The sequence below is a fragment of the Citrus clementina genome, unplaced genomic scaffold (genome assembly GCF_000493195.1).
Source record: "Citrus clementina cultivar Clemenules unplaced genomic scaffold, Citrus_clementina_v1.0 scaffold_2, whole genome shotgun sequence".
NCBI lineage: Eukaryota > Viridiplantae > Streptophyta > Magnoliopsida > Sapindales > Rutaceae > Citrus > Citrus x clementina.
Window position 1 is genome coordinate 8,736,520 of NW_006262688.1, and position 57,581 is coordinate 8,794,100.

The 57,581-nt window shown below is 32.2% G+C and overlaps 5 protein-coding genes and 1 pseudogene across 10 annotated transcripts; 3 read left to right on the forward strand and 3 right to left on the reverse strand.

Annotated features, from left to right (window-relative positions):
* The first annotated feature begins 6,469 nt into the window (after positions 1–6,469).
* Positions 6,470–9,271, forward strand: LOC18050565 (protein ALTERED XYLOGLUCAN 4-like). Its single transcript, XM_006446375.2, has 3 exons — positions 6,470–6,671; positions 6,801–7,093; positions 8,366–9,271. Exons 1-3 carry the CDS (start codon positions 6,479–6,481, stop codon positions 9,143–9,145), a joined length of 1,266 nt encoding a protein of 421 aa, XP_006446438.1. The 5' UTR covers positions 6,470–6,478; the 3' UTR covers positions 9,146–9,271.
* Positions 9,272–10,706: 1,435 nt separating this feature from the next.
* On the forward strand, positions 10,707–11,889 carry LOC18050566 (protein ALTERED XYLOGLUCAN 4-like). Its single transcript, XM_024190719.1, has 4 exons — positions 10,707–10,926; positions 11,198–11,481; positions 11,594–11,726; positions 11,843–11,889. The coding sequence occupies exons 1-4, from the start codon at positions 10,707–10,709 to the stop codon at positions 11,887–11,889; spliced, it is 684 nt and encodes a 227-aa protein (XP_024046487.1).
* Positions 11,890–11,930: 41 nt separating this feature from the next.
* Positions 11,931–15,472, reverse strand: LOC18050567. 4 transcript variants are annotated; one of them, XM_024191807.1, is made up of 2 exons: positions 14,611–15,472; positions 11,931–12,054 (listed from the first exon to the last, which is right to left on the reverse strand). In XM_024191807.1, exons 1-2 carry the CDS (start codon positions 15,112–15,114, stop codon positions 12,019–12,021), a joined length of 540 nt encoding a protein of 179 aa, XP_024047575.1. In that variant the 5' UTR covers positions 15,115–15,472; the 3' UTR covers positions 11,931–12,018. The 4 variants fall into 4 exon arrangements, with proteins under 4 accessions (XP_024047575.1, XP_024047574.1, XP_024047576.1 ...); XM_024191806.1 differs by lacking the exon at positions 11,931–12,054 and adding an exon at positions 12,944–13,008; XM_024191808.1 differs by lacking the exon at positions 11,931–12,054 and adding an exon at positions 13,767–13,845.
* A 595-nt stretch (positions 15,473–16,067) lies between these two features.
* On the forward strand, positions 16,068–18,539 carry LOC18050568 (13 kDa ribonucleoprotein-associated protein). 3 transcript variants are annotated; one of them, XR_002907044.1, is made up of 5 exons: positions 16,068–16,235; positions 16,341–16,461; positions 16,564–16,667; positions 17,294–17,554; positions 18,020–18,105. XR_002907044.1 is itself a non-coding variant. In XM_006446378.2 (5 exons), the coding sequence occupies exons 1-5, from the start codon at positions 16,233–16,235 to the stop codon at positions 18,280–18,282; spliced, it is 390 nt and encodes a 129-aa protein (XP_006446441.1). In that variant the 5' UTR covers positions 16,076–16,232; the 3' UTR covers positions 18,283–18,539. The 3 variants fall into 3 exon arrangements, 2 of the variants coding, with proteins under 2 accessions (XP_024045930.1, XP_006446441.1); XM_006446378.2 differs by lacking the exon at positions 17,294–17,554 and adding an exon at positions 18,256–18,539 and having other exon boundaries at positions 16,076–16,235; positions 18,020–18,154; XM_024190162.1 differs by lacking the exon at positions 18,020–18,105 and having other exon boundaries at positions 17,294–18,011.
* A 1,347-nt stretch (positions 18,540–19,886) lies between these two features.
* LOC18050569 (alpha-dioxygenase 1) lies at positions 19,887–24,583 on the reverse strand. Its single transcript, XM_006446379.2, has 10 exons — positions 24,470–24,583; positions 24,058–24,324; positions 22,564–22,713; positions 22,207–22,340; positions 21,875–22,088; positions 21,638–21,783; positions 21,142–21,369; positions 20,755–20,957; positions 20,396–20,639; positions 19,887–20,282 (listed from the first exon to the last, which is right to left on the reverse strand). The coding sequence occupies exons 1-10, from the start codon at positions 24,575–24,577 to the stop codon at positions 20,057–20,059; spliced, it is 1,920 nt and encodes a 639-aa protein (XP_006446442.1). The 5' UTR covers positions 24,578–24,583; the 3' UTR covers positions 19,887–20,056.
* Positions 24,584–33,304: 8,721 nt separating this feature from the next.
* Positions 33,305–38,117, reverse strand: LOC18050570 (annotated as a pseudogene).
* Positions 38,118–57,581: the final 19,464 nt, after the last annotated feature.

Sequence of the window (57,581 nt, forward strand, 5' to 3'; positions counted from 1 at the left end):
ATTTGTTTATTGATTTAGTTCCCATATCCAGTGGATCGGTGTTTGTTTTAAGTGGAATTTAATCAATGAGCCAACAGAATAAGATCGAAGAAGCTTCGAGGGCCCTGTGTTTTGATACTTTGCCACTTCGTGTTTCTGCTTTTCTATTCTTTGTTTATTTGAAAAAGAAAAAAAATAACTCGGTTCCCCTCGAAGTTTACTCGAGTTATTTTTAAATAATTTTATTTAATAACGTTAAAAAATTAATACTTTTAACAATCTATGCTTTGACGGTTATTAGTACTTTATAAGTCTCTTTTATAGCATCATCAAAAAAAATTTTAAATAAGATTTTATTTATAATTTGAAGAGTTATATAAGTAAGAACACAGACAAACACTATCTCGTTTGAAAAATCTCATTTGAAAATCTTTTTGAAGTTTTTAATTTAATATTATATTATAGTTCTTGAAGAGAAAGAAATAATATAATTGTTATTATTTTGGTAGACTTAATTTTCTACATTTTTATTTGTCATATAAGTTAATAAATAAGTATTTAAAGAAAAAAAATTAGAAGAGCTTTTGAGCGAGAATTATGATTATCTCATTATATGATATTTTCTTAAATAAAAATACATGTGAGTGATTAATAGTTAATAAAAAAAATATAAAAAAATTAAATTCTACACATACACTATCACTTAAATACACGTAGCATAATATTTTTAAAAGTTTATGAGAAACCCGTATAAGGAGATGATCTCTCCGCTGATGCTATTAGTCCGACCATCAACACCTATCTCAATTGCTTTCCAAAAAGGTTCCTCTTATTCTAGATGAACAAGGTCGGACATGTCCCTCAAAAAATATAGTGGGGATGAAAATTCAAATGCTGAAAAAAAATTATTATTTCGTTCCAAAATTTATAGCCTCGTATCTATTCTCAGGCTACATGAACTGAAGAGGGCATATCATAATGGGCCGCATCGTCAAGTCTGATTTAACAAGCTAACCAACATGGTGTCCAAAGATTAAATTTTAACGGATCAAAACGCGGACCTTATTTTCTTTCTTTCTTTCCTTTTTTTTTTTCACAATACATTACACATTGATTAATAGTTGTATCAGAAATTTCCCAAGATTTTATTTCGATTTATCACAGTTGAAGCCTAGATCAAACTAGCCAACAAGGAGAAAACTTACTTTCAAAACACACGAATAGATTGGAACCCTCAACCTCAATAATGAAATGTGAAGATGCCCCTACTCTAATAAAGAAAAATATGCTGATGTGGTTTTAATACAAAATATATAGTGAATAAGGTCATGTAAAAGAAAAAAAAATTAAATACATGTAATGAAAAGGTAGGAACGGCTCTGTAGTAAAGCCACTTTCATGTCAAGGCCTACAAAATGACTGTTCTTGTTCGCATATAAATATATGGGGCTCGGAGAGTCGGAGGGGAACCCACTAACAGCAAAACATGTTCAATTCTGCGTCGTGATTTGCCGACACAAAAACTTGAGCTGTCTATATTTCATAAATTATCATCAACTATATCGAGGTAATTTATAAAAGCAGTATTAATTCCAATGCTTCCTCACCAAAATGCAATTTGGAAAACACTAATGAATGGTCATTTTTTGCAAAAGGATAAGAAGAATGTGAGTGTGTCTGCAAATATTTGTCTAGATTTTAACACTTGTCTGTTTGGTAAGATGTCTATCATATACAGAGAGTTGGACAAATGAAATACATATGTATAGCTGCCACCATGCCTGAATTATTGGTTATATGTTCATGAATCGTCTGCTATCAAACTAGGCAAGGCTTGGCAATATTTTTTGTGTATAATATAGTAATAAGTATTGATGGATGGTACGTGTCCAACTATTGAAGTTATCTTTTGCATGCATATATATATATATATATAGTAGTTTTTCAATCAGAGATTCATAATTTTAATAAAGTTAGGAATTAGTTAAAAGATAAAAAAAATTTATATTTTAATACACTACATGACAAAATACAGTGCATTAAAGCCGGTGTTTTTTTAGTCTTTTAGCTAACCTCTTACTTTATTAAAGTAAGGGATATCTGATTGGAAAACTACTATATAGTATATATATATAATCTAGGACTACTTGACAATTTAACAAATGAGATCTCAACTGAAGAGCAGGAGAAAGATCAAGGAAGAAGGATGTCACTATTATTATTATTAGGGGTGTCAATTTATGACATCATCAACTAATTTGATATTTAGACTGTATGAATTATCAAATTTGCGTAGATCTAACATGATAAAATTATTAAACAAGTTAAATTTATCTGACATATTTATTAATTGTTTCAGGTTCAAGTTTAAAGATTTTGAATTTATTTATGATATGATTAATTATTCAATTAATAATGATTGGTTGTACAAACGAGTGAATTTTTTTTTTAAAGTTTTAAACAAACTAGACCCTAGTTTTGTTTGACACTTTAACTCCCATTTACTACAATGGTTTGAAATCAAATTTAACAAAAGCAACTGCTAGCACTAACAAAATACCCACTCAGAACTTAAAAGTTATTTTGATTAGAAAATAGAAACTCTATCTCAATTTGACCACAAAATCAATTAAAGTTTAGCTTCTAATCTAGAATGCCAACTCTTGTCTTAAAGGTCTCTATTTTTTACCCCTTTTCTTTGAATTTTTATTCAATTTGAGAATCTAACCATTCATTTGAATTGAAGTTTATGTGAGGAGTAGCTTTCTAATCCTTATGAAATCCCTTTACTTAAAAAACCCTACTAAATGATTTAGAGAATAATATTATTCTGAACCCACATATCTTTATTCCAAAAACACCCTTGTCTTATGCATCCCGTCCCAACCCCATGTCACCTTTTCTTTTTCGTCCTCATTTTAAGTAACAAGTCTTCCTAAAATTGATTTTTGATTGATACAAACAATCCACTCACTGCTATTAATCTCGTGTTCTTGGTATTCTCTCCAATAAAGGTTTTTATATAGGACTCATATTCTCTTTGTTGCAAGCCCGCTTTCTCTTTAGAACAAAAGAAAACAGAAAAAAAAAGAGAAATATTAATATCAAATTATGACTAATGAGTACGATTATTGGTTATTGATAGTTTGAGATTTGATCTTAACAATAAAAAAAATAAAATAAAATAAAACTTTCAGAATCTAAACAATTAGTATGTAGTTTGAGGAATGTCAGTGAGCTTTGGTTTCACAGTTATGGAGAAGATGTTCTACTCTCTTTTGTCTATGATTATAGATTTATGTAGGGACAAAATTGTAATTATAAAGGCGGGGATTGATTAGGAATTTTAAAGGGTGCCAATGGTACCACTCCCTTATGCGGACTCATATTTGCACAAAGATGAAGTTCATTCCTTGGGCTTGAACTTGGGCTCAAAGCTGCTTCTATTTGCTGGATGTCGGCCTTACCTTTCTTTAATAATGGGCTTGTTTGATTTAATATTGAGCTGGACTATTCGCACCCCTTCATTATTCATATAAAACCCTTGTTCAAGTGTTTATTACCCTTCATTAAATCCCGTACAATCCTAGCCAAGAGAGGGAAAGAACAAAGGATGGCAAAATTACCCGCCAAGCCACCCAATCTCACTCGCAAAAACTCATCATGGGTTGCAGGCGTGTTTGATATTAAGAAAAAATCCACCAGATACTTATACTAGTATCTATCAACTCGTATTTTTTATTTTAATTATTTATATTTTCAATTTTAATAATAAAATTTTTTTATTTTAATATTACTGATGTTTTATTTGAGTTTGATTGATTTTGTTTGCTTTCCTTTAATGACTTGAGCCTAATGATTGCTTCTTAAAGTTTGGTTTTTATTTGTTTAATTAATTGTTAATAATAGTTGTACAAATTTACGTGTTAACAGTATAAATGATACTTGCGTATTGATTATAAGATGGAGTAAGGCATTCATATTAATGATGATGATTTACCTACAACATAAATATTTTGTGTAAGATTAATATATTTTGTGTATTTGTTTTATGTTGAAATTTTAATTTCTTATGTACATTGATAAAATCTAGAATTGAGTATTGTATGCAGATTTTTTATTTATTTGTTATAAATTTATAGTTTGAATTATAAAATTTAATTTTTATATGTACTACTAAGAGTACTTTTTTAACTTGTGGTTTTAGATGACAAAACTCACAAAAAGTCTACTACAAGTTGCGTGTAGGTTTGATAATTGTTAAAATTCGCAACAAACAGTTCTTTTTTAAAAATTTAAAATAAAAATTCATTGCGGATTGTGGGTGATTTTGGTAATTTAAATCTACTATAAATGCTAATGGATTTCCCAAATTTAGATTTTGGGTGCGTTCGAGATTGAAGTTGGCAATTACAGCTTAAAAGTTACAGTACTAAAATATTTGATAAACACTAACTGCTGTAACTTGAAAGTTTTGTTGATATGATTTTTCACTTATATGATAGAAAATCTATTATATATTTAATATTTTTGTCAAAATTATTATTTAAAATTTCTATTTACTATATATTATTAACTTTTATTTTTACAGTTAAAGTTTTTTTATTCATAACATACGTAGTTTAAAAGTTACAGCACTTCAATCGCAAACAAGACCTTAGTTACTCGAATGCTTGCAGCTTTTTTCTTTATTGTGTTACGCATATAATATATCTGATTTCATTTTATTTAATCAACCGCTTATCTCATTAGATGCTAGTGGAATTCCTAAATTTAGATTTAATCAGCTTGTTGAATTTTGCTTTTTGCTAATGTTTGAGAATTTTTTTTATTTAATTGTGTTATGCATATATTATATCTAATTTCTTTTCATCCAATAAAATGTTCTTGTAAAAAAAAAGGAAGGAGGTACTTATCAATGCAATTAAATGAGTTGGTATGAACACGTGAGACTCTGTGGACTGTGAAAACAACATTAAAATGTTTGGAACTTGGACGAGAATGGTCTCATAAATGATTCAAGTTTTTCAAGATAAAGATACAAAATTTCGAAAGAAAATTAAACATTTAATTGCACAACAACCCTAATTTATTGCAGTGATTTAATTGGTAATTCTTATCAAGAAAATATCAATCCTTGATTGGCTGAGAAATATTGCCTTTTAATTTGGCATTTATTGGCCCTCCCAAATTCAAATTATAACTTTTGACAAATAAAACAAACTAAACAAGGAAACAAATAAATAAATTAGCTTTGTCGGATGACTTGTGTGGTGCGCAAGTTGTCACCACCTTATTTGAACAACGATGAAATCAGAGCATGTGATGTGAGAAGCATGTACCCAAAGCCATAGCTTTCTCCTTGATTCTTTTGCCTCCGGGATCTGATATTTATAATGAACTCGTGTACACGTGAAGCCATCGCCAATTTTTCAGAATTTTGAATTCAAATAGACGGTCGAGATTCGAGATGACCCCCCCCAAGTAATGAACTTTTTAATCATAAGCTTTTACCAAATCGTCTCTTAAGAGAACGCTTTTGTTATAAAGAATTAAAGAATGTCGGCAATTATTAATATAATCTAAACATAAACTGGTCCCTGAATGGACCGTTCCTGATTCTTCAAGTCATGATCATCATAATAAAAAAATGTAAATGATCTTTCTCTTCAACGGCCCCGATTTGCCAGCTAAGTTATTGATTCTGTACTTTATAAAAAGGGTGTGAGTGTCTATGGTGTATCACTGTACCGTACATCTATTCAAATTTTTTGTTGTTAATAATAATATTTTCGTTAATGGTGATAATTTCTCTGTTTTATATATAATTTATATTTTTATCATGTATGTTACAAAAGGGCATGTTACGCATAACAATAGCATAGTAACTATTAATTTTACGAACAGTGAAAATTTTATTACGAACTTCTTAAAGCATTATTGTTTAATTATTTACTACTTAAGTATCGTGATTTATTAAAATATACAAATTATAAGTAATAAATGAAAAAAAAATAAATACTCCAAAAACACTTAAAATTTTTTATTTGAATATACAATACAGCTGATGCACCTTAACAAGACCCAGAATGAGAACCAATTTCCACGATCATACAAAAAAATTCCACAGGTAGAATTTAAAAGATTGATGGAAAAAAAGTATTAAGAGCCACGAATTTCCCCAACTACGCTGAATAAACTACGCCGTGAAATAAGGTATATAAATAGTTGAGGCCCACTGACTAAAAATGCTCATCGCATGGATGTAAATTTGCTGGTACACATTGTAGGGCTCCACGTGTCTCAATCATACGGCAAGCTTTTCCACCATTTACTTTAACGTATGTATACAAAAAGCCATAGACTTTCTTGACACCAATTTTCTGTTTCCCTCACAATTTAAGGACATAGCCACAGAAAATCTTGCATCCCAATTATTCTTCTAAATTCATTTTTTTTTTTCAATTACTTGCTCTCGGTTACAGTAAAAGGGAAAAAAATGAAGTCGTCTTCATCTTCTTGTCTATCTCAAGATAAATTTTATATTAATGCCCATGGTGGCATGGGAAGGCTGGGTTCTTTCTTGTTTTATTCTCTAGCTTTAACAACCGTTTTCAGTTTCTTCTTACTATTCTCTCCAAGCTCTGTAAAGATTTTGCCTAAAAGTAGTGTCCATTATGATCAAGGGAGAGGTTTGTGTTTTGATTCTTTAATCTTTATTTTCAGGGGCCGCGTCCGCATACATGCATACGTATATGATATTGAGGCGTTGATGTTAATAATGAATTATTTGTTAACTGGTTAATGGGTTTAATTTGTAGAGAAAATTGACGTTGAGGAGTGTGACTTGTTCAAGGGGCGTTGGGTTCCAGATTTTAGAGGGTCACAGTACACGAATTGGAGCTGTCCAACAATTCCGGTATCAAAGAATTGTTTCAGGCATGGGAGGAAAGACACTGACTTTCTGAATTGGAGATGGAAACCTCACAATTGTGACCTCCCAAGGTTTGATGCCAAGCAATTTCTCGCCTTTGTTCGTGGCAAAAAACTTGCTTTCATTGGCGACTCTGTTGCTCGAAACCACATGGAATCCCTTCTCTGTCTCCTATCACAGGTAACTTTTAATTCCTTTTTTATTTTTTTTCATATTTATTTTAGTCACCAGTTATATATATATATATATAACACCTTTTTATGCAGTGCCAACAAATATAATTTTAATTAATTCAAAGTTTTTTGGTTCAGTTTTCTTGTGGTGATTGATTACCTTTGATAACTTAATGTAATGCATGGAATCCAACGCATGAAGTTGTGTCGTTTTAAGTTAACAGTAAATGTAGGTTAGCCCCGGCGCATAATGTAAACTGTAAAAATAATTAATAATGAGATGAAAGTAAAAAAAAATTATGGGCAATTTATGAGGTGGTGGTTTGATTTGATATCGAGATATTGATATCCTTTGCTTGTATTGCTTGCCTTCTAAAATGCTTTCTGGAAAAGTAAACTTATAATGTGATAGTTTTAAGTATGCTTCGCATGCACCAGCTAAAGATTTGATTCTTATTAATTGCACAAACAAAAATAGGCTCCATAATGAATTTGGAATCTGTGGGTACTTCTCCATTTCCATGAAGTAATCTATTGTAATCTTTTGTGAATATGAATCAAACTACACTTTCGTGTGGTAATTATGGTGTTATATCAATAAGAAAAGCTGAAGACAGGTGTTATATATACATTATAATTACAATATTTTAGATTTTGAATGCAATGACACGAAATTTGAGGTCCATGTGGCCTAAAAATGAAAATTTGTAAAAAATAAGATGATAGAAGTGATAAGTGTTTTTTCCAATATTAAGTTTCCATAAAATTTTGTAGCTTAGCTCATGTTTTCTTTGAGTGGGTCATTTGATAATATATTTTAATAAACACTGCCCATAAAATAAAAATGATGAAATAATAAAGTCAACTATTGAGCAATGACTCAATTTGTATCCTAAGTTTGTATGCTTATTGTCATTATTGTATAGAATTAGTGAAAAGGTAGGATAGTGTCACATAATTACTTCTTTTTTTTTTTAAATCAAGGGAAAATTTTATACATCTCTAATGTTTCTCATTTTTATTCCTTTTCTTTTTTTTAAAAAAAAATACCTTAATACACAGCTGACTTACAATTTTAATAATCAAATTTTTACAGTTAAAGGTTAAATGTGACTTTTCAATGTTGGAAATTAACCAAACTTAGTTTTTGAAAGACATTGTCCCATTGAGAGTTCAGAGTGAGAAAATAATAGTAAAATAACTGTGGAAGCCTTTTTTTTTTAAAGAATTTATTTCGTATAATTATGCATTTTTTTTTACCAGCTGACATATTTTGTAGGAAGAAGTTCCAATTGATGCTTACAAAGATTCTGAAGACCGGCATCGGATATGGTATTTTGCTGATCATGACTTCACACTCTCAATTCTCTGGTCCAAATTCCTCGTTCTTGGTGAGGAGAGAGTGATCAATGGTTCATCATCGGGCATTTACGATTTGTACCTTGACAAGGTTGATGATAGATGGGCAAGTGACCTCCCCTACGTTGACTATGCAATCATCTCAACCGCACATTGGTTCTTTCGGCCAATTCACGTACATGATGGTGGCAAAGTCATCGGATGCGTATTCTGCAATGAACCAAATGTCCGACCAATGGATCCTCTCGATGCCATTGGATTGGCATTCCGTGCAATACTCAGATACATCAACCAATGCAAGCAATGCAATAAGAGGAAGATGCTGGCATTGTTTAGAACATTTTCACCAGCTCATTTTGAGCACGGCGCTTGGGACACTGGAGGAAGCTGCAACAGAACATCCCCCTTCAGTGAAAAAGATATAGATTATTTGGGAGATTTTAGGTGGAAATTGAGAAACGTTCAGGAAAGAGAAATTGAAAGAGCCAGAGAGGAGGCTGCAGATGGTAACAAGATGTTTGGAGTTTTGGATGTGACCATGGCTATGCTAATGAGACCGGATGGGCATCCTGGTGCTTTTTGGGATAACAAATACATGAAGGGCTACAATGACTGTGTTCATTGGTGTTTACCAGGGCCTATTGATGTGTGGAATGATTTGTTGATACAAGTTCTTACAAAAGTGGGGGCTGGTGGCTAATCAAGGATTCAGGGTTAGGATAGTTTCCGATGCCATATGTGGTACATAATATATGTTTTAGTTTTACACACATTAAATTCCATTCAACTGGCTGTTTTTCCCCCTGGAATTGATACCTATTCGTCTATACCCATATTTTATTTTTTTGGGTAAAAGCTCGTTTAATCTTTATATTTTTAAATTAGTGTTCGTATAGTTTTTATATTTTTAAAAATGGCTCAAAATATTCTTGTAATTAAACTATTGACATCTCTACTGTTTGCATTGCTTTTACAGTATTATTTTCTTATAATAATAATTTTTTATATATTAATAAAAACATACCAACTTAATCTCAAAAATAAAATAAAAATAAAAATAACATATATTAATTTTTGTGCAAGTTCATTTATGTTAAAAAAATTAATATTGTAAAAAAATGAAATTAATAATTTTTTGGACATTAATAAAAAATATCTTAACTCCTCATTAGAGTATTCCATAAAGGTTAATATAAATTCTTTTTGTTATTATTTTATTTTTCGGGATTAAATTGATAATTTAATTTTTTTTATTAATGTCTCAAAAAAATTATTATAAGAGTATAATATTATAAAAGTAAGGTAAAATGAACAAAAAGTAACAATAGAAATGTTTTAAGGTGTTTTTAAAAATACAGGAACTAAACAAATAATGACCTTAAAATATAGGGACTAAATGAGTTTCTATCCCTATTTTCGCTAGTAAATCAATAATAACACATGTCAACATCAACAGAGAACTAAAATAGTTTTGGTGCATGCTTCTTTTTACTCTGCTTAATATAATTGTCCAATTTGTCGAAATTAGCTAATAATTGTATTAAAAGGTAAAAAATGACTAACAAGATATTTCTATGAAGGGTGCGAATATAAGGCCATATTCGGCTCAAACACAATATTTAGGGCAATGCCAAAAACTCCAAGTCCAAATTAGAATAACGCCTAACATTCTAACAATAAGAAAGATTGACTACATTCCTTGTAAATTTTCCAACATTAAAAGAAGAATAAATAGATATACACTAAGATATAAAGAAGTATATGAGATATTTTACCGGACTGGTCTAGTCCACCCACCTCAGTTATTCTAGGTGAAAACCACATTTCAATTGGAAAAAGAAAAAGATTGCAGTCCCACCATAACAACACGATAATATCATTAAATCTGGACAATGAAACTTGAATCCAAGACTCAACCACATACCAATATAGGAGAACTGATTTAGGTTAGTCCCAGTAATTACTACTCTTTGGACTTATGATTGTAAGGAGACAGTATTAAAATAAAATTCTTCAATAGATGTTAAACATAATTACTACTCTTACGGGAAATTTCCAAACAAAGATTATATTGCGCCGAGGAATTAGCTTAACTACCGAAGGCCCTCCAAAGAATTGCATGGCATAGCACACTTGCTGTGGCTGTTTCATTAGCTCTAAAAAGTTTGTCTAAAATTAAAAGGAAGAGATTAGAGAGATTCTCCATTGTTTTTTATTTCTTTTGTCTATTGGTTTGCATGGTGGCCACATCCACATTCAAAATGAAGGCTCCTAACGTTCTCGATAGACTTGATCCTTTCCATGGCGGCAAAAAGGAAAGGGAGAGATGTCTCAGCACTGGGAGATTAGCTCCATTCTTGTTGCCTTGTCTATGTTTAACCACAATTCTCAGCCTCTTCCTTTACTTTCCAAACCCTTTTGAGGCCGTTTCCAAACGAGAAATTCAACAAAAGGGTGCCCCCATTGTCAAACCACCCGAAGGTAATTAATAATGGTGTTTAGGTCCGAATGTCGGGATTTTACAAAATTCAAATTTAAATAATTAGAATTTTGAATTTGTACAGCAGTGTAAAATAATTGTAGGGTATAATCTTGTGCAACTCTGATCCAAGTTCAAATTCAAATTTTATAAAATTTGGGCATTCGAACCTCAGCATGACTCAACATTTACTACGCATGAAGATTAGTAAATTGTAACGTGAGTACTAGACGGTACAATTTTGAATTATGCATGAATGATTTTGTTCTGTAGGAAATGCGATTTTGAATTGTAACTTGTACGAGGGTCGCTGGATACAATACCGCAGAGATTTTAATTATAAGAATTCAAGCTGTATTCCCGAAGCAAGAAATTGCATCTTGCATGGGAGGACGGATAGAGATTTTCTGAACTGGAGGTGGAAACCTTATGCTTGTAATCTTCCGAAGTTCGATCCCAAGATTTTTCTGGATATGGTTCGAGGAAACAAAATGGCATTTATCGGCGACTCCGTTAGCATGAATCAAGTGGAATCGCTCGTGTGTTTATTGTCTAAGGTAATAAGATGACAAACCCCTGTCCATATATATTTTCCTGAACCTCAACTTACCTGGCAACTGCAGATGTAAAATAACTCTTTATTCAAGTTATTCCATTTTAGTTCTTCAGGAGGAAGTTCCGAAATTTGTTTACAAGGATTCAGCAGAACAGAACCGGATATGGCACTTCCCTGAACATGACTTCATCCTCATGAATCTCTGGTCCAGATTCCTTGTAGCTGCAGAGCAGAGAATGATCAATGGTTCGTTATCCGCTGCTTATAATTTGCAAATTGACAAGGTTGACGAAGATTGGACCGCAAACCTTCAAACAATTGACTATGTTGTCATCTCTAATGGGCTTTGGTTCTTCCGACAGATTTACCTGTACAAAGGCGACACAGTAGTTGGATGTGTAGACTGTGAGGAACCAAATGTCACCAAAGTCAGCCCTAGCGGTGCCATTCAAATGGCCCTCCGAACAGCACTCGTCTACATCAATGGCTGTAAAGAGTGCAGGGGCATAGTGACAGTGGTAAGGACATTTTCACCGACTCATTTTGAGCATGGGAGTTGGGATACCGGCGGAATCTGCAATAGGACAAAACCTAGTGATGAAAGACAGATTATCTGGGTAGGAGAACCCTGGAACATAAGGAAAATTCAAGTAGAAGAGACTGAAAGAATGGGGAAGGAAGGCAAAGAGCAGGGTAAAAGCTTCGTAGCAATGGATGTAACAAAAGCAATGCTGATGAGGCCTGATGGGCATCCTGGAGACTACTGGGGAAACCTTCGGAACAAAGATTTTAGAGACTGTCTTCATTGGTGCTTGCCAGGTCCCATCGATACATGGAATGAATTTTTTATGGCGATTCTGGAAATTGAGACTGGTCTAGTTGCTTAAAAAGCTAATGTAATTAGAAAAGAACAGTGCATGTACCAAGTGTCATCAATAGCCTCCATAACGTACATATATCATCCTTGTCGAAAGATGGAATGATACTAAATAGTTTAAAAATATTACTTAAATGTAGAATCTTTTGATTGTCTATAATCAGTAATTTATATGTAATTGTCAAAAGAAATGCCCATTGATTTCTGAGCAATTTAAGTAACTGAGCAATTGAAGTAATAGAGCAACACCAAGGCTCATCCTTCAGATTTATGGTTACCGCTATGATCTACATTGGTCATTCGCTTTTTTAACATGGTGAGAAACATGATGCAAAGTCTAACTTTTTGAGCAAAGCTTCTAGCAAAATAATAGTAAGAACAAGCAGCCGAGAACAGCCGTTTCAGGTTGATGTCTCTTAACTTACATCATAGGAATGGGAAATGACACATCACTACGAAACAGAAACAAACAAACAACAAAAGAATAAAACAATTTTTGTTCTGGTTAAAAAGAAAAAATAAATAAAAATCTATAACAGCTCCAATCTGCTTGCTGATATAGACCAAGACTACCTTTTTTTTCCCGCTCTCTCCCACAAGGCTTGCCTAACAAATGGGCAAATAAAGTTTCTTGCAACAACAAACCCATGACTGGACATATGATAGCATCTTAGGTGACAGTCTGACAACTTTGAACTAGAATTTCATTTGAATACCATATTAATCTAGTAAAGCAGATCAATTCACAATTTACATTATCCGGCCATCAAAAAATCTAGTCTTGAGAAATCTGTGATAAGCTACCAAACAAAGATACCTTGCTGCGAGGCTACACATCCTACATCTAAATTTCAACTCAGATTTCACTAAACAGTGAAGCCAAAGCTAAGAAAGGCTCTTCAGTAAATGAAAAAACTAATATCCCTAGCAAATAATTCTAGGATGACATGTTCTAGAAACTGTAAAATATAACACAGATCTATATTTGCCAAATTAAAAAAGTGAAAGATATTTCTTCCTTCTTTTGTTTGTTACCGCTAGGCCAAGACTCACAAATTACATTCTTGAGAAAAAAAAGAAGTTAGATTAATAATAAGCATGATTCATAGCAAAGCAGCTCAAGGTGCTTCTTCGGTTGGATTATGCACAAGCATGACAGCGAAACTTAACTTCTTTCTTATAAAGCAGCAAATTGCTCATCATACTAAGTTTAATGGACCTAAATTCTTTGCTGATGACATTAATCAAATTCTCACACTATATTAAGTCAGAGCAAAACAGTGCATAAAATGCAACTTGAAGTAAACCACAATTACATATAGAGTACACATTGGAAACCTACAAAAACATATTCGATTTCTTTATGGTAAACTAGAAATTATGGATGAAATATTCTGATAACTCCTAGTTTAAAGACGAACCAAAAGATGCGCCAGCAGAGGTCATTCCATGCAATGAAGCAGTTAGTCAAATGTTGCTGGTTAAATTCTGTAGAATGGCAGTTACATGTAAGAATAAGTGGGTGTGGTTGTCACAACATCAATTTGGGTTCAAGAAAAGTAATGATCGATAGACAAATACATGTAAAACATCATGCACATGCCGAGAAGATGAAGTCAAAATGCATGAGTACAGCAATGTAGAGGTTTACCTGAATATGAGGAAGTGGGAATCTAGGAAAATTTCTGAACATCACATTTACTAAGGGTTTAAGCAATGAATAAAGAATTAATGCCTGGAAAACAAGAATAAAAGAGTGACTGTGTGCTAAACACCAACCATAAAACAGGTATCACGTAGTTCGGATGGTTTTATTGCTTTCTGGAATCAACTGACTAAGGATTGCATGAAGGAACACTAGGCATCATTTTCTACAAGAGCTCCCCAAACCAAATAAGAAAAGGATGGCCATGTCTGATTTCACTAAACGTCCAAAAATCATAGCAAATGGATTCTCCCACTAATGACTAACCATGGAAATCAGATGAGCATGTAATAATATAGCTTTCAAAATGCCTAAAAACAATATAAGATAAACATAAGTCAAATTGCAACTACTTTTGAGAACCCATAAACTGCAATTCTCCAACCAGGTGCTCTTGCTTCCATCATTCATATGAGTTGAAACCAAATAAGTAGGACATTCAACTTATATAGAACTACCAACATCAAATTAACATATTATATAAGGCCGAATGAAATAACTCATGCTTCAGCATTGTTACCAAGCGCAAAAGAGAATAACTCACGCACAGGGGAATACTCCACCAACCCAATATCCATTGCGTAGCCAGTGACAGGTAACTTCAATTCCCTCAAAACACAAAAGGCCTCAGCCATTCTTGTCTTGGGCACTTCCTGAGCAACAGGACAATAAGGAATCCAATTTTCGGGACGAAACTCGTCGCCACACTCGATCCCTTCTCTTTTGAAAGCTTCGCAAAGCTGAGACTGGAACTGAAGTAGCGGAATTGAAGGCGTGGGTGCAAGAAACAAGACATTGTTGTCGTTGCAGAAGCTGCCGATTGTTGATAAACATAAGGGGAGTGGCTCTTGCTTTGAAGCATGAATCTTGATGATTGATTCAAGCTTCGCTGGCTCTATAGTGGGGCTCGAAAAGAGCGTTATGTGAGGTCGTGATTCGATTTCAATGAGTTGAGTACTGATTTGGCGGCGGGCCAACACGTTCCATGCTTTCAACACTTGGTTTTCTAAAGCTGGATCGAAATACAGCTCGATTGCATAACCTTGTGACATTTGAGGCAAATTTATGAGTACCCAAATGCCCAATTTGAGATCCAATAGTACCCAATTGAAAAAAAAAAGTGAAAATCAAAAGGGTAGACAAAGAACCAAATTGAGATAATGAGGAGGAGCTAAAGAAACGCAGAAGCTAAAATAGGGATCTGAGAATACCCAGAAATCGAAAATTGAGATCTGAGTAGTAGCAATGAAAAAGTTAAGAGTGGAAATTGAAGTGATGCGCAGGTGGTTTATTAATTAATAAATAATTTATAGAAATCAAAACAAAAAGAAAATATTGAGAAGGGAAACAAATGAGGATGTGAAAATTGCGAATAGCTATAGCGACGGAGAATAATGAAAATATGCACGAGTCTCGATAACATTTTTTTTTTTAAATTCCTTTTAAAATGTGACATTATAATTTACATTCTCAATTTTTTAAAAATAATTATACATTTTAATATTAATTAATATTAAATACTTATTGAAGAATTAATAAATATCCCAACTAAAAAATATTTAAATTTAACACTCATAACAATTTTTTTATTACATGATGCTAGTCGCGTACTATAATTTATATTATTAAATATTATTAAAATTAGTTTACATATCTATTTTAATGTAATAATTTACATAAAATTTTATACAAAATTTTAATTTTTATTAATATTCAAAAAAAACCTACCACTCACATCAATTTTTACAAAATACTATTTAAACCTTCAACTCATTAATTTTCAAGAAATATCTAATCAACTGATCAAAGGCCGAGTGACTCCACATGCACTGACATAATTATGGTATATTTAAACTTAATACTCATAAACTAGAAGATAAGGGACAACTGGAGTTTTTTTCTTAACATAAGTAGCACTAATAAAATGACAATATTAGTATACAACCATCCAAATGCAAATATAGAAATTAATTAATTAACTAACTGCCCGATTAAAATGTAGCAAAATAAATTATATTTTCATTTTTAAATAAAAATAAAATAAACAAACGTTTAGAGAGTTGCATGATAAATTGATAATTAATAAACCCCGGTGGCCAATTCAGTGCTCTGGTCGTTTTTCGTTCAAAACCCTAACCACCCTCTGCGGCTCTGCGTTATCTGCTCGAAAATGGTATCTTCTTCTCCCGCAAATTCTTAAAGATTCATTTTTTTTCCCTGAAGTAATTTTTGCCAATTTGTTTTTTGTTTTTTGTTTTATTTTTAATTGAATTTGCAGAGCGGAGAATCCGTAAACTCGAAGGCGTACCCATTGGCAGATTCACATCTGACAATTACAATAATGGATCTTGTTCAACAAGCTGCCAACTACAAGCTACTCAAAAAGGGCGCCAATGAAGGTTTGCTTTTCACTTATTTAATAAATATATATTTGTGTTCTTTGAACCCTAAAATATATATATATATATATATATTTTTGATATGAATGATTTTCATTTCAGCAACCAAGACTCTTAACAGGGGTACTTCCGAATTTATTGTGATGGCTGCTGATACTGAGCCTCTTGAGATTCTTCTTCATCTTCCCCTGCTAGCTGAAGACAAGGTTTATTTTATTTTATTTTATTTTTTAATTATTTATTTTTTGCAAATAATGGTTGATTACATAAATTAATTTCTTAGGTTTCTCAAATTTTAACTTTTGTTAGATGCTATTGACCCTTTTATTTTAGTTAGAATAGTTAAATGGTTACCATGTGTAATACAGGTGAGATTTTAAATAATGGAATGGTTTGGCCATGTCTTCATGCTTCATAGAGAGTCTAAATGTTTGTTTGAGACTTTGAGTGCATATCGGTCTAATGTTTTTCTCTCTTTTTAAGTTGTTTTTCTTCCCTTGGTTCATTGTCCATTTGGAGGATGCCACACGTCACTTGTTGTAATTTGAGAACCATGCATGTTGGAATGCATTTGCATTATATTGGAACTATTCGGAAGCTTATTGTTTGATATCATTATCAAAACTAGTACTTCTTGTCCTCATACCCATAATATGAAAATAGGATATAGTGTGCTTATTAAGACTTTCAGCAAGCGACATATGAAAACAGGAACTCACTATAGGATCATTGATAGCTTGTGAATTTTATTTGTGTCACTATAAACTTCAGCCCCTTTGGAATGTTTATACTTTTGAAAAATTGGAATTTTTTTTTGTTGATATTTTTACAGTTGCAATTCCAAACCCTGGTAGATGCAAGGACAAAGCGTCTTTTACCTGGTGTCGGAAGGTTTTTGTTTGAGACACTTACAAATATTTTTGAACCCCTATATTATAGGCTACAAGGTGTTCATTCCGTAGAATGTTAATCATGGAATCAGCATGCAAAATCAACATTGTTTAATCAAGGACAAAGCATCTTACATTCTACAGCTGGAAAATATTTTCATGGGTCCTAAAGAGGGGCATGTCTACAGAACAGCCGCTGTCAGGTACGTTGGTACCCCATTCAATATTGAAAACCTCAAATTCTCAGTTAAACCCTCAAGTTTTTGATACTGACACGGTGAGCCCTCAGCTTTCCTAGCATAGTGTAATCCTGTAACATATGACACACATAATTTGGGGTTTGTAATGAAAACTTAAGGTTTTAACCGAGATTTTGAGTTTGCAATGGGAAGTTGGGGGAGCCATTATGATTGTCAATGGTTGTACTGTATGCTTTCTCCCTAGAGAGATTGGTATTTCTGCCTGTTCAAGTTAAAGTGTTCTCTGTGCACTGTAGCCAAATGAATGCTGTGATTCATTCCAAGAAATGCTGAATTTCAAAAATTAGGTTTCATGATTATAGCCAACCTTTACTTTTATTTATGTATGTGTTTTCTGTTTTCCTTTTCCCCTAATGGCTTAACTTGGGTTATAGAACCAAATAACCTTTTTTTATTTGAATTCGGCAGAATAATGTTCCCTGTGTGTTTGTCCCTTCAAAACAAGCTCTTGGCCGAGCATGTGGGGTTACAAGACCTGTCGTTGCTTGCTCTGTGACATCGAATGAGGCTAGCCAACTGAAAACTCAGATTCAACAACTGAAGGTAATTTGCTTTTCAGTTGTCATCAAGCGATATTATTGAATATCATCAATTTATTAATCATTTTGATCCTGCTTACTGAGTTTGCTTTCTGCCAAATGCAGGATGCCATCGAAAAGCTCTTGATATGAAATATAAGAGGATTCATATTCAGTGTGATGGGCCTCTTGGATGGAGGTTACTCCTTTAGAGGCTTTGACTGATGAAGTAGTTGTGCCCCTAGGAAATCATCTAACAGTAATCTCCATACTCTTATTTCCCATGTTTTCTTTTTTGGGAATTATATTTACCAGAGAATGATGCCATAAATTGTTTTTATATCTTGTTTAATAAATTAATTTTTACTGGTTAAAGATATAAATGTAGTTTCTTAATTGATTAAATGTGAATCAAGCCCTAATAGACTTGGTATTTTGAAATTATTTTTTTTCCCTTCTGATTCTGAAATTAAGTTGAATTATGGTTTTTCCACTTTTGAGAACTTACTGCTAAAATCTATCATTAGCATCTGAAAATTCTTCCCCTTAGAGCTTATGGTGCTTTTACCAATTGGTAATTGGAATGAGTTGGAATTAGAGTGTGTTAGATTGAAAATGAGGAATAGAAATTAGAATAAGTTGTTGGAATCGAAATTGGAATGGGTTGTATTTTCGTTCATGTGTTTAATTTGTTTAGGAATCGGAATGAACTGTGTTAAGTTATTAAAATACACTTAGCTAATTATTGTCATTTATATCATTATTTATTATAATAATTGTGAGTTGTTTTAATATTAACAACAACAATAATAATAGTGGTAGTAATAATAATAGCAACAACAAAAATAACACTAATTATTATTATTATTTTAATTATTATTGAAGTATTTTCTTAAAGAAGTGAGAGAATTTTTCTTGAAGTATTTTATGCAAGCCATGTTGATAGGTGTGCTTGGTTCGAGTAGACAGAACAGAACATACTTCTTTGCTCCACACCTTTTTTAATACCAATCTGATCTCCATATTGAATATTATTTGCTTATAATGAAATTTAGGTAGATATTAAATGATAAATTAAGGTTTCAAATCAAATGGGTGCAAAGAGTAAAATTATTTTTACCCGAACATGATAAATAATGAGTATTTTGATGAGAATTTTAGTAATTCAAAATTTAGCAAAATTATTAGAGACACTATAATTGGGTAAGAAAAATTCTCCTCAGAATCGGTCACAAAAACCTTTTCTTGGGACGGACGCAAATACCATTTTATATTACGAAATCATAACATAGATCTTAAAGTTTGACTTAAAAGAGACGTGTGACCGTTGTGAAAATAATAGTCTTCATTACTATTCTGTAAATCACAGGAATGTCACAATCTTTTTCCTATTAAAATACCTTGTAAAAGTTGGAGAGTGTTGTAATTTGTAAAAAGCTACCATATTAATTCATGAACGATAAAATTGCATTATAGATATTACTATATAACCCAAGAAAACCAAGAAAATCATGTTAATTGATGAATCTTTCGTTGCACTCGACAACTTGTGATATTTTTAAAACTTTTTGAGTTATAATAAAGAAATAATTCCATAATTCCATACATTCAAAGAAATATGATTTAAAAACGCAACCTTTTGAAATATAAAAACTCGTTCGTCCAGGCAACGCATGTCGTGAATGTAATAAAACTTTATGACAAGTAATAGTAGCATTTCATTTATTATTGCAAACCACAAACAGTAGAATAATGAAATTAAGGTGTTTGTCACAAACAGCTTTACAAGATACAGAAACAATTAAGTACACAAAGAATAATAACCAAAGGCAATCAACGAAAAATGAAACAAATACATTAAAAGGGTTCGAATTAATTCCCACATACGTAACAAATATGTGCGTGGCTTCATAATTAATTTGGAGGTTCACTGAGGAACGCGAAGATAAAGAGGGATGGGATTGTGAGAATTTGGAGGTGAGTCCCAGACCGAGAAAGCACTTGTCGAGTTCATCCATTTCTCTGTAATTTCAGGATAATGACGATGCAATACATCCTTCAGGCTCTCCGTGGTGTTCACCCACTCAAGTCCTTTCTTCGTGTATGTCTCCTCATTGAAACTGCTTGTGAAGAACCTGTCGGCTTCAAGTCTCCTGCAAATATATGGATGCCACATCACACATTTCAATAATATCTCATCGATTATATATAATATCTGTGGAGTTCTGTTTCTTTAACATTAGCGCTTGGTGTAGTAGTTAATTACCTGGACGCCATCAATAGGAAGATTACAAAAGCGGTCTCGCTGATAGCGAAACCCTTTATCTTTTTCTCTGCCATGAGGCCTACTTGAAGGTCAAGCTCTTCAACATCGTCACCGTACACTTCATTAAGCACTTCAATCGCTTCCTTATCCTCCGTCAGATCTTCCCACTTGGAGATAGGAATTAAGAGCAGAGCCCTACGGAACTCATTGTACCTAGCAACTTTTCTCTCCCTGTCCCTGTATACTGCACGCATGCATCATCATAAGCAGCCAATTTTGATTAGTTACCTTGCCTGCCACGAGCTATCAATCACTTCATGAAAGGAACGGTTGAGATCATCAGCTGATATATCTATTACCTTCAAGAGCTGGTAGGTCCACATGATCAGGCCTATCCGTGCCGTCCGTATTTTGCGGAATAAGGTCCCTTAGCCAGAGAGGATAATTCCAAAGCTCCAATGCCCCACAAGCTTGGTGACCCATTGAAACTATTCGCTTCTCAAATCCAATGGCTGATAAGGCCTTTTCTCCCTTGTGTCCAACCAAATTTTCCATAGGCACCCTTTTCGAACAAGCAAAGCAAATAAATAAATAAAGATATAATCACATATGTGAGAGGCATTTTTAGGTACAGATGTTTGAACTTTACAAAGCATATATTCACTCCTTTACAGTGATAGAAATGGTGTACACTACTTTAGGGTGTCGCTAAAGCACTGTGAATAGATAACAATACATATGCTTACTTCTCAGCCGACGGAGGAGATTTATTGGGTCCCGGTTGCGCGTCGATGTCCCTGAGATTGAGGGTATCTGGTAGAAGCGCGTGCATGCGGTAAACGCTGGTGAATTCCTCGGTCAATGAGTAAGGGACCCCATGATTTTCAGGCTTCTTCATGCCCACAAAGCCTCCCAAGATGGCTCCTCCAACGTGCCCAAATGTGTCTTTGAATTTCTTTCCCAGAATTCCATACCTGCACAAGATATCAAAAAAAAATTAATTAATTAATTAATTAATTAAATTCCTAACATTAATACCACATACAATGGGAAAAGAAAAAGAAACACTTTGTTAATTAATACCCTTGTAAATTACTGTTGGATCATTTTAGTCACGTAAAACAATTCTCTTAAAAGAGTCTACGTAATCATCTGAGAATAAAGGAATTTACATGATCATTTTGTCAAATCAAGGGTGTCGCTATAAAGCAATTGATGGTTCATTGTTGAAAAGTAATTTACCAGTTGATCCGCATCCCCGCAAGCAGGGTGTCGGTTTTGAGGAGCTCCACAGTCCAATCAATGGTATGAACTTTAGCAATCACAGCTGAAGTCACTAGCCTTGCATGGCGGTAAAGCTCTTCATCTCCCAAATCTGGATCTTCCCTCTGAAAAGTATATTTCAACCAAAACTTATAATAATATTTTTAATTAACAAGAGATGTGCGTATATTTATTCAATTAATTTTACACACGAACCTTGAGGGCGTCACAAACTGCATTGTGCTCTTTAACGAAAAGAGCCTGTAATGTTGAGAGACCAGCCCAAGTATTGCGAACATCTCCTGTTACAGCAACTCCGTTTTGGTCATGGAGAAGAAGCCCATCTTTTGCTATCTTCAGCTTCCCGTCCTTGAAAGTCCTCAATTTATGCAATCTCTCTGCGTTGCTTCCGTATATACCACTTCCATCCCTTCATGCATGTGCATGCAACAATATCGATTCAATCTCAATTTATGATCGATTCACTCAATTTTAAATTTCGATTTATACATGAACATCTCCTGTTATATTAATTAATGATTTCTTACCACCAGGGAGTACGAACGTTCAAGTGGCCCTCTTTGATTTCATAAAAGCCGGTTGGAACCTCCTTTGTCTTGTAGAATTTGAATGAACTAAGAGGGCATTTGTCTGCCACTTCTCTGGGCGCCACCAGCTCAACCTATACATACCATTATTATTGTTAATTTAATTTCCGGACAAAATAATTTCTTTAACTGTATTTTTAAATACTTTCAGGAAATGCCATATTAAAAAAAAAAAAACTGTAATATCCCCCTCCCTCTTCGTTGTTATAACCCAGACCTAAGTGTCGATCTAAAGAGCTAGGTCTTGCTGTCAAATGATCAATCCAATCATGTATATAGTAATTAAAATTTACAAACCTGATTGGTATCTTCCAAATGATCAATCCAATCATGTATCATAAACTGAATCCAAGTAGCTGCTATCATATTAAATTGCTTTCCTGTGTCTTTGAAACTTCTTCGTGATAGAAATTTTGTGGCAACTACCAATGGATCTGGTTTCAGAAGCTGCGTCAAATTAAAGTCATGATTAGATTGAACTTAAAATATGAGATATATTTTTATTGTTACTGTACTTGAACGATGCTGTTACATTTATAGGATGTATTATGTAATTTTAAAATCAATATAACATGTTTTATGTGAATGTTCTATACCACTGGGGCATTGACTCAAAATCAAATGATGAAATTCTTTGAGATGCAGGTCGAAACTTTGATTTGAATTCTCAAAGGGTTCTTATTTAAGCCTCCAAATAGAGGATATACTTCATTTATGTTATATTTGTACTTATTCGAAATTTTTGAAGTCAAAATTTTCATGGTCAAGAAAAGATTTTGGTGTCTCTTATTGAAAACTCGGTGCTGTAGATGATCATTTTCTTAAACCTTGGGGGTGTAATTATCATTTTTCCTTTTTTATAGATGAAAAACTAATTTGTTGAAATTATTATTTAATATTTAATTTCATGCTGATTTAAATAACTATAAAATCAAAATGATATTGATATAAAATATATAAATATGTAATTGAATAAAATGCATACTATAATGAAAAAAATATATAAATATTTCATTAGTTTTCGTTTGTACTAATTTAGGCAAATTAATGGTTGAATAAATATAGAAATAGTTAATTAATTATTCTATTCTTAATGATAAAATCATTATCTACAATCCAATCCAATGTCATACTACGCCCAATAAAGAGTAAAAAAAGAAAAAAATTGAATTCTACGAAATATAAATTATATTTTTACTATAATTAAAATCTGTTTATATTTTTACTGAAAATTAAAAAGAAAAAGAATGATGCTATCTTAATTCATGCTTCAAAAATCTAATATATAATATTTAAATAAGTTGAACCACAAACCAAAAATAATTGTGTCAAAACCAATCAATGTTTAACTTCATTCTAAATTGGCTTTGGTTTCCCGCTGTCTACTGTTCATGACTCATATTTAACAACTGTTTTGGGTTCAATTTAAGTAGTTGGTATATTTTTTTTTTTTTAGAGATAGAAGGGTAGGCGACGTTCATATAGATAAATTATTTAACCGACCTTTTTATAATTTGATTTTTAGTAGCCAATTAAATAAAGATGTTAAAAATCATACGGCTAAATCCTTGGGGAAGTAGTTTGTAGATTGCGTGTTTAATATTATAATAATTATACATCTACAAAATTGTTGTACAAACTTTCTTATACAATCTGAGTGGCGATTTACATAATGTTTAAGGGATTGATTATTTTCACGTAAGCCGCCACCTCAAATTGTAAAAGAAAATTTATAAAACAGTTTGTACATGTATCATTATTAATATTGTTGTTGGATATATATGTATATACCTTGTGTTTCTGATCAGCAGGGAGAATATTCCTCCCAAAGAAAGTTCCTTCACTGCCAGCTCCTTCATTGAAGGGATCGTTATATTCGCCATTGGCGGTCCGGTACGGATAATCCGCCGGATTAAACCGAACACCTGCCGGGGTTTTCCCGACGTTGAACAAGTTGTACTCCTGGTGAAGGTGTCGTCGAAGTCCCAGATAAAATAAACCAACAAACACGGGCAACCGGTGCCATAATATTCCCAGCTTATCCATGGAGTGCACAATCTGCATATGCCTCAGCACCACACATAAATAATAAGAAACCAAAAATTCAACAACAAAATATAAGAATGACAGTCAATATTATTAATGTTTAACAAACTAAAATAGTTAGAGGCTGCATGCAAGCATGAAGAGAGAGATAGTTTACGAGGAAGAGAAATTTGTCGATGAGAGTCATCCTGGAGACAACTTCATGGAAGTCTTTGTGGATGAAACGATGCAGAGGTGCTGTAAAAAGATTCTTCAGAAATTCCATTTTAATTTACAGAGATTTAAACGCAGTATTGTTTAGATACACTCTTCTAAAGACATGCTTTCGTTTGCTTATATAGAAGCAAGAGAGATGACTATTTCAATTGAGTGCTTGTGCTTAAAAAATATTATTCTGTTGATCATTGGGTTTCTTCTTTTTATTCTAGAATTCCTCATTGATCAGATGTTGAAAATGTCGATGGAACTTGGAAGCCTAGCTAGGCGCCAACGTTGATTAGCTAAAGTTGAAACGACTTGATTTTCTTTCTTTTTTTTCCCCAAAAAAGGTATTATATCAGATTCTACATACTCAGATTTAAAGATTTGGTAACTTTAAACTTTTTTATATCTTTCGCTATTCCCTACAAATTTTTATCAGTAATGCTACTTTGGCAAATGGTCTCTTAAAAGTCAACTGATTTTATTTTCATTGATCAGGAAAACAAAATGAGTTTATTGACTAAAATAATTCTTTTATAAGATAAATTGATAATTAAGATCACGTCATTTAATGTCAATAATCTCGCTTTCTATAAGATGCGCGGTAACTAATAATTCTAGCCCGTGTTTTGACTTTTGACATTTGGCATTGTAATTGCTGTGTGCGCACATATAAAGATTAAGAAGAGACGAGAAAAGTAAGCATCCAAAAAATAGATGTGTTTAATTTCAAACAACGCACAATTACTTAATGTCCTATTTAGTATTGTAGTTAAATAGTTGTAGTTTAAAAACTACAACATTTAAATATTTCATAAGTCCTCACACTCTACTTTAAGGGGTTAGTAATTTATTATGATACAAATGAGTTAAAGTTACTAATGTGTTAATTTTACATATTAATATTTTTGTGTTTCAGATTTTAAGTTAATTTCACGTTCTAAATCACAAATTTTATGCGTGCGTACGTACGTTATTTGGCATAAACTATCAATTTATTGCATTTCAAATTATGAATTTCTCATGCGCCACTGAATAAATGGTAAATGGAGGTGAAAGTTCAAAGTTCAGGGATTTTTTTCCTCTAACCCAATCGTCACACCGAAGAAAAAATTTCATGAAGAGTTCACGCTCCTTCAGATGAAATTCAAGCTATCGTCATGGCCGAAGAGGATTGAAATTCTAGGATGGTCAAATTTTATAGAGTTAATATTTTAGGCGTTAAGGTTAAAAAGAAAAAAGTATATAATTATTACATAAAATATTAGCTCCGTAAATTTTGCAACACTATAACAGTTATTGCAAAGTAAGTAGCTATAAATTAATTTCTAATAAAAAAGTAACTATATAACTATATATATATGTGTGTGTATAGCCTTTTCATCCTTATTTCACTTGACGCCGTTAGAATTTTCAGTCATCTATAGAAATAAGATTTTTTTTTGGTGTATTAAACCATCTGATATTTGAATATCATATTAGACCCTAACTAATCCAAATTTGAGCCGGGTAGGACCACTAAGGCAGCAAAACTCTCCCAACAAATAATTAACGCAGTTGTATTCTCAAGTTTCGAACAAGACTTAATCATACAATTACCAATATCATAACTATTAGGATTGGTGAATAATCATTAATTTAAAATAAAACATTTTTATTCAATTGGTAACTGAAGAAACTATGTTAGAAAAAAATGAAGAAGGTGTTTTATATATTCAGCATATTAATTATCATTTACTTAACTAGTTAATAAAATAATGTTATTTATTATGATCAATAATTCCCTAGGGGTCTAAACAAGTGATTTTCAAACAACTTTACTTAACAACAGCCAATAAGAGAGTAACACGTGGACATCAATATTTCAATTTCACTGACAAAAGGTGAATGTAAAGATAATGATGATGATCTTTTAATGAAGGCAACTATAATAATTTTCTTCACAAAATTATAGGTCTTTCCCAAAATAATTTCACAAATTTGTTTGTCATTTAATGCTCATCAATTTAACTTAATACAACTACCACTTTCATTTTAGTTTTTCAAAATAAATGAACACATGACATAACATCATTTACTTGTTATATGATTGATATAGTACCTCCAATATATTTTAAAATTCCTCATTAATGAGATGTTGAAATGATGATGGAACTTTGAAGCCTGGCTAGTAGCCAACTTTGATCAGCTAAAGTTCAAACAAATTGCTTTTCTTTCATTATTTATTGAGAATACATATTTACCTATAATCCTCAAAAATACAAATTTACCATTCAATCCAATCTATTTAATGAAAAATTCTAAAATACTTCTAATGTATTACAACTAATTAATGCATGCATGATATAACAACGGCAAAATATAATATAAGACAGCATAAGTCCTCCCTAAAAGTGATTGGATGAATTTGTCATTTTTACAAAGCAATGAAATTATTTTAACCTAGACTAAATTAAAACAAATATTATACAAAACATTATTTATTGAGTCTACTATGAACTATCTTATTTATATATATACATGAACTTTTGTTGGGGGAAATATAAATATTATTAATTTTATTAAGATTATAAAAAGTTATGTCCCTAATACTGTTTTGGCTTAGGCACACAACTTCACAAACTTGATACTTGGATGTTGTTACTGATTTCCTGCGGATTCAACACTATAAATGAATTACTTTTGATTTTATTCTATAAACAAATTCTTAAATTACTTGTAACGATCTCCTCAAGGGCTTGGAGGATCGATTACGGTAAAAATTGAATTTTCATTATAATGACTAGAGTCTTTTTTAATTTATGTTGTGAATATATGTAACCAAAGCCGAGGTTTTTACTTTTACCTATAGAGAGTAAATAGATTGATTATTTGTGCTTATTCAAGAAATTATTCTATAACATTACACGTAAATTTTTGTCCAATGGATACTAGCATGGATGCAAAGAGTAGTTTGCAAACCTAAACACGCATGTGACGGGTTATTGCGTTCAAGATTGTGTTAGTTGTTAACAATTTCTAATCAATTAGTTGGAATTTTGTGCAAAACAATTGTAAGACTTTTGATGACCAGCTTCCAACCTGCTCATCAGGTTAATTTCCTTACGTGTATCTTTCTAAGCCATTAGGTAATTAATATCCAGTGGTAAGTTTGGTAAAGACAAAAGTTTGGGTACGTAATCACTTATGCAAGGACAGCAAGGTAGTCATGGCCGACGTAGATACCTTAAAATAAGTCATGCATCTTTACGTTGAAGATTAAAAACAATAAGCCATAATCTATATAGAATACGAAATCCCTGACTTCATATAGAATAAATTACTCTTTATCAGTTGCCAATTTGACATTTTTCCGTTGTAACGCTTAGCTAATTCTCTCATTAAAAAGATCAAACGACCAATGTAATAGTTTCTACCTTGCACGTATTTCATTCTTGGATAATAATAGAGAACATGTGATTAAATAATTCAAATGGAAGAACCCGTATCCAAAAAGACAATATTTTGACTGAAAAAATTGGATGGCGCAGTGGCTAGCCGCCGCGAAATTCTTTTAAAAAATGCAAAATAAATAAATAAAATGAACAAAGTAGAGGTGAAGCAAATCGCAGACCATGTGCAAATCGCAGACCGCGTGCCAAATTGCCAGTTGCCAATATTCAATTTTTAAAACATAGAAGAAGACTTTTCTTTTGAAATATACCTTGCTTTACGGTGGCTTTGTTTCTTTATTGATTATTTAATTCTAAATTTAATTAGCAAAACATTCGCTTAGGATTTTGAATAGAATATCGATTCCTTCCTGAACTTAGATAAGATGGTGAAGTTAATAATCTTGTTTTTCAATATTTATTTGAAGATCTGGAGCGAGTTGCTGTCTGCTAGATTGAGATCTTTAACTGCTAGTTGTGACGTTATTATGATAATAGTCTTTTATGGGTCCGCCCAAGTACCTTGAATGTAACTTACCACTTGACTGTAAGATTTTGTTCAGCCCCCTATACTCTAGTTATTTATAATTTTTCATGAATATTGTAAACTTTTTTGGATTGTAAAATTGAGTGTAACCCCTTACACTCAATTTTATTTTATTGAAACCCTAGAGTACGAATTTGCTCCCTATAATTTTAAATTCCCAAAATAACCTCCATTTAATTAAAAAATATAATGATTATTAAATGAATTATAATTATCATTATTATTTTATTATAATCATAAATATAATTATATTTTTTAAATAAATGATTATATTTTTTTAACAATATAAAGAGAAGATTGATGGAGAACTTTAAACAATTTGACGTATTCACATATTTATATGTATATGCGAGTTAAACATTTATTTATTTATTACATCCTTTTTGTGAATTGTAAATCATAAGGAAACGACTTTGAGGGAGCAATTAGAGTCACAAGTCCCTACTATTTCTTTTATGTAATAGAATTTATGGAGCCAATTAACGGTTGCGAAAAAAGCCCAATGATGCTAAGAGTTTCAATGGATGTATTTATAGTAACTCCCCCAATGACCTGCTTTTTAATTGATATGCAACAGTAAAAACATTTTTGTGAATGAAGCTCACACCAATTTCCATTGCCACTTTTGGTGTTGTCTAAACATTTTGGAATGGCACCATTAATAGAACATCCAAGCAAAAAAAGTACAAAAAATTTTGTGATCAAGAGAAAATTAATTGCAATTAATGGAAGTCATTGGAGAAAGTGGTGCACTATTGGAGAACTTTAAACAAATTAATCGCATAATGTTAATATGTCAAATCATCAAATTTTAAATAGATGATTATATTTTTTAAAATATATAATCATCTATTTTAAAAAATATAATTATATTTATGATTATAATAAAATAATAATAATTATAATTCATTTAATAATTATTATATTTTTTAATTAAATGGAGGTTATTTTTGGAATTTAAAATTATAAGGGGCGAATTCATACTTCAAGGTTTCAATAAAATAAAATTGAGTGTAAGGAGTTAAACGCAATTTTACAATTCAGAAAGTTTTATAATATTTATGAATAAATTATAAATAATATAAAGTATAGGGGGCTGGACAAAATTTTAGGGCCAAACCGTAAGTTACATTAAACGTAACTTAGGTGGACCAGTATTTTATTAGGGTTTAGGCACGTCTTAAATCTTTAATAGTATAAGTGATTCTGCAGAGAGATGAGAATGTCCATACAAAAAAGTTATTATTGATAACGAAAAATATGACGATAATTACTTAATATAGTGGAACATCGATAAATTAATTCTTAATAAATTGATAATCTCAATAACTCGATTAAATCATTTTTATTGGTCCTAATTACGGTCAATGTGGTAAATTAATTATTTGATTAATTTATAAGATAAACAATTTAAAAAAAATCATATTTTCCTATAAGATCCACCTACTATATAAATTTATAATTGCCAAATTTGAAACTAAATTAATCCAAGAGATATGTCATGTTTGGCTTTTGCAAAATATATTTTTAGGGCCCATTTGGGATTGCTGTTAGGAGACTTAAAAGTGATTTTGAAAATCTAAAAACTAATTTTAGTGTTTGGTAAAAAAAAATCAAAATCACTTTTGTCAAAATCAGCCCCTCCACAGTTGATTTTGAAAAGCAGTGAATAAGTAACTTTTAGATTCTGATTTTAAGAATAAATTTTATCCTTAAATACAATTCTATAAATATCCTCAAAATTATTAACTAAACCCAAAATTATCCTTATTCAAATTAGAAACAAAATAAGTATTTTAATAAATTTTTATTATAATTCATCAATATAAATTTATTAATATCAATTTGTTGGTCGAATTATTATTAAATTTGTTTCACTATATTATTAATTTAATTATCAAATTTTTTGAGATAAAAAAATAAAAAAAGTAAAATCAATAAATTATAAATTTTATTTTTAGTAAAAATTATTATAATACACAATTAAAAATATTATATGTACATGTTTTTATATGTATAAGTAAATTTAATCTTGTATTATGAATATTTTAGTAATTTATTTTCTCTCAGCAGTTTACCAGTAAAATTTACCAAACATCCATAACTGCTTTCAAAACTCACAGTAATTCTGAAAACAAAATTCACCAAACACTTAACTGATTTTCTTCACAACTGATTATTTCTACAGCACAGCTAACAACAATTATTTTAAAAGCTACAACATTCCCAAACTGGCCTTTAATGTTGTTTGCTGTTTCTTGAAATTAATTTGGAATTAAATCTCATCTCTAACTCTTTTTGTAATGTGAAATTTCAATTTACATTGTCGTTTTCTAACAACTACAAGACGAGCTCTATATGCCATCTTTAATATGAAAAAAATAAAAACTCTAGAATAATCTAGTTACTACTCAAGATAACTAACTACTATTCAAATAAAACATAACAAATACTAGATCAAGGTATGTAAAGACTAGAAACATGATTACAATTTCCAAAATTAAGGAATTTTTTCATAAATTAATAATTTATTACTTTTTCGGTATATTAATATTGCTAAATTAATAAATTTTTTAGTTTTAGATGATACATTTGACAATGTGCCAGAACGAGTAAAAGTTTGTTACTTCTAATCCCATCATATGTACACAATCAGGACACTAATGATGTGTTCACTAATCAGTAATCAGAATGGATTGGAATCAGAATGGAGTGAAATCGAAATGGGCTAAAATCGGAATGAAGAATGGGAATCAGAATGAAGAATGGGAATCAGAATAAATTGTTTAATTTTACTATGGAAATCAAAATTGTAATGAACTTTATTGCCATTAATGTGTTTACTTTATCTTGGAATTGTAATTGATAGTTATAAGTTATTAAACTGATCTTAATTTATTATTGTCGTCGTCATCGTCATAATAATAATAGTAGTAGTAGTAGTAGTAGTAGTAGTAATTATAATTATATTAGCAATAATATTATAATTATTATGTATTATAATTAATACTAATAATAAAATTAGTATAACAATAACATTTATTTATTTATTTATATTATTATGATGATGATGATGATCACTAGCAATAATAAAAAGTAGTAATTGTAGTGATTAATAACTATAATTAATATTAATAGTAACAATTTATCATCATCATCATCAACAATAAATTTTTCATCATCATCATCATCATCATCATCATAATAATATAAGGAAGGATAAAATGGAAACTTCATGATTTAAGTGAATGTAATATGGTCACTTTAAGGAATGCGAATCTCATTCCCACCTCCCCCATATGAATGAGAATTCCAGTAATCATTCCTAATTTTAGGTGGGGTCTACCACTTTAATTCTCATTTATCTTTCATTTTAGCAAATAAACACATTATTCATTCACATTCCTTGATTCTCATTCTCATTCCCAATAAGTAAACACACACCATAAAAATATTTATTTTGCGTAAACCTTTTTTTTATCAAAAAAATAATTCCCCTCCCGTCTTGCTAAATATATTATCCTCTTGAACCTATCCTATCTTGTTTTACCCCCGATAATCATCCTCATGTGAAGGGTCATCATAATTAAATCTAAGAATAAATATATACACACATGCAAATATACACACATGAAGATAGGGCTAGGCAAAATCGGATTCGGATTAGGTTCGGCTTGACCCGATCGAATTTCGGGTTGGGTAGAAATCTATCCGAATTCGATCTAGACTTATAACCCGATCCGACACGATTCGAATATATATTCGGATCGGATTCGATCGGATCAAGTAAAAAAATCGGGTTGAGTTCGGTTTGGATCAAATTCGTATTAAAAACGGTTTGGATTGGGAAATGAAAAATTTATGCCCATCATTGGAAAAAATTAATACATTATAGCTTTCTTTACCACTGGTTTTCTTTATCATTAGCTGGTGAACATTAAAATTTTACAATTTATATATGATAATAATCACAACATCAAGAAATACTATCAAAATTTCAAAACACAAGGCTCGGGTTGCTGGGTTGGAGAAGTTGGGTGGTTGGGTTCAAGTGGAGCATGGAGGCGAGAAATTTGGTGATGGATGGAGCCACAGACCTAGTGGCTGTGTCTGCAAATGATCGCTGGTTGTTGTGCTACGTCTTTGCGTCAGCATCGGTTTACTTTTGTGACTAAAACTAGATTTGTGAAACCCAATTTGTGAAAATTGGAGAGTGAAGGCTGAAAAAGAAGAAAGCTGGGTTGTGAAGATTGAAGAGTGAAAACTGCAAAAGAACCAAAGAGGAGAGTGAAGCATGAGGCTATGAAGTGTGAGTAAAGGCTATCTTTGTGTGATTTTTTGTGTGTGCGTGGCTCTGTCAGTGTGTGTATGCCATACACTGTATGGAGGGGGTGGGGTGGTGGGTGTTTGTCAGTGTTTGTGTTTTGCACCTCTTGGGTGTGTGTGTTTTGATTTTTTTTCAATAGCCAAATCCGATCGGATTTTCGGATCAGATTTTCACTCGATTCGATCGGGTTGGCTAAATTAAATTCGATTGGGTTAGGTTAATAACCCGATCTGATCCGAACCCCATTTTTTTTGGGTCGGATTAGGTCGGGTTATTTACCCAACCCTAGTGTTAAGGTTTTTTTTATATATATATATATATATATAAAGTCTCATAATGCAGATGTTCATATTTTTTAAAAATTTTGATTCGAGATTTTACGATGTTTCAAAATAATTTTCAGCAATTTACATCAATGTAATAGTTTTTTAACATATTTTGAACACCTCAAACCCACATCAATGAAATTAAGGTGTTTGTCACAAACAACTTTACAAGATACAGAAACACTGAAGTACATAAAGAATAATAACCCAAGGCAATCAACGAAAAATGAAACAAATACATTAAAAGGGTTCGAATTAATTAGCACGTACGCAACAAATATGTGCGTGGCTTCATAATTAATTTGGAGGTTCACTGAGGAACGCGAAGATAAAGAGGGATGGGATTGTGAGAGTTTGGAGGTGAGTCCCAGACGGAGAAAGCACTTGTTGAGTTCATCCATTTCTCTGTAATTTCAGGATAATGACGATACAATACATCCTTCAGGCTCTCCGTTGTGTTGACCCACTCAAGTCCTTTCTTCGTGTATGTCTCCTCATTGAAACTGCTTGTGAAGAACCTGTCGGCTTCAAGTCTCCTGCAAATATATGGATGCCACATCACACATTTCAATAATGTCTCATCGATTATATATAATATCTGTGGAGTTCTGTTTCTTTAACATTAGCGCTTGGTTTAGTAGTTAATTACCTGGATGCCATCAATAGGAAGATTAAAAAAGCGGTCTCGCTGATAGCGAAACCCTTTATCTTTTTCTCTGCCATGAGGCCTACTTGAAGGTCAAGCTCTTCAACATCGTCACCGTACACTTCATTAAGCACTTCAATCGCTTCCTTATCCTCCGTCAGATCTTCCCACTTGGAGATAGGAATTAAGAGCAGAGCCCTACGGAACTCATTGTACCTAGCAACTTTTCTCTCCCTGTCCCTGTATACTGCACGCATGCATCATCATAAGCAGCCAATGTTGATTAGTCACCTTGCCTGCCATGATCCATCAATCACTTCATGAAATGAACGGTTGAGATCATCAGCTGATGTATATATATATATTACCTTCAAGAGCTGGTAGGTCCACATGATCAGCCTATCCGTGCCGTCCGTATTTTGCGGAATAAGGTCCCTTAGCCAGAGAGGATAATTCCAAAGCTCCAATGCCCCACAAGCTTGGTGACCCATTGAAACTATTCGCTTCCCAAATCCAATGTCTGATAAGGCCTTTTCTCCCTTGTGTCCAACCAAATTTTCCATAGGCACCCTTTTCGAACAAGCAAGCAAATAAATTAATTAATAAAGATATAATCACATATGCGAGAGGCATTTTTAGGTACAGATGTTTGAACCTTAAAAAGCGTATATTCACTCCTTTATAGTGATAGAAATGGCGTACACTACTTTAGGTTGTTTGTACAGCACTGTAAATAGATAACTGTATTTTATAAAGTGTGGATTTGAGAATAGTTACCATATATATAATAATACATATGCTTACTTCTCAGCCAACGGAGGAGATTTATTGGGTCCCGGTTGAGCATCGATGTCCCTGAGATTAAGGGTATCTGGTAGAAGCGCGTGCATGCGGTAAACGCTGGTGAATTCCTCGGTCAATGAGTAAGGGACCCCATGATTTTCAGGCTTCTTCATGCGTACAAAGCCTCCCAAGATGGCTCCTCCAACGTGCCCAAATGTGTCTTTGAATTTCTTTCCCAGAATTCCATACCTGCACAGGATATATTAAAAAAAAATTAATTAAATTCATAACATTAATATCACATATGCTGGGAACAGAAAAAGAAACACTTTGTTAGATAACATTGCCCTCGTAAATTACAGTATTGGATCATTGTGGTCAAGTAATACAATTCTCTTACAAGGTATACGCAATCATCTGAGAATAAAGGAGTTTAAATGATCATTTTGTCAAATCAAGGGTGTCGCTATAAAGCAATTGATGCTTCATTGTTGAAAAGTAATTTACCAGTTGATACGCATCCCTGCAAGCAGGGTCGGTTTTGAGGAGCTCCTCAGTCCAATCAATAGTATGAACTTTAGCAATCACAGCTGAAGTCACTAGCCTTGCATGGCGGTAAAGTTCTTCATCTCCCAAATCTGGATATTCCTTCTGAAAATTAAATTGGAAAATTAAAATATCATGCAAATTTCAACGATAACTCGTAATAATATTTTTAGTTAACAAGGGATGTGCGTATATTTATTCAATTAATTTTACACACGAACCTTGAGGGCGTCACAAACCGCATTGTGCTCTTTAACGAAAAGAGCCTGTAATGTTGAGAGACCAGCCCAAGTATTGCGAACATCTCCTGTTACAGCAACTCCGTTTTGGTCATGGAGAAGAAGCCCATCTTTTGCTATTTTCAGCTTCCCGTCCTTGAAAGTCCTCAATTTATGCAATCTCTCTGCGTTGCTTCCATATATAGCACTTCCATCCCTTCATGCACGTGCATCAACAATATCGATTCATTCTCAATTTATGATCGATTCGTTCAATTTTAAATCTCGATTTATACATGAACATGTCCTGTTATTAATCAATGATTTCTTACCACCAAGGAGTACGAACGTTCAAATGCCCGTGTTTGATTTCATGAAAGCCGGTTGGAACCTCCTTTGTCTTGTAGAATTTGAAAGAACTAAGAGGGCATTTGCCTGCCACTTCTCTGGGCGCCACCAGCTCAACCTATACATAATTACATACCATTATTATTATTAATTTAATTTCCAAGTAAAATAACTTCTTTAAACAGTATTTTTAAATACTTTCAGGAAATGCCATATTAAAATCTGTAATCATCCCCCTCCCTCTTCATTATTCGAACCCCAAACCTATGCATTGATAAGGGGCTGTCGACTCTCAAATGATCAATCCAATCATATATATAATAATTAAAATTTACAAACTTGATTTGTGTCCTCCAAATGATCAATCCAATCATGTATCATAACTGAATCCACGCAGCTGCTATCGTATTGAATTGCTTTCCTGTGTCTATGAAACTCCTCCGTGATAGAAGTTTTGTGGCAACTACGACTGGATCTGGTTTCAGTAGCTGCGTCAAATTAAAGTCATGATTAGATTGAACTTAAAATATGAGATATATTTTTATTGTTACTGTACCTGAACGATGCTCATACATTAATAGGACGTATTATGTAATTTTAAAATCAATATAACATGTTTTATGTGAATGTTCTATACCACTGGGGCATTGACTCAAAATCAAATGATAAAATTCTTTGAGCTGCTGGTCGAAACTTTGATTTGAACAGTAAAATTTCAAATTCTAAGCTTATTCCATGTTCTCAAAGGGTTCCTATTTAAACCTCCAAATAGAGGATATACTTCATTTATGTTATATTTGTACTTATTCAAAATTTTTGAAATAAAAATTTTCATGGTCATGAAAAAATTTTGGTGTCTCTTATTGAAAACTTGGTGGTGTACATGACTATTTTCTAAACTTTGGGGGTGTAGTTGCCATTTTTTCTCTTTTCATTGATAAAAAATAATTTGTTGAATTTATTATTTAATATTTAATTTCATGCTGATTTAAATAATAAAAAAATCAAAATTATTTATTTTGATTTTGATATAAAATATATAAATATGTAATTGAATAAAATGCACACTATAATGAAAAAATAAATAAATATTTCATTAGTTTGCGTTTGTACTAATTTATTCAAATTAATGGTTGAATAAATATAGAAATAGTTAATTAATTATTCTATTCTTAATGATAAAATCATTATCTACAATCCAATCCAATCCAATGTCAAACTACACCCAATAAGGTGTAAAAGAGTAAAAAAAAAAATTGAATTCTACGAAATAATAAACTATATTTTTACTAGAAAATCTGTTTATATTTTTTACTGAAAATTAAAAAGAAAAAGAATGATTCTATCTTAATTCATGCTTCAAAAATCTAATATATACTATTTAGATAAGTTGAACCACAAACCAAATATAATTGTATCAAAACCAATCAATGTTTGACTTCATTCTAAATTGGCTTTTGTTTCCTGCTGTCTACTGTACAGGACTCATATTTAACAACTTTTGGGGGTCAATTTAAGTAGTTGGTAGATTTTTTATTTTTTAGAGATAGAAGGGTACATAGGCGACGTTGATATATATATAAATTATTTAACCATACCATTTTATAATTCGATTTTTAGTAGCTAATTAAATAAATTTGCTAAAAATCATATGGCTAAATCCTTGGGGAAGTAATTTTTAGATTGCGTGTATAATATTATACATCTACAAATTGTTGTACAAAATTTCTTATACAATCTGAGTGGCGATTTACATAGTGTTTAAGGGATTGATTATTTTCATTAACTGCCTTGACTTTAAGTAATTATTTCATGTCATGTAAGCCGCCGCCTTAAATTGTTCATGAAAATTTGTAAAACAGTTTCTACTAGTTTGTACTTATATCATTGTTAATATTATTGTTGGATATACATGTACATACCTTGTGTTTTTTATCAGCAGGGAGAACATTCCTGCCAAAGAAAGTTCCTTCACTGCCAGCACCTTCAATGAAGGGATCGTTATATTCGCCATTGGCGGTCGGGTACGGATAATCGCCCGGATTAAACCGAACGCCTGCCGGGGTTTTCCCGACGTTGTCGCCGAAGTCCCAGATAAAATAAACCAACAAACACGGGCAACCGGTGCCATAATATTCCCAGCTTATCCATGGTGTGCACAATCTGCATAAGCATGACCACGACACATACATAATAAGAAACCAAAAATTCAACAACAAAATGTAAGAATGACAATCAATATTATTAATGTTTAACAAACTAAAATAGTTAAAAGCTGCATGCATGCATGGAGAGAGATATTTTACCAGGAAGAGAAATTTGTCGATGAGAGTCATCCTGGAGACAACTTCATGGAAGTCTTTGTGGATGAAATGATGCAGAGGTGCTGTGAAGAGATTCTTCAGAAATTCCATTTTAATTTAAATAGAATGAAACGCAGTATTGCTTGGATACACTTTTCTAAAGACATGCCTTCGTTTGCTTATATAGAAGCAAGAGGGATGACTATTTCAGTTGAGTGCTTTTCCTTTTCTCTTTTGATTCTGTTGACAATTAATGAGATGTTGAAATGTCGGCGGAACGTGGAAGCCTAGCTAGTAGCCAACTTTTTTTGGCTAAAGTTGAAACAACTCGATTTTCTTTCATTGTAATTATTATTATTATTTTGGTCTATTAACGATTTGGTATCAAAAAATTACATTGAGATCCGATTAATCCGGATTCAAGATAAATAAGACCATTAAAATGATAAAATTCTTTCAACAAGTATTTAACACAGTTACGTTCTCAAGTCTCGATTTAAGAATCTGTATTAAGTTATAACAATCTCATACCAACTGATCTACACGTTCATTGATATTTTGTTTCATTATTTATTGAGAATGTAAATTTACCTATAATCCTTAAAAGTACAAATTTACCCTTCAATCCAATCTATTTAATGGCAAAATTAACATATGGCAGCATTTGTCATTTTACCAGAACTTTGGTGTACAGTGTACACAGTGGCAAAGCTATGAAATTATCTTAATCCTGACTAAATTAAAACAAATATTATACAAACTTTATTTATTGAGTCTATTATGAATTATCTTAGTTATGTACATAAGTTTTTGTTGGCGCTGATATAGATATTATTAATTTTATTGAGATTATAAAGCAGTTGTGTTATATCCCTGATACTGTTTTGGCTTCGGCACACAACTCCACTAACTCGATACTAAGATGCTGTTACTGATTTCCTGCGGATTCAACACTATCAATGAATTGAGGTTTATTTTATAAACAAATTCTTAAATTACTTGTAACAATCTCCCCAAGGGCTTGGAGGATCGATTACGGTAAAAATTGAATTTTCATTATAATGACTGGAGTCTTTTTTAATTTATGTCATGTGTATATGTAACCAAGGCCAAGGTTTTTACTTTTACCTAGAGAGAGTAAATAGATTGATTATTTGTGCTTATTCACGAAATTATTCTATAACATTACACGTAAAATTTAGTCCAACGGATACTGGCATGGATGCAGAGAGTAGTTTGCAACCTAAACATGCATGTGACGGGTTATTGCCTTCAAGAATGTGTTAGTTAGCAATTTTTAATCAATTAGTTGGAGTTTTGTACAAAACAATCGTAAGACTTTTGATAACCGGCTCCTATCTACTCGTCAGATTAATTTCCTAAGCCATTAGGTAATATCCAATGGTAGGTTTGGTGAAGACAAAAGTGGGGGGCATGCATTCACTGACACGAGGTAGTCGTGGCCTGCGTAGATATCTTAAAATAACCCATGCATCTTTAGATTGAAGATTAAAAAACAATAACCCATACTGCATACATAGAATACGAAATCCCTAACTTCGTATAATAATAGACTACTTGCGATTAAATAATTTCAATGGAAGAACTCCTATGTCCTATCCAACAAGACAATATTTTGAGTGAACAAAATTGCATGGCGCAGAACGTGGCTGGCTGACTGGCCGCCGCGAAATTCTTTTAAAAAATGCAAAATAAATAAATAAAATGAACAAAGTAGAGGTGAAGCAAATCACAGACCATGTGCTTAAAATTTATTTTGTCTGTTGAGAATGCCAAATTGCCAAATTGCCAGTTGCCGATATTCAATTTTTAGAACAGAGAAGAAGACTTTTCTTTTGTAATATACCTTGCTTTACGGTGGCTTTGTTTCTTTATTGATTATTTCATTCTAAATTTAATAAGCAAAACATTCACTTGCAGGATTTTGAATAGAATATCGATTCCTTCTTGGAACTTGGATAAGATGATGAAGTTAATAATCTTGGTTTTCAATATTTATTTGAAGATCTGGAGCGAGTTGCTGTCTGCTAGATTGAGATCTTTAACTTCTAGTTGGACGTCGTTATGATAATATTCTTTTATTAGGGTTTGGACACGTCATAAAATTTTAATAATATACGAGATTCTGCTGATAGATGAGGATGTACGTACATACAAATTTAAAAAATTATCATTGATAACGAAAAAAATGACGATCATTACTTAATATAATAGAACATCGGTAAATTAATTCTTGATAAATTGATAATCTCGATAATTTGATTAAATAGTTTTTGTAGTCCTAATTAAGGTCAATGTGGTAAATTAATAATTTGATTAATTTACAAGATAAATAATTTTTAAAAAAATCATATTTTCCTATAAGATCCACCTATTATATAAATTTATAATTACCAAATTTGAAACTAAATCCAAGAGATATGTCATGTTTGGCTTTTGCAAAATATATTATTGTTGTTTGCTGCTTCTTGAAATTAATTTGGAATTAGATCTCATTTCTAACTCTTTTTGTAATGCGCAATTTCAATTTACATTGTCGTTTTCTAACAATTTTGAGAATAATCTAGTTACTACTAAAGACAACTAATCAGTATTCAAATAAAACATAACAAATATTAAATCAAGGTAAGTAAATACTAGAAATATGATTACATTTTCTAAAATTAAGGAATTTTTTTTCATAAATTAATAATTTATTACGTTGTCGATATATTAATACTGCTAAATTAATAAATTTTCTATAGGCTCAACGTTATCAATTTTCTAGTTTTAGACGATACAATTGACAATGTGCCAGAATGGGCAAAAGTTCGTTACTCTTAATCCCATCCTATGTACACAATCAAGACACTAAAAGTGTCTCTTTTGCGTAATACCTTTTTTTACCGAAAAAACCATTCCCCTCCCATCCTACCAAATATATTGTCCTATCCTATCTTGTTTTACCCCCGATAATCATCCTCATGTGAAGGGTCATCGTAATTAAATCTAGCTAAAATCTAAGAATAAATATCACTAACAAGTAGAATAATCTAGCAACAACCTCTTCTTGACTCTATACTTCTCTATTTATATTTGCGTGTGTGTGTATATACACACATGAAGCTAATCAGGTATGTAATTGCATGCGTGTCAAGATTATATATATATATAGTCTTTTAATGCATATGTCCATCTTTTTTAAAAATTTTGATTCGAGATTTTATAAGGTTGTAAAATATGTTAGTGATATTGATTTACAAGCAAAGTAGAGTACTGAGCAGAGCACAAAAGCATCTTAATATCATGTGACTGGATGCAGCTGATTTGCTCATTCAACTGATTTGGAAAGTTAGTTATACAACTCATCTCACACGAATCAAAAGTCACGTGTGTATAATAGATTGAGTGAATCATTCACGTGTGTATAGCAGATTGAATGAATAATTTTCAGCTAGCTATAAATATGTACTATGTACTCATTTTTTAGACAATTAATTCTGAGAATCTTCTATTTGCTTCTACACAAATTCTCTTTCATTTTCTTCTCTTTTCTTTCATTTTCATGCATTTTCTTGCTTGCCAAACAACACTATTTTAGAATTCTTTCATGGTATTATAGCTATAACTGGCGAGCATAACTCAAAGCAACTCTTCATTTAGCTTCGTTACACCAGTTAAGCTTGATCAGAACAACTTTATTTTGTGGTGAACGTAAGTTCTTACATTTGTAAAAGGAAATGGTTTAGAATGTTTCATCAATGGTGATCATAAGTTTCCTGAACAATTTATTATCTCTGAGAGCAACAATGGAGTTGAAACCTCAACTGGAAACAAATCTAGATATACAAATCCTGAGTTTGTAGCTTGGATGAAAATAGATCAACTCCTCTTAAGCTGGATGATGTCATCAATTCAGCAAAATTTACTCTCTACTGTCATTGATTATACAACATCCAAGTAGCTTTGGGAGACTCTTACTAGTATGCTTATCTCTCAATCTCAAGCTCGAATTCAAACACTTAAGATGCAAATTCAAACTACTAAAAAAAGGATCAATGCATATGGCTAACTATTTTGCTAAAATCAAACGCATGGATGATACTTTAGCTCTGATTGGCAAACCAGTAGAGCTAAATGATCTGATCATGCATGTTTTGACTGGCCTTGACTCTCCTGACTATTAATCCTTGGTTACTACTGTTTTGGCTAGAGGTGATAAGATTACATTAGATGAATTGTATTCTTTGCTGTTGAATCATGAAAATAGAATTAAAGAAAAGAGAGAAAAAAATTGCTAGTGATGTGGTGCATAACATGACAACAAATTTTGCTATAAAAAGCACATATTCTAGGGAGAATAATGGTGGATTTCAAAAGAATTTTGGAGGTAATTTTGGAGTTGGAAATAGTTCAGGTTATGGTACTGGACAATTCAATAATGGTGCTAATTCTTCTGATATTGTGTGTCAAATATTTTTCATACCTGGACATGGAGCTTATAAGTGCAAAAACATATATAATTCATCATTTGTTCCTTAAAGAAACTATGGCACAAGTAATTTTAATGGTGGTTTAGACTTCCTAGACAATTTGGAAGAGGAAGTTCTTCAATGGTGGTGGTAGAGGTTTTGGATCAGCTAATGGTAATTATAATCCACCAAGAGGTCTTGGTTTTCAAGGCAACATTATACATACAGACAACTCATTTAGCACTCCCTCTGTATATTATTCATTCACTCCTAATTCATTTACATATCCTCCCAATGCAACTTATGACAATAATGGACAATACATTGGCTCAACTTCATCATCTATACCTACATCAACTCAAAATCCATCACCTGAGCTTGTTGAAGACCCCTCATAGTATGTTGACAGTCGAGCAACAAATCACATTACCAATTATCTATGTAAGCTTCTTTACTCCCAGGTTTATACTAGTCAAGAAAAATTGTTTGTTGGAAAGGGAAATGCATTGCTTGTTAAACATATAGGATCAACTTTGTTTGAAACTTTAACTTCAGAACCCTTGTTACTTAATCATCTTCTTCATGTACCAAACATCATTAAAAACTTAGTATTTCAAAACTATTAGCTGATAATCTTGTTACTGTTGAATTTTTTAACAATATGTGCTTTATGAAGGCCAAGAACACAAGAATAACTTTGCTTGAAGGTGTTGCTAAAGGTGGCTTGTATAAGGTCAAAAGTTGTCCTTCTCATTTTTTTACAGATCAGTCAGCCCATTTCAATTTAGCAGATTCAAATAAATTTGAGTCCATTTTTGCTTCATGTTCTGTGTCACATGTCAATAAACCAGATGTTGTAAACACATTTGAAGTAGGTCACAAATTTGTTTATTCTGCCATTGCAATGCAATCTGTTAATGTCAGTGTATTTCATATGAGACTAGGACATTCAACACCTTATATTCTCAAAACCATATTAAAAGCTTGTAATGGTTCTACTGGTTTCAATAAAATTGACAGTTTGTCTTTCTGTACTGCATGTCAATATGGTAAAAATCATATGCTACATTTTAATTCAATTGAAACCAAAACAACGACATCCCTACAACTGATCTATGCAGACCTTTGGGGGTTTTCTCACATTTCTTCTACCCAGGGATATAACTATTATCTGTCTATCTTAGATGATTTCAGTAGATTTACCTGGATATTTCCATTATCAGTAAAATTAGATGCTCTTGAAGTCTTTTCAAATTTCAAACTATTTATTGAAAAACATCTGCAACATCAAATTAAAATTGTTCAAACTGACCGGTGAGGGGAATTCAGAACCTTTTTTTCATTACTCACTGCCTCTGACATATATTTCAAACATCCTTATCCCCATATTCATCACCAAAATGGCAGAATTAAAAGGAAACACAAACACATAGTTGATATTGGCCTCAGTTTACTAGCTCAGGCTCACTTGCCTCTCAAATTCTGGTGGAATGACTTTCAGACAACTATTTACTTAATAAATAGACTTCCTATTCTAGTCCTAAATAACATTTCACCTTTTCAAAAGCTAATTAACCAAAGACCTGATTATTCATATCTTAGAACTTTTGGTTGTGCCCGTTATCCCACTCTTAGACCATATAATAAGCACAAATTTGACTTTAGAACTAGCAGATGCATATTTATTAGTTACAGCCCACATCATAAGGGTTATCAATGTCTTCACTCTTCGCAGAGAGTTTACATTTCTAATCATGTTACTTTTCATGAAAATTCTTTTCCTTATGTTTCTGGTATAGACTTCTCATCTTCTGATAATTGCTAATCTTCATCTTCCATATCAGAGTCATATGTCTCTTCCTCTAGTCATTCTTTTGTTCATCTTCAAGTTCCTTTGGCAACACCATCAACAAATGCTCATGTTGTTTCTTAAATAAGTACAACTCCAAACTTTCCTCTCAATCCAGGGTCTTCACACTACTCTAATTCTTAATTTTGTTTGTTATCATCAAAATCAACATTATGGAAACATATATGTTAACAGATATATGTAGCCATATCTAGAAAAATCGCTTATGAATGTCATAAATATTGTTGACCATTCCAAGCAGCCGCAAGAAATGGCCCACAAATGTCTATATGTATGAGTTCTAAGACATTTGAAGTTCTATTGGCTTCAAATATCCTTTTATTGGTTTGTTTCCCCTTAATACATTTAACACAAATATCAAAATCTGTGAAATCTGAGGGATTGAGAATTTCGTCGAACACTAGTCTCTCTATTCTTTGTCTGGAGATATGACCCAATCTCATGTATCATAACGTAACTAAATTGTCATTGGTTAAGTTTCTCTTTACACCCCATGTACTTAATTGCAAGGATTTATTAAATAAAGCAATCGTATCAAGCATATAAAGATTATCATCGCCTGACAAAAAACTAGGATCAATTAGTTTTGAATTATGAAACAAACTAAAATTTTCATTTCCAAATGAACAAGAATAATTATATTTGTACAAAGTGGAAACAGATATCAAATTTCGTCTAAAAGATGGAACAACAAATGTTTAATCAAAATTTAAATAAAATCTGATCTTTGATAATAATCTAAATTTTCCAATTGCTTCAACTTTAACCGTCTTGTCATCACCTACATAGATGTATCTTTCACCATCATTAGGCTTTCGACAATTCATGTAACCCTGCATAGACACACTGATGTAAGTGGTTGCACCAGAATCTATCCACCACGTGTGTTTAGGTATCGTAGTTAAATTAACCTCAAAATAAACCAAACCATGTCTTTCAACTCCGTAAAAGAAACAACTAATGGCTTCTCGATTATATGATTTCTTTTGCTATTTCTTTTAAGGTGTTGTATTTGCAGCTTCCTTATCCTTGTTCTTGCCTTTATACTTCACTGAAATCATATTTGTCAAGAGTGTACTCATTCATGCCCTTTCATTCTTAAAAAATCATTTTTCAATTTCTGCAATAAACTTTTTAGCCGTAGTTATCCTTGCAGACATAGGGCCCCTGAATGGTTCTGGAATGACCTTCCTCATGATCATGATACACATGCGATTTGATCTCTCCCACCTTTCTATATCCTTTTTGTCATCAAAAGTACTTTATCTGTAATAAGTGGGGGAGAATCTACCCTTAACACAAAGTCAAAATCCATGACTGTGAGAATTATTAAGATGTTCTCTTCCCATGATTTGAAATTATAGTTATTTAGTATATGAATAAAATTGACATTCGCAGTAATATTAGCAGCAAACATAATTGAATAGAGAATAACACACAAACCAAACAGACTAATATTAGTCTTAAAACAAAATTAAATCCAAATAAAGGTAAACCCCATCTCAAGATACTCGGCACTCCATTAATATTTTATTTTTTGACAAAATATTAACTTGTAAATGATATCTTAGTGTAGTAATCAAACATTGATAAAAAGAACATGTCAAACAATGAAGATTCCTTTGGGCCGATTTATTGCTCACATGTAAAACCGAATAATCATCACATGTTTATTACCACAAGTACGCATACAATTCTATTAAATATAGACCTTTCTTTGGGCCGATCGATATTTACAGAAATTACATGTACAAAATTATTTGTGTTCCAAAATAAATTAATTTCCACAAGAGATGTCACTTTGGTAACATGTTGTTTCAATTAATTTATCTCAAAATACATATAAACCTGCTAATATTTAAATTTAAACTTGAACAAAAAATTAACCAAAAATATTTAGGTCAAAGTTTGGTCAACTATCAACGATCAACATTGACCATTAATAGATCCAGGGTTGAACCGGTTAGGATTGACCTGAACTATATCCTGAGCCAGCCCACAAATCAAACCAATCTTTTTTTTTTTTAATGGGCTAGATTTAACCTTAACTCATCAAGCCCAAATTATTAGGCCCAAACCTAAATTTCATTAAGCCCAACTAGATTTAGGAACTAAATGCAAAAGGGTTTTATTATTTTGCCGTAAAGAAATTTTTATAATGCTTTAGGGATCTTTAGGATATTAACCATGAAAACCTAACTCCTTTTTGTTTCTTTACTTCTTCATGCGGAGCCATGCCGCCATTTTTCTTCTTACCTTAGGCGGCGGCCATGGCTGCTGCTTTAATCAAGCCGCCACGGTGATGATTGCTGCTGGCTTACCGGCGCAGCCATGGCCGGAAGTCGTCCACCCCTTTTTTGTTAGTCTCTTTCTTTTTCCTTGCCTCTTTTACCTTCTGTCACGGCCTTCAACCACGGCTCCACCAGACCATCACCGACCTGGCGGCGATGCCAGTGGTAGCTGGGTTGCCGCTGGCTCTAAACCTTAAATCGATTTTTTTTTAAATCTAAATTTTTTACTTTAAACTGTAAATCCGAATTTAAAAAACAAATTCTGAAAAAACAATTACATATTTGTTCTCATATTCAATAATTTTAATAATTATGATATTATTAAATTCAAGAACACTAAAAATCTAGTCATTAATCATAATTAAATTTGATTCTTAATGATTCAACATGAAGAGACTTTGATACCATTTGTTGGGACAAGAAAACCTTTAGTGAAAATCATCACTTATAATCTAGAAATATTCATATTGTATCACCGAGAATCAATAACAAAATTATGCGGAAGGGTACCTGAATCCATAATATTTAATTCCTCTCTAGAATAGTGTGGTTGGCCTTCTAGATCTATACGTTCTCCTATAGAGTTCTTTAGTTATCTCTACACTCTCTCTCTAATGATAGAATGTCAGTAAAGAATAAAAAGATACGTGTGACCTGTGGACTATAACCACTTATATAGACAATATTTTCCTGTTATAACTGAATATTCCTAACTCTACCCATCATAGAATTAGAATATTATTGGGTCTCTACACATTAAGGCTCAGATCCTATTAGATATATTAAAGCACATAATACCGAAAATATAGATAGATCACTTTTAATTGGGATTAACCTTATATGACAGTTTGCAACATATAATTATGCACATATAAGTCCAATGTTGGATTAAAGATCTAACAATATTAGATTAAAAATCCAACACATGACAGCCAAACTGACCCAACGATTGTGATCAATCAATCATGAATTGTATGGTTTGGATTTCATTGCTCATTATCAGCTGTCGCAGTTCCAGATCTAACACTTGCAACACATTCTCCAGCACAACTCTCATGATAGTTTATTCTCTCTAGCTAGTAGAAACCTGGCCAGTCCAAAATCCCCTACCTTAGCTGTCATTTCTTCATTTAAATGAAAAAATGTTGTCTAACTTCAAATCACAGTGTACAATTGGAACTTCACAGTCCTTGTGAAAAAGGTCCAGTACAAAGATGATATCAATGCCTATATTTAATCTCTTCTGAAATTTAGGTCCATTACCGTGGTCACTCTTTCTCTCGCCATGAATCCAATCTCCCAAGCTTCCCCTACTAAGAAATGTTGGGTCCATCTCATTTGGGTGATCCAAAGGCTAAGCTTTCATTAGTTTGGGTGTTTAAATGATTAAATAAATAATGTGGGGCTAAGTGAAATTAGTCGATAGAAAAATATGTATATAAATAGTAATGGCAAGCGGGGGTTGTGTGAGATTGCAAAAGGCAGAAAAAGATGAGAAAGAGAGTGGTGTGATATTAAATTTAGGGGGTAAGGATTTCAATCTTTAATTAAACGATTGAAAGACGAATTTAACTTTTTTTTTTCTCCCAAATTTAGAGGATTAGTTCTTGACATCACCCTCTACATTTTTAATAATCTTGATTTTTGTTTATTCTCTCGTTTGCTATTATTTGAGATACTCACTTTTTATATAAATAGATAGATATTAAGTTATTACTGTAAGCCAAAATTATTGAGATTTTTTATGTTGTTAGTCTCTCGTATTATATAGAGCATAATTTGTGCTGTAATCTTATTATTAATATAGTGAAAGGTTATATCATATTATAGTCTCATAATTTTTCCCAATTTGGATTTTTCACATAAAAATATTTGTCTCTTATATTTGATTTATTACTTTTGATTGTGTTGTTTATTTTATGTTTATTAATTTATAGCACACATCTCATTTTAATCATACAAATCGGGAAAAAGTTTGTTTTCTCTTATTTTGCAACTGCATGTGTGTGGGTCTGTTGTGCAAATTTTATTAAACTCACAAGTGCACGAATCTATTGTAGAATAGATTAATAGTGACAGGTGTTAATCCCACGAGGATGTGAATTTTAATTATATGTAGAATTAATTTTCTATGAGGGTGGTTGGATTTGTGGTGGAAGTGATTTAAATTACTCTAAAATTCAACTTAAAATTGTGGGAATAAATTGAAGTGAAATTGATTAAAAAAGAGTGTTTGGGTATCTGGATCTGCATCAACATGCACCATGGGTTAAATATTCCTTATTAGTGCTAATTAAATCATGAGGGGAGTATCCACTCCTTATGAACCGCGCTCTAATCAATATGGTACTAAGGGCTTATTGTGCCAAATAATAATAACCTTGTACTACGGAGCTGGTTAAACCAGTGCAGTATCTAGAAAAGATTATTACTATTTGTCGACGAAAAGTCAAAACATCCACAATAATTAGAGGGGAAAAGAAAATAAATTTACCAAATAAAGCTCATGTCACATGTTGAGACTTCACCTTCAATCCAAACTTAAAATGAGAATTTAGCTACTCATAATTGAACTAGGGGTAAAATGAGAATTTATTAAAATACGTAAAAAATACAAGATGGAGAGGGAATTACAGAAAATAGAACTAAAAAATGAATTCAGGAATGCCAAATTAGGGGGAAAGAGCCCCCTTTTTATAGATATACTGAGTAAATCATGGTCATTGGATTAAAAATATTTTGGACGTTCAGGATTGTGCCACGTCATCAGTCAACAGTACGCAGTTTGACCACGCGGTTTGAATAATGGTGCAGTCTGAACAGTCAAATGGTGCAGTCTGAACAGTCAGACGGCTTGAATAGTGACACAGTTTTGTTGTAAATAATTCCATGTATATGCATGTATCGTACACACGATTTTTTGTCCACTAACATGCTGCCACGTCACCGATCAACAATACATAAGAATTTTAGTCTAATATAATTGTGACACCTCATCAGTCAATGCCACATCATCGGTCACTGCCACGTCGTTGATCTGTCGTCGTGAACAGTGTCGTGAACAGTAACGTAGACAGTACTGTACATGTGAATAGTGTCATTTTTCCTTTTATACTCCACCTAAGGTTTTTTACTTTCCTAAGTTCAAAAGTGATGTCCGTTTTGCTGTCTGATCTCTCGTTCATTGTGAAATTACCATGATATCCCTAAAATACATAAAATACTTAATAAAAATAAAACACATATAATTAAATCATAAGAGACTTAAATACATAAAAATAGGAATGTTAGTGAAAATTTAAGTGTAAAATCACGATTTTCTCATTTATAACTATACAATTTCTAACACTCAACAGGTTCTTTTCCCAACAAAGAATTCATATTCCAGAGCAAGAAACTTCATATTTTTGAAGTCCAAGCTAGAGCATGATGTTATCAGTTTGACAAGATTACGATGCGTTATGTTTCTTAAGGCTTCACATTCGGCAACAACCTTGACTGCGACACTAATAGGTCCCTGTCAAAACTACACTTTTACAATGCACAAGATTTTCTTTGGGTGAGAACAAACTGCAATAGTGGGATAAAATATTTTTCACCTCCTTCTATTAATGCATCTAATAAATTTAAATAACAATAGAATAACTACTTCTTCTAAGCTTATGACATGAACTTTTATATTATGCACTCAAGCAACATACTTCAAACAAACTTAATTAACTTACTACAATACAATAATTAATAATATAACAAATTACACCATGTCTTCATGTAGAACTCAACCCTCACAACTTGGCCACGTCTTCCACACATCCATGCCTTTTGTACACAATTTGCCTTTACCCCACATATTTGCATCCTCTTGTCCTCGAGGTCCACATTTTTTAACAGATTAAATATCTCTTCTATAATCTGATAAGGAATGCAACACCAGTACATTTGTAAGGGCAGGCAACACCATTGGTGTTCCGTTAACTAGGAATGGTTGAGAAAACTTATGTTGGACTTGGTCTGCTTTCATGCGTGCCAAACTGATAGCTTCTTTCAAAGACTTTGGCTTGAACATCCTAATGTCATCAGATATCTCAGGCTTAAGACCACCTGTGTAAGTTTCAACTAAAGCTTTTTGATTCCAGCCATGAGCCCGATTACTCAATCTCTCAAACTCACATTGATAATCATGTAAGGTGTCTACCTTTCACACCCTAGATAAAGCTTCATCAATATCTTCGCATTCAATAGGTCCAAAATGTGCCCACAATTCTTCTTCAAAATCTATCCATGTCACCATTCTTCACTTCTTTTTATAAGCTTTGTGTAGCCATTGCCACTATTGTCTAGGTTCACCTTCAAGGTGGAATGATGTCAATGTAGCCTTTTGTGCCTCTGTGATTCCCTGGTAGTCAAAAGATTGGGAAACTTTGCTAAACCACTTGGTAGGATCATCACTAGCATACCTTGGAAATTCTAGTTTAGCCATTTTTTATGAGAAAATCATTTGGCTTCCATATGCTTCCTCTTTGGCATTCTCCTTGTAAAAGTGGCTAGTGTGATTATTGACGCTATGACTAAACCCTTCTTTGTTTGAAAATAAAGCCTTGGACATGCGATTGATGGTTTCTTTGAGCTGATACAATTTATCATTAGTACCAATCTCCATTTGTTGTATTCCATTTTGAAGTCTGCTGAGCCGTGCTTCTAAATTCTTAATCCTTTCTTTGCTAGTTTCCATGAGAACAATAAAGTGTTTAAACAAGATAATGCAGCTATGATACCAATGATATGTCCTAGTTAAAACTACACTTATGCAACACACAAGATTCTCTTTGGTTGAGAAGAGATCGCAATAATTAGATAAAATATTTTTCGCCTCATTCTATTAATGCATTCAATAAATTTAAATAATAATAACATAATAATTACTTTTCCTAAACTTATGAATGAACTCTTACATTATTGACTCAAGCAACATACTCCAAAAAACTTAACTTACCACAATACAATAATTCATAATATAATAGACCAGACCAAGTCTTCATGCAAAACTCAACCCCCACAACTTGGCCATGTCTTCCATGCATGAATGCCTTTTGTACACGATCTTCTTTCACCCCACATATTTGCATCCTCTAGGCTTGTCAATGCCTTCTCTGAGAGCCAAAGGAAGGCATCCACGCAATAATCCGTCGGTGCAACGCCATGACCAGCTTTAATAATGGGATTACAACCACTCCTACCAAGCTCTCAACTTCTATTGACAAATGTCGTTGCCGTATGTACACGTATAAAAAGAGACGAGAAAGTGAGCATATTTATAGTGTGTTTACTTACCAGGAATGGGAATGAAAATTCAAGAATCGGAATCAATGATGCATTTACTTGCAAAATTAAGGCTTGTAATCGGAATCAAAATAGTGTTGGCACACAAATTTGGGAATCATTACCAGAGTTTTGATTCCCAAGAAGGGTTTGGGAATCAGAACTCCATCCCCAGAAATGACTTTTTTATTCCTAACTAAACTTCCTAATACCCATTTTATCCTTAATTTAAATAATAATTAAAAATTAAAAGTAATAAAATTAATAGTAATAATAATAAATTAATAAATTATAACTATAAAAATATTTTAATAAATATAATAATAACTTATTATTATAATATTATTATAGATTTTAATTATATAATATTTTCATAAATAATAATAATTATAAATTATATTATAATAATATTATAATTAATAATGACATTGTTGTTGTTGTTGTAAGAAGTTCATTCTAATACCTAATAGGTACCCAATACCTAATAAAAAAGATTTGCTCCAAAATCTTTGTTCAGCTTTCATTTTTTCTAAATTTGATATAAAGTCTGGTTTTTGGCAAATACAAATTCACCCTAAAGATCGATATAAAACAGCTTTTACTGTTCCCTTTGGACAATACAAATGGACAGTAATGCCTTTTGGTTTGAAAAATGCACCCTCAGAATTTCAAAGAATCATGAACGATATTTATAATTCTTATTCTGAGTTTTGCATCGTTTATATTGATGATGTGTTGATTTTTTCTCGAAGTATTGATCAACATTTCAAACATTTAAAGACTTTTTATCTTGTTACAAAAAAGGCTGGATTAGCCCTTTCTAGTTCAAAAATTTCTTTATTCCAAACAAAAGTCCGGTTCCTTGGTCATCATATTTCCAAAGGAACTATCACTCCAATAGAGAGATCACTTTTGTTTGCAGATAAATTCCCAGATAAAATTCTGGACAAAACTCAATTACAAAGATTTCTTGGTAGTTTAAATTATGTTCTCGATTTTTGCCCTAATATCAATAGGATGTCTAAACCTTTGCATGATAGGTTGAAAAAGAATCCTGTTGCATGGTCAGAAGAACATACCAAAGTTGTTAGATTAATAAAGCAATCTGTGAAAAATATTCCATGCTTATTTCTTGCAAATCCTGCATTACCTAAAATTGTTGAAACTGATGCATCTGATATAGGTTATGGAGGTATATTAAAACAAAAGGAAAATGACAAAGAACAGATAGTACAATATATTTCTGCACATTGGAATGATTGCCAGAAAAATTATTCTACTATCAAAAAAGAAATTCTTTCTATTGTTTTATGCATATCTAAATTCCAAAGTGATTTACTAAATCAAAAATTTTTACTTAGAATTGATTGCAAAGCTGCAAAACATGTTTTAGAAAAATATGTTCAAAACATTGCATCAAAACAGATTTTTGCACGATGACAAGCTATTTTAAGTGTTTTTGATTTTGATATTGAATTTATTAAAGGTGACAAAAATTCTGTTCCTGATTTTCTAACCAGAGAATTTCTTCAAAACAGATAATGCCGCCAAAGAAGAAAGATAAAGGTAAAGCAGTTCTCAAAGTTACTGGTTCTCAAGAACCTTCTAAAGAACCCCAGTCAACCCCTTCTAAAGAAAAACTACTTTCTTCTGCCATGCCCATTAAATCTTGGATAGAAATGGTTGAAGAACATGGAGCCCAATACAAATCTATTTCTTCTGATGACCAAGTAAAGCAATGGATGAGTTCCATTACAAAATCTCCAGAGCTCATGCGATGATCCCACCAACCTTTTAGTTGACCAGTAAAACCGGCAATTAGGATTTCTGATATAGCACGATCAGAGGTTCCTGCTAGTGCACAGTAACATCTGGAACTCTGCACTGTTCACTGTAGCGGGGCTTCGAGTGCACAGTTATCTTTGGATCGTAGTTTTGAATAGTAGGCTCATTGTACAGATATGGAAATACAAACTGACATACAATACGGGTGAAGAGACATGTGCGCTCTCACTTGTATCCAGGGGACCACCAGAAGGAAATAGAATCGAAGGATGGATGTGTTTTCGTAAAAACTCTTTATTGTTTACTTTTAATAAAATAATTGAATCGTGGTTGGTTTATTTTAAATAAGCTTTACCAAATTTAGTTATAGAATTCTTTGGAGCATTCAATGATCAAACAAATTTGAACGCGGTTGGTCAATTTTATGTTTGATATGGTACTTTGCGTTGTTATCTGAGGAATCGCTCCGGCTTAGCTATTTTAAAGCCGATATTTAATAGCGCTTTGGACCAGTAGTCCGCATCCTCGAGTGTCCAGCTTATATACCAAAATCAATTATCTCTTTACCAAATAGGATTAAGTTGCTTTAAACGTGGTTGATTCTTTTTATTGGGCTATTACCAGATTTAGATTAGATACTTTTAAAGGCTTGGGTACATACACAGTACCAAATTTGGATCCCGGAAATGGTGCTCTGAAAGAATGGAGGGAGAAGAGAAGATTTACAACTGAGGATCGAGATCCGGTCTCTTTGCCTCAGAGGAACGTACAAATTTTATGGCAGATCTGATAAAGACCAGTCTGCAAGCATGCTTTGAAAAGAAAAGTGCTTTTAAAAATAAATTGCTGGAATTTAAATGTGCATAAAATTAAATTGCAGGAAAGTAAATTGCAGAAATTTAAAGTACATGGAATTGAAAATGGCTTTAAATAAAATTATAAGTGCTTTAATGAAACTAAAAATGGAATGCTTACATTGATTGCTTTTCTTTGTAGAGAAGGAAGGGAGATTATGGGAAATTAATCTGAAGACAGGAGAAATTCCTTTTTGTCTTCGGATTCCAGATTCCTATTCCTAGAGAGAGAGAGAGAGAGTTTTAGAGAGAAGGAAGAGAAGTAGAGAGAGAGGCTCTGAAAATGAGAAATGAAAAACCTGAGGAGTCTAAGTCTTCCTCTCGGTTTATATACAAAAATCTTTAAACTGTTCACTGTAGCAGGACTTTAAGTGCACAATAACATCTGGAACTCTGCACTGTTCACTGTAGTGGGGCTTCGAGTGCACAATTATCTTTGGATCGTAGTTTTGAATAGTAGGCTCATTGTACAGATACGGAAATACAAACTGACATACAATACGGGTGAAGAGACATGTGCGCTCTCACTTGTGTCCAGGGGACCACCCGAAAAATAAAAATTACTTCTTTTTTTTTTTAAGTAAATAATCAAATAATCATTTACAATGCTTTACTGGAGAGAAAATGCCGAAACAATCATCTTCGTTTTCGTCTCCAAGGGAAATGAAAGGCTCTTCGTCTTCATCATCATCTTCCCTTGGAGACGAAACATAAAATTGACCATTTTGACCAAACCAGAGCCAAGTCTAGGTACGTAATTCTTGTTTAGACTTCTTAAGCTCCTACTAGATTTTGTAATGGAACTCATCCATTGCTTTTACGAAAACACATCCATCCTTCGATCCTATCAGATAAAAAAATTAAAAAATATAAAATTCGGGTACCCCGATTAAAACCCGGCCCGGACCCGGACCCGGACCGGTTGCATCCGGGCAGGGTCCAGTCATGGCAATACCCGGACCCGGCTCGGGGTTTTGCCATCTCTACCATGACTCCTTCCACTTTAATCATACAAAATGAAGTGGAGTTATGATATGGCAATTTTTTATCCAGTGGCAGCGAGGCACCAAACTGTGCCCTCAGTTTGTCGAAGTTTAATGGCAAGTTAGCAGGTGCGATTCTTTGTAATTAAGTGGGTCGTCATAAATATCCAGTTCAGGTATAACCGTGATAATATATGCATGAACACTGCCATTAAGCCGAAAAAAAAATTAGACAAAACGCTAACAAAAATAATGTGTAATTCTGTGCGGATTTAAGCATTTACAGTTTTTTCAATGCATTAAACTTGCTTGTGTCTTTAGACTGTTTTTTTCAACATTTTGTTTCATTTAATATTTTTCCATATACAACCTCTACAAAATAATATTGTTGGGGTTAGGAAAAAGCATTATTTTAGCGAGATTTTTTATTTATCATTGAATAAATAATTTATTAATTTATCAGCAAAATTTTATTTATTAATTTAAGAAGAGTTTTATAATTTAATTACTTTTGTTATCTTGGTACGTGAACAATTAATCTTTGACCAAGATTCATGTATGAATTAAAAAAGTTGTCATGTATGTACAAAAACCATTAACAAATGTCATGCGCATGCACATAGAAGCCCAAAAACTAATGTAAGTATATTGTACATAGACATGAAATTAATATACGTACTTTTTATACTTGATACCCTAGAAGACTGAAGTATTTTATATATTTAAAATACATTGATGCATAAACTCTATAAATACATCAGGCATTAATTTTATTTTTAGCCTCAATTCATAGAATTGAAGTTGTCAATAAAAAATTCCTTAGTATTATGAATTTTATATATTATTTATTATTCATATTTTTTTTACTTGACTAATTATTCATTTATATTTTCATTGGGCCCTAAAAGATTTCAACAAAAAAAATAATTATCTTATGCATTTAGCGAAATTATTAATTTACTGCACTAGCCCAAGTCGGGTTGGAAAATTTTATTATTTAATCAAGGTTATTAATTTATCAAATATTCATTATTGATGTTTTACTATAGTAAGAACAAAACTTATTATGAAAAAATGTAAAGTTTTTGTTCATTTTTTCTTTTGAAATATTAATATATTTACAATAAGAGTTTTACTAATATTTTAAATCACAAATTTGTTAAGATTAACCCAAATTGTTTTTATCATAATACAACTCGTGTTTCTAATCATATAGTTGGATATATCCATACTACTAATATTTGAGATAATTCTATTTTATTTATATTTATGGAAGAGATTGTATTTGCTCTACCCAATTATAAGAGAAAAACAATGTCTCCAACCTGTCTCAGAGAGTGGCACCAAAAACTTTAATAACAATGAGGAACCAAACCATTCTGTAATGAAAACCTCGAAGCTTCACTATGAAAAAGCTCTATTAGATGACGTCTTTGATGGGCAGAAACAACTATATATCGACTCAATTCTTTGGACATTCACGCAGATCTTTAAAATGTCAAATAATTTGATTTTCATTGATGGTTTATTGACTAAAATAATATTTTTTTTATACGATAAATTGATAATTAAGACCGCGTATATTAAATGTCAATAATCTCACTTTCTATAAGATGTGTGGTAACTAATAACTCTGGCATGTGTTTTGACATTTGACAATGTCATTGCTGTATGTACGAGAAAGTAAGCATCCACTGAATAGAGGTGTTTAAAAATTAAACCACAAACAATTACTTAATGTCCAATTTAGTACTGTAGTTAGGTAATTGTACCGCACTTTTAACTTGTTGTGATACAAATGACTTGAAGTTACTAACATACTGATTTTACATATTAATAATTTTGTGTTTCAAATGTAAGTTAGTTTCACGTTTTAGATCACAAACTTCATGCGCATGTCGTATGTACTTACGCCAGGAAGGGAAAATATTGTTTTTTTTTATAATAAAAATCCTATTATTTGGAATAAACTATCAATTTATTGCATTTTCTAATCATGAATTTCTCGTACGCCATTGA

Coding starts and splice junctions, on each gene's coding strand:
- LOC18050565 (XM_006446375.2), top strand. CDS start 6,479: ATGAAGTCGTCTTCATCTTCTTGTCTATCTCAAGATAAATTTTATATT. Junction 6,672..6,800: donor CCATTATGATCAAGGGAGAG/GTTTGTGTTTTG, acceptor TTTAATTTGTAG/AGAAAATTGACGTTGAGGAG. Junction 7,094..8,365: donor TTCTCTGTCTCCTATCACAG/GTAACTTTTAAT, acceptor CATATTTTGTAG/GAAGAAGTTCCAATTGATGC.
- LOC18050566 (XM_024190719.1), top strand. CDS start 10,707: ATGAAGGCTCCTAACGTTCTCGATAGACTTGATCCTTTCCATGGCGGC. Junction 10,927..11,197: donor CATTGTCAAACCACCCGAAG/GTAATTAATAAT, acceptor TTTGTTCTGTAG/GAAATGCGATTTTGAATTGT. Junction 11,482..11,593: donor TCGTGTGTTTATTGTCTAAG/GTAATAAGATGA, acceptor TTAGTTCTTCAG/GAGGAAGTTCCGAAATTTGT.
- LOC18050567 (XM_006446377.2), bottom strand. CDS start 15,114: ATGTCACAAGGTTATGCAATCGAGCTGTATTTCGATCCAGCTTTAGAA.
- LOC18050568 (XM_006446378.2), top strand. Junction 16,668..18,019: donor CCCTGCTAGCTGAAGACAAG/GTTTATTTTATT, acceptor TGAATTCGGCAG/AATAATGTTCCCTGTGTGTT. Junction 18,155..18,255: donor CTCAGATTCAACAACTGAAG/GTAATTTGCTTT, acceptor TGCCAAATGCAG/GATGCCATCGAAAAGCTCTT.
- LOC18050569 (XM_006446379.2), bottom strand. CDS start 24,577: ATGGAATTTCTGAAGAATCTTTTTACAGCACCTCTGCATCGTTTCATC. Junction 21,784..21,874: donor CAGTTTGTGACGCCCTCAAG/GTTCGTGTGTAA, acceptor TATACTTTTCAG/AGGGAAGATCCAGATTTGGG. Junction 20,640..20,754: donor GGACCTACCAGCTCTTGAAG/GTAATAGATATA, acceptor GCATGCGTGCAG/TATACAGGGACAGGGAGAGA.